The sequence below is a fragment of the Canis lupus genome, chromosome 29 (assembly GCF_011100685.1).
Source record: "Canis lupus familiaris isolate Mischka breed German Shepherd chromosome 29, alternate assembly UU_Cfam_GSD_1.0, whole genome shotgun sequence".
Classification (NCBI taxonomy): domain Eukaryota; kingdom Metazoa; phylum Chordata; class Mammalia; order Carnivora; family Canidae; genus Canis; species Canis lupus.
In genome coordinates, this window is record NC_049250.1 from 35918372 (window position 1) to 35990460 (window position 72089).

Consider the following 72089-nt stretch of genomic DNA (forward strand, 5'->3'; position numbering starts at 1 on the left):
AAAAAAATCCAGAACATTCCAGTTTGCGGCTAGATAGATGGAGGAGGACAGTGAGGGAGAAGAACTCTTGGACCTTTTGCCTAGCCTATCAGTCAGCTAATCAGAGTTTTAAAATATAGTACCACTTTTCCTTCTTTTGCCACCATTCTTTGTACATATGGCTCTATCAGGGCACCTCATAGAACAAGATGGCTGGGGACTGAGGCATGATATATCTACTCCTCAGTCCCTTGTCCAAATGCTATGAAATAGCACCAAAATCTCTAACTCCACCCACTAGTAATTTATACTCATTAGCAAATAACTTTCCCTGCATGGAATAATTCCAAAGGCTTCGGCTGCTGATCATCTTATTCTAAACGACCACAATAAATCCTAAATCCTATAGTCTTTCTAAAGGACTTCTGTTTCTTTAACCACTTAACTCAGATGATGCTGATGTGGAAAGATTGGAGTCAAATTTACATACTAATTGAATGTTTTCTGCCAAATTATGCTTTATATTTTCACTTTTAAGAATTTAGCAAAAATAGGCACCTTGTTGGCTCAGTTGGGTAAGCATCTGCCTTCGGCTCAGGTCATGATCCTGGGGTCCCAGGATCAACCCCTGCATCAGGCTCTGTGCTCAGTCAGGGAGTCTGCTTCTTCCTCTGGTCCTCTCCAACTCCCCTTCCCCTCCACCTTATGCTCTCTTTCTCTCTAATAAATAAAACCTTTAAAAAATAAATAACAAAGAGTAAAATAAATTTTTTTAGATTTATTTATTTATTCATGAGAGACAGAGAGAGACAGGCAGAAACATAGGCAGAGGGAGAAGCAAGATCCTCAAGGGGAGCCCAAGGTGGGACTCGATCCCAGGACCCCCAGGATCATGACCTGAGCCAAAGGCAGATGCTCAACAACTGAGCCACCCAGGTGCCCCTAAAATAAAATAAATCTTAACAATATGATTTGTTTCAAAGAGCAAATAAAACAATTTTCCCAGGATATAATCTAAAATGTAAAAAAAACCAAAAACATGCTAAAGCTTTAATGTCTAAGTGAAAAATATTTTCTATATACTAATTTTATAGTTAACTAATGAAGAGGGGTCTCTAGTAGTCAGCTCTAGATTCTGAACTTATTTTGTTCTGGTCCACATTTTTGTTGAATTGAAAACATAGAAGAGAATGAATGTAGCATCTACTGAGGGTATGCCTCATATTCACCATTTTATAAGCATTATCTTACTTCATATATATAAAATCTGTTGCAGAAATAATTTCACAAAGGGAGAGAATAAGCCTTAAAGAATTTAAACAGGCTGCCCAATGTTACACAGTTCATAAATAAAGAAGCAGAGAACTGAAGTCAGACATGTATAATCCCAAACATCACATTTCTGGAATAGCCAATACAGCAAAGTACACATTTAAGAGAATAATGGAAGGTTAGAGGAATGGACCTACAAAGAATACAGTAAAACTAAAAAAAAAAAAAAAAATATATATATATATATATATATATATATATATAGTAAAACTTAAGAATAAAGGAATAAAGTAAATAATTAAACATGAATCTACAAATGCAATATTACTATATACTTATTAGACAACTAAAATTTAAAAAAATAGTGAAAACACTGACTGCTGGTAAGGATTCGAAAAACTGGAATCCCTCCTCTCTCAGAATGTAAAATGGCACAGTTACGTAGAAAATAGTATGGCAGTTTCTTAAAAAAAAAACAAAAAAAAAACTCAGAAATAGGGGCAGTCAGGTGGCTCAGTGGGTTGAGTCCAACTCTTGATTTCAGCTCAGGTCATGATCTCAGGATCCTAGGATGGAACCCCACCTTGGGCTCAGCAGAGAGTCTGCTTGGGATTCTCTCTCTCCCCATCCTTCAACCCCTCCACACTGTGCTCTTTCTCTCTCTCTCTTTAAAATAAAAACAAAACAAAAAACCTCATATATAAAAATGTATGTCCACACAAAGACCTGTACATCATTATTGGTAGCAGCTTACTTTATAATAGCTAAAACCTGGAAACAACTAAAATGTTCCTCAACAGGTGAATGGTTAACTCTGGTTTACCAATACCACCGAATACTGTTAAGCAATTAAAAAAAAAAAAAATCAATTACTCATGATACAAGAAACAACTGGATGGATCTCAAGGGCATTATGGTGATTAACAAAGCCAATTCAAAATATCACATACATATCACTAACATGACATTTGCGAAATGACAAAATTACAGATATGGAAAGCAGATTAGTGGTTACCGGGCTTTGACAACAGAAGTGAGTGGAGCAGGGGGGCGGGGGGGGGGAGATCTTTGTGGTGATGAGATAATTCTGTATTTTGACAGAGGTGGTGGTAGACAAATCTAGGCATAGGATAAAATAATTTGGAGCAATATACACACATTGGATGAATGTTAAATTGCTAGTTTTGGTATTAATTATGTAAGATGTAACCACTGGGGGAAACCTGGTGAAGGATACTGGGGCCTCTCTGTATTATCTTTGCAAATCCATATGGATCTATTATTATTTATTATTAGTATCCAAATAAAAAAGTTTATAAAACTTGCACCTGGGGAATTTATTTTAGTTTCCTGGAGCTGACATACCATGAACTTGGTAGCTCAAACTATAGAAATGTACTTTCTCACATTTCTGGAGGCTAGAAGTCTGAAATCAAGACGTTAACAGAATTGGTTCTTTCTGGGGGCTGAGAGAGAATTTGTTGTATGACTCTCTTCTAGCCTCTGGGAGCCTTGGGCATTCCTTGGCTTGTAGATAGTTTTCTTCCCGCGTTGTCACAATATCTTCATTTTATGTATGCCTGTCTGTGTCACAATTTCCTTATAAGGATACTAGTCACTGGATTAGGCCCCATCCTAATTATCTCATCTTAATTTGAGGCAAAGACCTATTTCCAAATATGGTTAAATTGACAGGTAATGAGGTTTAAGACTCAACATCTTTTTAGGTATACCGCTGAGCCACCAGGGCTGCCCCTTTTTTCTAATTGAAGAAATATTAGAGATTTCAACCTACTACTTAATAAAATAGCACCTGTGGTATAAATAACCTTAATTCTCAGTAAATGGAAAAACAAACCTTACTGTGATTTTACAGAATTTTGAAATGATGAATTCAACATACAAAGGTGATAATTATTTTTTCACCTAATTTGTATAACTATTCCATTTTTTTCTCATTTAGTTGATATAATTCAGTATCAATATTCTTTAAGTTTTCTGTCTTTAGCTAATTAATTCTGAGAATTAAACAATACATATATGACTAAGAATACATTTTTTTAAGATTTTATTTATTTACTAATGAGAGACACAGAGAGAGAGGCAGAGACACAGGGAGAGGGAGAAGCAGGCTCCCTGTGGGGTGCCTGATGCGGGACTCGATCCTGGAACCCTGAGATCATGACCTAAGCTAAAGGCAGAGGCTCAACCACTGGCTCAGCCACCCAAGTGCCCCAGGAATACATTTTTTTACACTGTGTAATGGTGAACACTATCATGAAAGCTAAAGGTCTGAGGTTGGGATAAAAAAAAATGAATCAAAAAAAAAATGAATCAACTATTTAGAAGCTTTGCAATAAAAAGAACATTAGCATTTAAATGAGTTTAGAAGCACTGAACTCCAGTAATCAGCAGGCCAGCATTGTACCATCTATCTCAAAAGAAAATGAAAGCAACTGTGTGGACGAACAGCACTCTTACTGTCTGCAGGGAAAAAAAAAAAACAAAAAACTGGTACAACCTCAATGAAGAGCAATTTGACAATATAATATGACCAGATAAATGAGAATTACAAATGGGCATAACTCTTTGGTCCAGCAATTCAGCCTCTAGGAATTACATATGTAGATATATTTGTGCAAGTACAAATGACATATGTAATGATTATTTTTTGCAGCATTATTCGTAATAGAAAATATATGGAAATAATCTAAGTGTCCCCTAACAGGGGACAAATTATAGTATATACATCAGCCATTACAAAGAGAGGATGAGGAAACTTCTTATGCATTCACGTGGAAAGATACCCAAGAGACACTGCAACTGTAAAACAAGCAAGGTGAACAGGGTACAGTGTGAAACCAATTACATAAGATGAGAGACATAATACACATCCATATATGAATTTTATATTTAAACCTATTAACTTTTTATTGGGTATAACAAAATACAGAACAGTACATGTTAAGTGTAACCCCAAAGACTGTTCGTAAAGTGAACACACCCATGTTACTGGCACCTAGAATCTAGGTCCTAGACCAAGAAACAGAACATTACTATCACCCCAGAAGTCTCACCATGCTCCTTCCAGTCACTATCTTTCTCCCTACAAGAGAAGTCAGTATCCCGATTTATAAAAGCACAGTTTCATTTTTGCACTTAACAGACACAGACTCATACAATATACAAGTGTATATTCTTTTGTGTCTGATTTTTTTTCATTCGACGTTATATTTGCGTGATTCATCAATGTTGTTGTGCGTTGTCCAATCTCATTGCTGTTTAGTGTTCCATTGTTCAAATGTGCCACGATTTATTTGCCCAACTCTATAGTTTATGGGTACTTGGACAATTTCCAGTTTGAAGCTATTACAGATAGCACTGCTATGAACACCCGAACATTTGCAAAAACATATCCACATACTTAGAGGAGGAATTGATGTGTCATAGAATTTGCATAGCCACAATTTTTTAACAGAAGCTACTTTACAGTTTGCCAAATTACTTGTAACAACTGACACTCCCACCAGCAGCGTCTGAGTGTTTCCATTGGTGCAAATCCTCACTCACACTTGCTGTGTTCTTTTTAATTTTTAGTTAGTATTTGTGTAGTGGTATCATACTGTGGTTTTTACCTTGTAGTTCCCTGATAACTAACAGTATTGAGCACCTTAACTCCTTCATTTGCTATTTGCTATTTAGATACCCCCTTTTGTGAGGTGTCTAGGTCTTCAGCCCAGTTTTTCATGGGATTATCTGTTTTATCCTTTTTAATGTTGAACTGTGTGCATATATTACTTATTTTTAAGCAATGTAATTAAAATATAAATTTTGTAGATTTCTATGTGCGATGCTCCTGGAGCTCTTCACCTTCTTGGGGATTCATACTATACTACTATGATAGAAGTTCTGAAAACACTTGTCCTTTGCACCAACACCAGCCAGCCTGTCAAAATGTTGTTTCTGTTTCTGTATTTTATCTCTCATAGAAGTAATAATTGCTTTGCATTTAGATTTTTGTAAGTCCTCTCTCCAATTTTTATCACAGATTTCCTTAGGTCTATCAAACATCTATGAATATAATTTCCCAAAATTGCAAGAGTAGATCATCTATGAAATCTATCATTCTAACTGGAGTACTCTCTTGGAGTCGGCCATCTCCATGATCGAATAAAAAAATTAAAAAATTAAAAAATTAAAAAGGATGCTAATTCTGTGAAATGTTGGGGTTACCTTCACATTCTCCTGGTCCTGTTTTCTGGATCCTATGTCTTTCTCTTTCGTGATTTATGCCCATGTTTTCTTGGAGCACATCCTCCAGTAGCTTTCTTTCAAGAAAAAAAAAGTAGATAGAAGGAAAGAAAACATTTGCATCTTTCTATATGTGAAAACATTTTTTATTCTGCCCTTATACTTGATAGTTGGGCTGACTATAGAATTGTTTGGAAGTTACTGTCTTTTAGAATTTGAAGAAATTTCACTTCATTGAGTTTTAGCATAAAAGTGTTATTGTTGAGAAATCTAATCCCCATCGTTTTATCCTTGTTTTTTCCTCCTGAAAACTTGTAGAATCTTCTATGTATTCTCAGGGTTCTGACCTTTTTAATGATGTGCTTCCATATACGTCTTTTTACATCCACTGTGTGTATTGGGGGCCCTTTCAATAGGGAGACCCCTGTCCTTTGGTCCTGCCAAAACTTCTTGAATTATTGTTTCGATCGTTTCTTCGCTTCCTATTTTTTGTTCTTTTTTTGGAACTCTTAGTTTATTAAGTGACTGGAAAAATGAATGAATGAATGAATGAATGGGAAAAGTTTTCTGAGCACTTTTTGTAGCAAAAAATGTATTAAGCAATAAAGCACAGGGTATCATACTGTATCTTTAATACTAAATATTTTATTGTAAATGACCAAAATTTTAAGACAATGTCTCATTACAACTTCCTAGTATTGTAAAATGTAACATTGCTAGTCTCCTTTCAGGCAGCACAAAAGTACAGGAAACATTTGTTGTCTGCTGACAGAAATCCCCCATCGAAGGCAAGCATTCCTTATTGTTGGGGTCTTAGAATTCATTAAAATGCCCAGGATGCACTTAGTGTTATATCCAATATTTGCACTCACGCGCTACAAAATAATCATCCAAGTAGGAAAGTGTTTGTTCTATGTTAAAAAAAAAAAAAAAAAAAGGAAAGATGTTTGGTTGTTTTAGGGTGGACATTAAAAATGAGCTGCATTAAAAAAAAAAAAAAAAAAAGAGCTGCATTCTTCCCAGTTCTCCGGGACTGAGAAGGGAATTTTCGCAGGTCTTACCTGGAGCCAGAGGGACTGACTTCCCAAAGCCACTTTTTCCACCTCCATAGAGTTACGGACGAAAGAGAGAAGAAAAAGACAGAGAAAGATAGAAAAGTAGGTCCCTAGGAGAGGAGCACCCGAGCCGAGCCCGGCGCCCAGGTGCGGCGTCCAGGTGGGCAGGAGACCTGAGCCCCCGCCCCGCCCCCTCCCCGCCCCCGCCCCGCCCACTCCCCGCGCAGGCGCACAGGCGGCAGCCGCGCCCCGCCCCCCGCCCCCCGCCCCCCACGGCCCGGGGTCCCGCGCGCTCCGTCCCCGCGGGGAGGCCCCGTTGGCCCTTCGGCCCGCGAGCTGCGGGCTGCGGGCTGCGAGGAACCTTCGTCGGGCGGAGGCAGGACGGACCAGCGGCCCCCGCCCCGCCCCGCCCGCAGGTGTCGCCCCGAGCCGTGGGCGCCCCCCCCCCGTGACGCAGACGTCCCCCTCCCCCCCCTCCCCCCCGCCCGGGGCCCGCCGTGACGTCACGGGGGCAGCTCGGGGAGGGAGGGGCTCGCGGAGGGAGGGGCGCCGCCTCCACGCGCAGGCGCCGCAGAGGGGCCGGCGGCCCCGGGAAGAGGAGTCCGCTCGCGCTGCGGGACAGCGGCGGCGGCTGGCGTGCGCCGCGCGGGCATGGGCTGCCCGGGCACCTAGTGCCCCGCCGCGGGAAGGGCCCGGCCGCCCCGGCTCCGGCTCCGGCTCCGGCTCCGGCTGCCATCGGGCTCCCGCTCCCGCTCCGCCTCCCGTTCCCGTCCGGCTCTCGCTCCGCTCCAGCCCCGGCTCTCGCTCCAGCCCCCTCCCCAGCTCCCGCTCCGCCTCCCCAGCTCCCGCCCCGGCTCCCGCTCCAGCCCCGGCTCCAGCTCCGGCTCCCGCTCCAGCTCCAGCCCCCCTCTCCGGCTCCCACTCCAGCTCCCGCCTCCTCCCCCTTTCTCGCTCCCCTCCCCAGCTCCAGCTCCAGCTCCAGCTCCAGCTCCAGCTCCAGCTCCCGCTCCCATCCCCGGCTCCCGCTCCTATCCCCAGCTCCAGCCCCGGCTCCCGGCCCCAGCTCCCGCTGCAGCCTCCGGCTCCCGCTCCCATCCCCAGCTCCAGCCCCGGCTCCGGCCCCCGGCTCCCGCCCCCAGCTCCCGCTGCAGCCTCCGGCCCCAGCTCCCGGCCCCGGCCCCCCGCCCGAGCGCGGCGCCCCCGAGCCTCTCCGGAAGCCTCCGCCGCGGCGGGCACACCCGAGCGGCCGCGCCCGCGACCATGAGCCGGGAGGGCCCCCGCAGCGCCCTGCCCACCATCCCCTGCCGCAAGCTCGCCGACCTGCGCTACCTGAGCCGCGGCGCGTCGGGCACCGTGTCGTCCGCCCGCCACGCGGACTGGCGCGTGCAGGTGGCCGTGAAGCAGCTGCACATCCACAGCCCGCTGCGCGACAGGTAGGGCGCCCCGCGGAGCCCCGGGCGAGCCAGCTCTGCGGCCCCGCCGCCTCCAGGCAGCCCTCCGGGGCTCGGGCCTTGCGCGGGGGCGGGGGCGGGGGGGGGCACCGGCTTCCCTGGAGATGCTTGCGTCGCCTTCCTCTGCCCGCTCCGCTGCCCTCTGCGTCTCCTCCTCCTTCCCTCCCAGTCCTGGGCTCCCTCCCTCCAGACGCCAAAAGCCGGGGTGCTTCGGTGTGGGGCTGCGGTGGGCTTGGCTTGGTTTGTGGTTTATTACGTAGGGTCCTGAAAGTTTAGGTTCCACGCTCCACTCGCTTCAGTTCCTCTCTCACTCGGTCAGGGAGGCCTTGGTCCCCCCAGAGGTCGTGTGGGTATTAGTTTGCGAACAATACGCTGAATCGCGTTGTTCCAGGAGTTCTGAACGCCACTCGCATCCTGGAACAATTTCCGTGCACCGGCTAGGTTGTCAGGGAAAGCCAGCAGTTTCTGCTTCCAGAGAAGCATCTCAATCCTATACCATTGCCCTGTGATCCAACCTATTGGTCAGTGGGTCTAGGCATTAGTCTTGCGTGTTTTCCTTCCTAGAGTCATTGGTCTTGCATATTTTCCTTCCACTCCACCAGGCCCTGCATTCAGTCCTTAGTGAGTTAACATCCATGATTGCAACATCCTCCTCTCCCCCCCCCCCCCCCCCCCCCCCCGTACCTAATATCCCAATTCATCACGCCGGGTGTCTGATTGGTCAGGGGCCATTAGTATCCAATGGCAGATAAATTCCTCAGCTTCAGCCCTGTGAATTTATGGGGCTTTCATCAGCCTGTAGCTTTTCTTTGCTTTCTTGCTATCAGGCTGGGATGGGTGAGATCTCACAGTAAATTTGAGACACCTCTAGAAATTGTTCCCACTCTTTATATGATCACAATCCAGGTCTCGTGTTAGATAAGATGTGGTGTCTGTTTCGCCTGGGCCTTGAGTTCTGTGGGGCAAGTGCTGGGCAAAGGTGGGTACATGTACGTAGTCAAGTTTGAAGGGTGGTGATTGGTTAGAAAGGGTGATCGTATTTTAGAATCAGCTATGAAAATCTATGGGTAACTAACCCTGATGGACCCGTTACGTATTCTACAGCAAATTCATCTGGCCATCTTGGAAGCTGCTCCTCAAGAGTTCAGTGTATCCCAGTTGTGTGCTATTTGAAGATCAAAGGAATGAAGAGGGGGTTCCCTTTTCTATTCTTAGCAACAATTTTCATAACCTGAAACTCTTCAGTAAATTAGTAGGGAATTCTGTGGTCAAAGAGGCCGTAAGGACCAGTTAAATCCTTTGGCATTATTGCATCAGGTTCTTTCCCCTACCTGTTACCTAAGATCTTAGCATTCACAGTATTTATGCAATCTGAGCAGTGGACTGAGCTATGCAGTTGACTCACAGGGTGTCCATTTACTCACTTATAAAGTGGGAATAATAATTGTATGTACTTTGGCTCCGGTGTGGAAAATGTTTGCATTGTTCAGAAAGAGAGAGAAAGGAAGGAAAGAAAAGAAAAGAAAGGGAAAAGAAAAAAAGAAGGAAGGAAGGAAAAGAAAAACAAGTTTATGTGCAGTCATGTGTTCTTATTTTAGTGACTTCTGCCCAATGAGTGGGCCTTCCCCTACCATCTCCTGACTCTTTCTGTGTAGATGAGTCTGATCAGTTGTTCAAACACCCTGTGACTGAAATTTTGATTTGGGTAATTTTGGTGATATGCCTCTAAAAAGCTGTGTCTTACATTTTTTTTTTTTTTTTTTTTTAGAAATATAAAAACCTGTCTTAGACCTATTTATTTTTGGCTTTTTCTGTTTTGCCTCTCACTCAGTCTTCCCGAAATCTGACTTCAAGAACTTCCCTTGATCCTTTCCTTCCTCCCATCAAGCAGTGGAATGGAAAGAACACAGGCTTTGAGTCCCACAACTGCAATTCAAACCTGATTGCAACCCTGCCATTTAATGTTGGCCTTATAGAGAAGGCCTTTCTAACTAACGTATCTGAGCCTCAGTGCCCTCATTTCAAGGGGTGATAAGGTAACCAGCTTTAGAAGGTTGGTGTTTGGGTGCTAGTGCATATAAAGTGGCTGACGCATAATAGGATCACAATAGAAGGAAGAATGCCTGATACTCTTAATGTGAGAAAGAACAGGTATATAAGTATCACTGAGACTTCGCCAGCATGCTCTCTCTATAGTGTTTTTTTTTTTCCAGTATACCTAGAAATTTTCAAATCCGTTCTCTGTCTCCAGTATGCTGAACAGTAAGATGTAGCTCTTGTTGACTTCCATCTTTTGAGGCAATCACAGAACTCCTTAAATTTAGAGAAGATGAGTTTAATCAAGACAGGTCTCATAAACATATCACTGGTTGCCTCACAGTTGGGGTGTTAAGTGGCTGAAGAAAGGGAGAAGGAAAAAGCTTTTTACTTTAGGACCTCTTGTAACTCTTGAATTTTCAAACGTATAAATATATTATCTATTCAGAGCGTACCCGACTTAAGATTTTTCGCTTTATTTTGCTTTTCGTTTGCTTTTAAAGCAAGCCTCCTGGTCTGGTGTGGAGTGTCTGTTGTTTTCTTATTTCAACAGCCATTCATCCAGAGCTTGAGTGGTTTAAGCACCAACTAATCATCATCGCTTACCCAATAACCTTCTCCTGGAGATGTTTCTATTCTGTTACTGCTGCTACCAACACCTCCATCCATGGTAAAAACCAGTGACATTTCCAATTCCTTTGCTTTTTTTCATTTTTATTTTTATTTTTATTATTATTATGTCTACCTTAGTCACCACACCCTGGGCATTCTGTTGAGCTAGTGTTTTTCTTTCCATTTTCACTGAGACCTTTATAGTTTCAGACTCTCATTCCTTCACATCTCAATTAGTATTGTGACATCCTAACACCGAACTTGCACACTCTGCCCGCTTCTGCTGACCCTACGTCCTTCGGCGAAGCTAATCATCCTAAACGTTTGTCCTGCTCATGTCATTACCCTGCTCAAAAACCTGCAATCACAATTTGCTGACTATCAAATAAAGTGTAAACAGCCTCACCTGGCTTTAGGGCTCTGCGATGAGGCTCTAGCCTACTCTATTCATTTCCCTTCCTTTCATATGTTCTATGATGCATCCTGATTCATATCGAACAATTTACCATTGTTTACACAACCGTCACTGTAACTTCTTTGAATACATCTGGTACATAGTTATTGGATATCTGTGGGTGCCAGGCCCTGTTTCAGGTCCTGGAGACACATGAACAAAAAAGAAAGGCAGAGTCCTCCCTTCTTGGAGGCCACATCCATCTTGGCTGCCCTTTTACCAATGTTTGATATTCTAAAGACTGTCAACTCCCCTAGCCCAAGGTTTACGCTTTTTCTGAGTTCCCCATAGTTCTCTGTTTATTCATTTGCTTGCTTGCTTGCTTGCTTGTTTTTTTGTTTGTTTGTTTGTTTTTACTTTATTGCGGGATAATTGACAGATGTAATCATGTATGTTAGAAGTGGACAACATGATGATTTGATATACACTGTGGCATGATTACCAAGATCATGACAATTAACACATCCAAGGAAGACCTACAAATGGCCAGTAGGTATATATGAAAAGGTGTTCGGCATCACTAATTATCAGGGAAATGCAAATCAAAACCGCAATAGGTATTTTTCTTAAAAGGTTTCTTGGCAGCTTGAAGACACAGACTGTTTATATTCTCCATAATGTTGAGCATAGTTCTGTATTCATAATAAATGTTCAATATTTATTTGTTTTATGAATGAATGAGCAAATGAACCTGGGATCCAGAGTTACCCCAGGGATCTGTTATAAGCACTTACCGTTCTAAGTGTGCTTTTCCTGAGTTCCCCTGTATAATTTCTAAGCATTTTTGACCCTTATGCAACTATTATCATATAGTCATTTAAATCTACAACATTTAAATGTATTATTTAAATATTTTAGAAAAAATGTATGTGGTATGCAGCCATGAAATTCAATATAATACTCTAATCAAATACAATATTCTAGTACAACATAAGCTTTAATTCAAACAGCAACCATCCTAATATAGATAGACTTTATAGTTACTCAAATATTGTGTCTTTTCCCTTTCGTAGGAGAGTACAATAATGATAACCTGTGTATAGCACCTTTTTCTGTCTTTGGCTCAGAGAAGTTAGTATGGTCTCTAAACAGACCTGTGGAATGTATAGGACAAGAATCACCCCTACTTTAAATACAAAGAAACAAAGGGACAGAGAAGTTACATAATTTACAGGAGGTCAATTAGTAAGGAAAAAAATCTAGTCTTAATGTTATTGGTATGATTATTGTGTATTTTTCATTACTTTGGAATAATTATACATTTTCTTTCTTTAGTGAAAGAAATGATGTTTTAAGAGAAGCTGAAATTTTACACAAAGCTAGATTTAGTTACATTCTTCCAATTTTGGGAATTTGCAATGAGCCTGAATTTTTGGGAATAGTTACGGAATACATGCCAAATGGATCATTAAATGAACTCCTACACAGGGTAAGTATTGTGCATTTCCAGAAGCTATGATTCTATTTTTGTAGCTATCTAGTGTTTTGGTTTTACAGATGACCAAATTGTTTGGAGAGATATAGATGAGTCAAAATAAGAATAATGGAAAACAATGACAGTGGTAAAGTTACACAGTTTATGGCTTCTTTTGTGTTGTTAAAAATACCATAGAGTCAGGCCTCACATTCTGCAAGACTGAAGCTATTTTGCTTAAATAGCTTAAACTTCTTCCTAAAGTTTAAACTGAATTCCAGTAACCACATGTATAGTTACAGAGGTAGGAGAGGAAGAGAGAAAAGATAAACTCTGCACACGATATAATCATCTGTTAGTTAAGCCAGGTTTTATGTTAAAAATAATTTAGGATTCAAATTAAATGTTAATAATACCATCCCATAAAGTTCTGATCAGGCCAAGTAAATCTGACTCTGACTACCAAATACATCGGTACTCAATGGCATGAGCCATTTACCTTCTTGTCAAGGTACCAGTTACTCTGGCTTTGATTGCGAATCCCGTCAGTAAGCTAACTGGAGGGGTGGGGCCTCATTCTTACCAGTAAGAAAATTTGTAGATCCTTATTCTCAAACTATGTATTTGTTTGATCTTATTAATATTACCTGCAGCCTGCAGTTTAAGAAATCATTTTTTAAATTTACTTGGTCTATTTTGTGTGGGTTTAGATAAAACTTGGTATCATAATCCGTAAAATCCTATTAGTAGATGCTCCTAAATTCTGATACTTCACAATGTTCTGTAAGCAAACAAGGGAGAGTGGGCACCACTGTCAGCCACTCATGGAATGACTTCCTCTTTATTTCTGAGTACATCACTTCCTATTAATGACGAGACCATTTGAGACGAGCACTATTGTCCATGTATAAGATTTGTATAACTATCACAGCAACCAAGATACAAATATCACTTAGCACAATTTCCTTTTTTTAAAAAAATGAATATAAGCATAAATTCGCATATTTTCTTCCCATACCCCAATACCCATTAGATACTCTGATATCCAAAATTGGAGCCCACTAGAAACTATAGAGCCTGCTTCAGGGGACTACCAACTCCCAGAAGGAATCATAGCATATAGAGTGAGCGTTCTACTACTGTCTCTATGATCAAAAGCCTCCCTGTGATACTGTACTGCACAGAGGCTCGTTACTCCTTTGAACTACATAATTTTCAGAAGAAAATTACCTTTGTACAAACTAAAAGATTCAGTTACTCACTGCGATGGAGGTCTGTGTATAGCAGAGGAAGTAATGTATTACGTTTCTTTTGGTTTCCTGTGTTGTATTATTAAAGTGGGATGTATCTCGAAGTCCTCTCCCCAACCCTAAGAAGAGTGCTGGAAAAAAAAAAAAAAAAATCAAAATACAAATGTAAACACCAGGTTAATCAGTAAACCATAAGCTTACCCATTCACAGAAAAGATTCTCAAGAACAGATTCGAGCTTTCAGTAAAAGCATACTTTTTCATGTCATTTAGAATATAGCCAATAGCTTGGTGCCTAATAGTTTAATGTCACATCTCCTCAAATTATCTAATTTTTCTGAGTATGTTCATTCTTCTGGGAAGATACATAACTTTTATGTTCAGAAGTTCAGGTGAACATCACGTGTAAGTACCGGGAAATACAAATCATTATATTTTAAATATCTCTGTATTACATACACTTAGAAATAAAGGTAGTCTTTTGTCTCGTTCACAAAAGCAAAACTCCCGAAGGCTAAGTGTTCAAGCTAGGATACAAAAATTATATGATAAGAAGTAGGAGATATTCATGTTTAGTAAATATAATATGGTCATAATTTTAATTGATTTGATTTAATCATTGGACTGTTATAACTAAAGTATGATATCAATGGGAAAAGTAACACAAATTTTGCATTAATGGTTTGGTATATACTAGAAACAAACTTTGTGTATGTTTGTGTATGTACATATAGGTTACTTGATAAAAACCATAGAATGAGAGATAGGTGTGAGTATAGGTATATGTGGGGAAAAAAAATTGAAAACTGTGTTAAATAAAAAAAGAAGAGCCAATAGCATGTGATTATATAGCCAACACAAACTAAAAGGAAATATCAGTACTATAAAGTCATCATTATTTTTTCTAAAAGATAACATGGATGTTAAATAATGTCAAATTGATACCATGATACTATGTAATAAAAATAAACCTGTCTTGATCTCTGTTTATACTGTATTTCCACGTGGAATATTTGATTTTCTAAATTGAAATGTAATGAATATGGTCACTTATTTTTAGTTTTGTTTATTTTCATGTATATGAAGAAAACAGAATATCCTGATGTTGCTTGGCCACTGAGATTTCGTATCCTGCATGAAATTGCACTAGGGGTAAACTATCTGCACAATATGAATCCTCCTCTACTTCATCATGACTTGAAGACTCAAAATATCTTATTGGATAATGAATTCCATGTTAAGGTAATTACTTAAAAAAAAAAAAAAGTTTATCTGCATCCTTGAGATGAATAGTTTTAAAGACTTCTTAGAGTTTTTTTCTCTACCTAGCCAATTTAATCTCTCTCCCTTTTCCGTAGCCTGTAATTCTTTTTTTCGGTGTCCCTTCTTCCAGCTGCAGTGGTTTAGTTATTCCTAGACTCCAGAGGCACATAGAATCATGGTACAAATTACAAATTCATTTTGTCCTTCACTGAAATTATCAAGTGAACCTTTTTTTTTTTTTTAATTTTGCAATTACAGATTCACAGGAAGTTGCAGTGATAATACAGAGATCCAGTCAACCCTTCACTTAGTTTCTGCCAGTGGTTACATCACACCTAATTATAGTACCATTTCACGTCCAGAATTTTGACATTGGTACAATGCATGTATGTAGTTTCTGTGTTACTTAATCACGTGTGTGACCATCACAGCAATCAAAATACAGCACTATTCCATCACCACAAATATATCAGTCATGCTGCCCCTTTATGTTCACACTCATCTCCTCCCTTCCAATATCCCTAACCACTGACAAAACCACTAATCTGTTCTCCATCTCTATGATATTGTCATTTTGAAAATGCTGCATGAATGAAATCATACAGTATGTGATAGTTTGAGACCAGCTTTGTTTCTTAGCATAATATCTTTGAGATCCATCTAAATTGTTGGCTTATGTCAATAATGGGTTCTTTTTTATTGGTAGTATTCATGGTATGTGTATACCAAAGTTGTTTTAACTATTCGCCTACTGCAAGATATTTGTATTGTTTACAATCTTTGGAAGTTAAAACTATGAACAATCCTGTGCAACTTTTTGAGTGAACGTAAGTTTTCATTCCTCTAGATAAGTGTCCACGAACTGCAACTTGCTGGATAAGGGTTTGTTTAGTTTTTTAGAAAACTACTATTTTCTCTAGAATATTTATAGTTTAGTTTATTATTATAGTTTATTTTATTTATAGAATAATAGTTTATACATCCTACCAGCAGGGTATGATAGACCTAGGTTTTCCCATATCCTCACCAGCATTTGGTATTGTCACAGTTTTTTATTTTAGCACTGTAAATAGTAGATATATAGTGATAGCTTATCATAGTCTTAATTCCATTTTCCTTATGGCTAATGATGTTGAACATTTTCTCATTTGCTATCTATATATCCTTTTCAGTGAAATGTTTCTCCGTGTCTTAAGCCTGTTTTCTAGTTGGATCCTTTAGATTTTTACTATTGTGTTTAGAGAGTTCTTTAGATTTTTTTTAGATATGAACTCTTCATCAGATATGTAGTTCGCAAATATTTTCTCCCAGTTGGTAGTTTGTTCTTTTCATCCTTTTAAGAGGGTCTTTCACAAAGGGAAATTTTCATTTTGATGAAGTCTAATATATTCGGGTTTTTTTTCCTTTATGATACTTTTCTGCTGTCATATCTAAGTGTAGCCTTCATCAAGCCATAAATATTGAAGATTTTCTTCTATGTTATCTTCTAAAAGTTTAGAGTTTTATGTTTTACACTTAAATCTAGGATCTACTTTTTTTTTTTTTTTTTTTTTAAGGTTTTGTTTATTTACTCATGAGAGACACAGAGAGAGAAGCAGAGACATAGGCAGGGAGAGGAACAGGGTCCCTCCACAGAGTCTGATGCAGGACTCTGTGGAGGGACCCAGGACCCGGGGATCACGACCTGAGCCAAAGGCAGACAGTCAAACCACTGAGCCACCCAGGTGCCCCTAGGAACTACTTTGAATGAACTTTTGTATAAAGCATAAGATTTAGGTGCCTTAAAGGCACCAGATCCAATAGTGATTTCATAGTTTACCCTATATCTAACTGATGACAGCAAATAAAAAGTAGTTGCTAAGTAACTAATGCTAAATGTAACTCACTTTATTTTTATATTATTTTGGTATACTTCTTATAATAATATATATATTAACTGAAGATTACTGTAATATCAAAAGGCATTCAAAGAAAAAATCACAAGGAAGTTGGAACAATAGAAAAATTGGTACAAAAAATGTGAGAAAAGTTAAATAAAAAAAAAAGAAGCCTCTGCTAAAGGCACTTCCTCTTCCTAGAATAAAATGGGAGGGGAAAGGAAAAAAAGCAAACTGCCACCTCGGTATTACAAAAAAAAAGAAGAAGGAAGGAAGGAAAGAAAGAAAAGAAAGAAAGAAAGAAAAAAGAAAAGAAACTACTCTATTAATTACATCAGCAATAAAAACCACACAAATAGAAATGCCTTCATGGTCAGCAAGTCCCTGAATCCTCACTATAGTCCCTTGTCTCCCAAGGGAGTTATCCTATGACCGGGGAGTCTTAATATCCATACTTATATGATTGCAACATTTTCTTATATGATCAATCAAAACCTCTTCCCCTTGTTTCCATCCATGGGTCCTAGTTCTATTCTTTGTGATGAACTGAGTAAGTCCAATTCTACTTCCATATCACAGCCCTCTCAATGTTCAAAGACGGCTGTAATACCCCTGCCCCTCACATACGCTTGTGTTTTGCTCTTTTCTGAACATCCATAGTTCTTTGAACCAGTTTCCTTAATATGTGGATTTTAATTGCAGGTGCTATCCAGATCCTTCTGTGTTTAAATCTCCATTAAATTTTTATCCTCACAACAGAACAAAATCTCCTGATGTGACCCGATGAATGTAGAGTTAAATGGATGTGTCATTTCCCTGGTCCCTAAACACTTTGCTTAATACTTCATGATTCATTGGCTTTTTTTTTGGGGGGGGGGGGGCGGGTGGTTATCACAACATTTAAATTGGGCTCAGCATCAAGAAGCCCTGAGAAGCTCTTTTGTTCAGATAGTGTTGCTTAAGCCACATCTCCCAATCATGTACTTTGCCAGAATACTTTCTGGACATCATCTTGTTAGATATGAGTAATCACTTCAGCCTCTTAAGATCTTTTTCAGTATTATTTCTGTAGCCCAAGGGCTTCAACTTTGTCTTCCTGCTTTGTGTCCTCCTCAGATTTAATTAGCTGGTTTTTGTATCTTTAAGCCATGTTTAAATATTAACTAGTACAGAACTCAGATCAGAGCCACACAACATGGTGCTCAGAACCTCCCTCCAGGTCAATATCAATCCTTAACCAGCCCTTTTGGAGAATAATCATTAATTTTGTTTCAAATACTTCTAAGAGAGCTGTTAATAGAGCCCATATTTTTCCATTTTGTCCTTAAGAGAAGACCTTGCTTGACTACCTTCCCACATGTCCTCCTGGCTTCTCCCCCCACCTTCTTCAGAGTGACAACTCCCTGATGACCCAACCAATTCCACTGTGTCTTTGTACCTTGATTTATGTTTCTTCATATTATTTTTCACCATCTGTCATAATATTTTTATTAATGTGTTTATTGACCGTCTCCCCGAATTAGACTATAAACCCCATGAAGATTGAAATTTAGTCTATTAACCGCCACCTGCTCAGTACGTGCCATATTGAAGCATTAACTAAGTACCTGTTGAATAAACAAATGAATGAATTCCAGATCTTCTGTATATACCAGATAAGCCCGCTAACTTAATAGTCAAGCATGTTATATAAAATGACAAAGTGTTTTATAATATGCAAACCGTTTAAACATTTACTCTTTGACGGTGCTACTGCCGTCAAAACAGGAAATGAAATTGGTCATAATTTTATTCAGTAAATATTTATGGAGCAGCAGGTAGTGTGCAAGGCATTGTGCCAAGCACACGAGACCTTACGTTGATCACTGATCTGATGTGATTTGTTTTTCATGAATTCCTGCTGATACACCTTTTATTAAATTTTCTAAATTTTTAAAGCAGAGATTAAGAATAGTCTCTTATCAGTAAGTAGATTTGCAAAGCCAATATTATATTTTTCCTTTTTAAAAGTCAGAATAGCATTTACTTTTCTCATATTCTGTAGTACCTCCATTCTGTCTCACAAAGAGCGCTAATAGCACCGTAGAGGTACTTGCAAGTATTCTTGATAACCTGAAATATGTATAAAATAACCTGAGATTTGCACTTTTTAAAGCCTTTCAATGTCCTTGGACTTTACTTTCTTCATCTCAGTCTGGAAACTATATTTAATAGAGAAAACAAAAGCAAAGTAATAAATAGGGAATGATTCCTACTTTCTTCTTTTCACTGATCAGCAGGATGTCCTTGGTCTTTCTTTAATATGAATAGAATTTAGAATAGTTTGACTTTGTTTAGTTTTTATAATTTTTATTACTCTCAGTACGTACAGAACTGTGAACTTTGTAATACTATTCCTATAAATTAGCGGCATTCTTTTACATGCAATTTACGTGTCTCTACTTGTTACTTTATAAATGTCCCTTTAAAAGTCAAAGTTCATCACTGACTCATGGAAAAGTAGCAGTTACTTAATCTACCCATCTTCTTCTTTAAATGAATTGCAAAATATCTTTAAAAATATTAATGAAGTTATGGGCAGCCCAGGTGGCTCAGCGGTTTAGCGGCTGCCTTCAGCTCAGGACCTGATCCTGGAGACTCTGGATCTAGTCCCACGTCAGGCTCCCTGCATGGAGCCTGCTTCTCCCTCTGCCTGGGTCTCTGCCTCTCTCTCTTTCTGTCTCTCTCATGAAAAAATAAATAAAATCTTTAAAAAAATAAATAAATAAAAATACTTAATGAAATTAAATGGAAATTGACACCTTGCTATCATTTTCTGAAGTAAGTTTTCTCACTGGAATGTTGACCAGAAACGTTATCTGAAAGAAAAATATTTACTCCTGATTAAGGTCAACTGATACTTTTCTGCTTTAAAAAGAATACATTGTTTGATTATCTGCCAAGTGTCCATTAGTGTACCTTAGATACAAATGAACCAGTGATAGACTTCTTTGAAATGAAAATATTTATATATGCCATATTTGGTTTCTCTGCTCTTCTGTTGGTCCTAAGTGGAAACCAGAATACTTCAGAGTTATTCTTCATAACTTCTTACTGATAATAACTTTATAGTGTTGTAGATGTGGATAGTGTATGTAAATAAAAATAGCTATTCTAATAGGGTGCTAGGATTGTGGATGATTTTTATGAGTAGTGTGTTTTAATTTCCTCTAATCTTTAAAATCATCTTTTTATTTAAAAAGAAAGCCTTTAGCTTCAAAATGCATGTTAAGATCTTGTGTAGGTAGAATGGGTAAGTTCTTATTCTCTGTCGTCATGGCTGAAGGATAAATTTATCAAGACCTTAAGAAATCTTAGAACTCTTATTCCTTCCCTCACATTATTCATTTTTTTCCTTCTGTTTGAAGATCCAAATTTAATGAGTCATGCCTTTCATAATAATAATATTCATAATGATATTTGTAATAAAGGGGAAAAGTGGAGTTCTACATGAAAGCCAAACTAAATCAGCTCATAGAGAGAGAATTCTGATTAAGGTTTTTAGGTCAGGTTTGAAAACAAAGATGAAAATCTTGGGTGAAGGAGCACATAAGGAAGCAAGCTCAGGAATACAGTTTCCACAACGCTGTGTTCAAGCCGACATTTAGCCCAGGAATTTGCAAATTATGGTTCAGGTATAAGGTGAGACCACATCTCAGATTTTTTTTTTTAGCATTTTTTCACTTGCGGCATAAAAATAAACTCTACTTATCATAGTAATGCATATTATTCTAGCAACTGTAGTGCTGATTTTGATTTTAGAGGGTAGGTGGGAAGAACAGATTAAATTGAGTAAGAGCAACCTATATACAAAACATTAATAATGTTAACACATGAGGATCACTTATTATGTGATACTACTATTCTGAGTGCTTTGCTTAGAACAAGTTGTTTAATTTTCTCACTACAACCCTGCAGTGTAGATGGTGTTATCATCCCCAGTTTGCAGATGGATAACCTGAAGCACAGAAAAATTTAAAAACTTGCTCAAGTTGCGCACAGTTAATTAAGCGGTAGAATTGGAATATAAATGTAAATAATCTAGGTTCTAGAACTCATGTTCTTAGCCACATGGTATATTGCTTTTCAGAATCAATCCAGCTCTTCATGTATGTATTGGCACCGTGTTTTCTCTTGGTCTTTCCTATTTTTTTCCTTAGACTTCCCTTTTATTTTAATAATATATGAAAAAATTCATATAGTCTATCTCTTCTCTTTGGCGTGGGGCCATAATATTTTTTTATTATCAAAATCATCTAAACACTAAGCAAATTTTCTTCTACTAAAACTAGCAGAAAAATATAAGGGCCAAATAATTGAAACACAAACGGTATGCCGGATAGAGTTCATTTCCCTCTGTTTACCCTAACTTGTGCAACGTGAAGGTCTAAGTAATTTAAATTTAATGTTTTTAAGGATTTACTATACCCTTTTGTCTTTTAAACACTGTTTCTGTTCTCATATTCTGTCTTCGATTAAAAAAAAAAAAAAACAAGGAACCTATTTAAAAGGTTAGAGAGTTATAAGATGTTGTGTGACATCTGCACAAAATTTATAAGTGAAGCAAAACTATAGAGGATATATCAAAAGTATAAAATGTCACCAATAATTCCTTAAGCAATCCTTGCCATAGACATAAATATGCTTTATATGATTCTTTTAGGGGCAAACATAAATCATGTAATAATGACCTCTGCTATATTAGAATTTTACTTACCTCAGAATTTAAGGTTACTATTTTCAGGACATCGTAAATAAGAACATATAAACCTGAGTTGCAAACAATGCCCAGGGGCACTCATATTAGATACCAGTAGTTTAGCAGCTCTGTGAAGTGTAGCAGCATATGCCGCAAAACTACTTGTCTTAAAAAGTAGTATTTGGTATATATGCTCATTCAGAATTTAAGACAAAAAATATTGCTGTTTTTTTAAAACTCAGCCTCCATTTTAAAATTTGTGATATTATGCTGAACTTCAGGTCAGTATGTATTACTTCTAGAGTTACTTGGGCTCAGTACTCAAGAATTTAATTTATTAAGAAACTGATACAATATGTAGAAATAAAACATTAATATAGAACTTTTTCTCTGCTCTCATACCTGAATACAATGAATACAAACAGAGTCAGTTCTTGGTTTTTTTAAAGAAAAAAAAAAGGTTTAAATTCAATTATTTACTCTTTTCCCTTACAGATCGCAGATTTTGGTTTATCAAAATGGCGTACGATGTCCCTCTCACAATCACGAACTAGTAAATCTTCACCAGAAGGAGGGACAATTATCTATATGCCACCTGAGAACTATGAACCTGGACAAAAATCAAGGGCCAGTGTCAAGCATGATATATATAGGTATAATATATTACTTTGGCTTGTCTAAAAACAATATTAATCAGAATTTTGAAGCTGAATTTTAAAGTGTGATTTTTAGTCTATGTCTCATAAGTGTGATAAAAATAGAGGCCACAGTGGTTAATATTTTTCAAATTAAATTTTTTTCAGTGATGTAAAAGTAGCTGAAAGGAAGGCATCTTTAAAGTGTATCTTGTCCTGTCAATTTATAATATAGTACTAAAAGGTTTTTTTCTTATTTGACATGGAGGGAGGAGGGAGGGAAACTGTGGTTAACAGTTAACACTACCAAGGAGACAGTACTTAGACCAGAAAAAAAAAAGTCAATAGACTAGAGCTACATGAGGCCATCTTTTTTTTATTGCTTTTTATTTTGTGTGAATAATAGAATTGTGTAGAGGTCATTAAAGAATCATCCCATTATCCTTGTCTAGAACTTCAAATTTTTATTACAGTAATTTGCTAATTTTTCAAATTGGATTAATTCCCTTTTAAAACAAAACTGTATGTAAATATTCATCATCTTGGTTGTCTATGGTGATTCTTTATATAGCATTTCACTACCTTATCACTTGCAAAAATGATATCTCCACAGTCAACTTTTAAAATCAGTGCTGTTTTAGTTTATTATGCATCGTCAGTTTATAATGTCTTGTATGTAATATTTTTATCTTAAACAGCTATGCAGTGATCACATGGGAAGTCTTATCCAGAAAACAGCCTTTTGAAGGTAAGTGTACTTTCATATCCTCATTCTAGATGACTTCATGTTGGTAGGCCGCATCCAGTACTATATAAATAAAGCCTATCTTATTTCAAATTTGCCTACCATTCACTTTTTGGAAAACACGCTATGAAAACAATTTATCAATTCTGAATCCACTGTATATTGGAAAATTATACTGAATTAAGGGTCAGAAATACGTAGAGTCTAGTACTTGTTCTGACGGTACTTACCTCTGTGATCAAGCCACTAAATCTCTTGGGTCTTCATTGTTTTATTTGCAAAATGAAAATTTTGAACTTTTATTTTTAAGATTCATTCAGGCTCTAAAACTCTTAATTAGAAAATTTAGTTAGTGCTTCTTCCATAACAGCCAGCAAACATTGAAGAAGAATTTTTAAGTTTTCTGATAACATTGTCCATTTCTTTATTTTGAGGATTATATGGGTCAGCTTGCTGTGTAACAACCTTAGAATCTTAGTAGCTTACAAAATAAATATATATTTCTCATTCACAGTAGGTGTGAGTGGCCACTCTTGGCTATGCGAGGTTCCACTCATTTCTACTAAGGTCTTTTCTATTCATAGCCCATTGACCAAATCAGAAATATGACCAAGCTTAAAATTAATTAGGTGAGGTGAGGCTATAAATATATATATATATATATATAGAGAGAGAGAGAGAGAGAGAGATAACTCTCTCTTAAAATCTTAGGGGCAATGCATTACTCCTAAGATTTTAAGTTTCCCTCATTTTCATTTGGTTGACTTTATTTTTTTTTTATTTTTTATTTTTTTTGTTTTGTTTTTTTTTTTTGTTTTTTTTTTGTTTTTTTTTTTCATTTGGTTGACTTTAGAATATATTTAAGTAATATATTGAATCATAATATATTTCTAATGAATGAAATATATTTGTTTTGACAGAAGTCACCAATCCTTTGCAGATCATGTATAGTGTATCACAAGGACATCGACCAAACACTAATGAAGAAAGTTTGCCACTTGATATACCTCATCGAGCACTTATGATCTCTCTAATAGAAAGTGGATGGGCACAAAATCCAGATGAAAGACCATCTTTCTTAAGTGAGTATACAGTTTTATTCAGGACCTTTTGAATTAAAAAAAAATAGTGAATATACTATGAATAAGATATTTCTTGAAAAATTACACAAGTTAGATGGCAAGCTTAAAGTTCCTTTTTTTAAAAATTCAGTTGCTGTTTTTATTTTATGAGATGAGATTGGAGAGATAAGGAGAGCCAGGATAGCCATCATAAAAAGATTAGAAATTTATTCCAACTACAATGGATCATTGTTAAAGTGTGTTTTATATGGAAGTGACATGACCTAATTTAAGTTTTGGAGAGATCACTCTTGTTGGTATGTGGAAAATTGACTTAAGGGCAGGAGTGGAAGCAGAGACCAGGTAAGAGACTTTCACAATTTACTAACTAAGGTGGTAATCCTAGATAGAAAAATTAGATAGAATTAAGATTTATTTCAGAGGTAAAACGGATCATCATCTAAATGTAAACCTAGGTGAAAGTTTTTATGACCTTATGTTAAGCAAAGAGCTCTTATGTATGACATCAGAAATAAGATCCATGAAAAAAATAGAATTGGGCATTAAAAAAAAACTGAAAATTTTTGTACTTCAAAAGATGATATTAAGAAAAAGTGAAAAGATGAGACGCCTGGGTGGCTCAGGGTGTGATTCCGGGGTCCTGGGATCGAGTCCCACATCAGGATCCACGCAGAGAGCCTCCTTTTCCCTCTGCCTATGTCTCTGCCTCTCTCTGCGTCTCTCGTGAATAAACAAATAAAATCTTTAAAAAAGAAAAAAGTGAAAAGATAAGCCACAGACTGGGAATCCTCTTTCTAACTGAAAAAGCAGTGAAATATATTTTTCATTCAAAATCTGTGTCCAGCGCACATCAGTACTATGTTTAAAAACTGAAAAGTTGCTTGTAAATGGATTCAAGTTTTATTTATTTCCCAGAGCTACGTGGGAGGGTTTATATCTCCTTTGCCCCAGTGCCACTTCCAGATACTCCTTTTCTTTTCCATTCTCTAAAAATCCTAGCTCCTTTGCAAAACCATACCGTTAGGCAGGACCTCTCTACAGACTTCCTGGTTTTTCCCTGTTGTCCTTTAAAGACTTTTGGCTGCCTGATTCACCCTGCATTGATCAGCACTGCTGAATACTTACAGGAGCCTTCTGCACGTGGCAGAGCTCTCTCTCTGTTCCTCTCCTCTCTCTCTGTCTGCTTTGGTCTACCCAGACTCTCAGCCCCATCTCTTTAATCAAGTTTCCACTCAAGTGAGAAGTGAAGCCTCGCCTCACTTCCCTCTTAAGCTGCAGCTAGAAACTCTCTCAGCACAGAAAGCTTGTGAAATCATAAGGCTCACCTGATTTGTGTCCTGTCTCTCAGTGATCGCTGTCCTTTGTTGCCTGGTATCTAGGATCTTGAAACCCATTGTGTCATGTTGTTTTGGTTTTTTTCTAGCTTTTTTAATTGTTTTAGGCAGAGTGGCAGATAAAACCCTGTTGCTCCATCTTGGCCAGAAGTGGGAGTTATTTATTGGTTTTCTCTTTAAAGTAATGGTCAGGGCAGTGGCTCAGTGGGTTAAGTGTTATAAGCATCTGCCTTCGGCTCAGGTCACGATCCTGGGGTCCTGGAATCAGGTCATGATCCCCGGGTCCTGGGATCAAGCCCAGCATGTCGGGCTCCCTGCTCAGTGAGGAGTCTGCTTCTCCTCCTTCCCCTCCTCTTCCTCATGCATGTTCTCTTTCTCTCAAATAAACTCTTTAAAATCTACTGATTGCCAAAACTGAACACTAAACACTACTTAAAAATTCTGTAATGCTTGGGCAGCCCCGGTGACTCAGCGGTTTAGCGCTGCCTTCAGCCCAGGGCGTGATCCTGGAGACCCGGGATCGGGTCCCACGTCGGGTTCCCAGCATGGAGCCTGCTTCTCCCTCTGCCTGTGTCTCTGCCCCTCTCTCTCTCTCTGTGCCTCTCATGAATACATAAATAAAATCTTAAAAAAAAAATTCTGTAATGCTTCTCAAACACATCTACTACTCCATTCTCACAGATCAGCTGTTCTAAAGGTGTGGTACAAGGACCCCTGGGGTTGTTGGTTTCTGAGACTTTGAGAAGAAGTCACAAAATCAGAACTGTTTTCAAAATAATAAATATTGGGACGCCTGGGTGGCTAGCGGTTGAGCGTCTGCCTTCGGCTCAGGGTGTGATCCTGGGGTCCTGGGATCGAGTTCTGTCCCCATTGGGCTCCCCTCGAGGAGCCTGCTTCTCCCTCTGTCTGTGCCTCTTCTCTCTCTCTCTGCATCTCTCATGAATAAAGAAATAAAATCTTTAAAAATAATAATAATAAATACCAAGATTATGTTTTTAAATTCTCTCTCATGAGTACATAGTGGATTTTTCCAGAGGCTAGAGGTATGATGGTTTTATTGCTCCAACAAATAATAGAATGTGTTCTCATATACTCTGATGTTTTAAATTTTTCTCAGTTTTAATTTGTAACATAGTAAATATCAATAGATATGACCCACATATACCAAAGCTATTTGGGCTAGTCAATAATTTTGAAGACTCCCAAGACCTAAAAGTTTGAGAATTGCTTCCTTCTATCTGTTGATCATCTTGTACTATTGTAGGAGACACGTAAGGCCTATTCTTTATGTTCCCAAAGTGACGGTGAAATTCTATTTCAGTCCCCAAGAAGGAAAGTATAGGAAGAACATTTCCAGCTTCTACATGCCCCTCAGCACCCTTCCACAGAATTACTTCATTTATTAATTTTGGAAAAAAACTGAGCATGCTTATCTGGTCCCTTCTCAGTTTTTTTCCTTCTTTTAGAAGTCAGCCTGTCTAAAGGATGCCTGCATTTACTGCTCCCCCATGTGGAAGTAGATGAGGCTTGTGGCTGAGTAAAGCTGTGAACTCTTTCCAAGCCCATTGGCTTACAGATCTAAAGGTAAATCCTCCCAATTATCTTTCCCAGTAATAAAGATTGATACTTTGATCATCATCATTATTCTAGGTCTTTTCTCGATGGATTCTGAGCTTAGGAGGAAAAGACAGGGGTAATATCTTAGCCTCCCTCCTTAAACCTCCTGCACCCCATCCCATGCTCCATCTTTGAGCTGATCACCTCTTCTCACACGACATTGAAAAATTAAAAACCATGAGAGAGTACCACTACCTCATAGTTCCACTACCGCATCTACCATCTTAGTTGTGCTTGTATCCATCTTTCCTGCCTTCTCTCTTTTACAGGGAAGCGAGATCTCTTTCACTTTTTATGGGAAAGAAGTGTCCATATACTTACATAAATGTAAATGTATCACTTGTGCTCTGGGTACCATCCCCAAACCGTCTCCAGCTTCTGTTCCTTTATATTCTTGCTCTACTCCCTGCAGTGCCCATCCCAGCCTGTCTGCTGGATCATTCAGCTGTCATACATATTCCTTTACTATCTCCTATCTTTACAGGAAAAAAAAATCTCGACTCCATCATATGTCAGGTAACCACCTCATTTTTGGGCTCCCATTCAAATCTAAACACCTTGTAGGAATTGTCCACCATTGTTGTCTCTGCTTCTTTCCCTCTCATTCAGTTTTTAACAAACTTAACATCAGTCTTCTGTTTGCGTATCTCACTAAAGCTACATTGTTGGCATTACCAAAGATGGCAATGTTAGAAAATTCTGCTCATCTTTCTTGGCTTCTCAGAAGATTAGACATGACTGTTCCCTCCGTGAAACTGAGCCCTTTACTATCTACGTACTACCTATACTCACGACCTAGGTAATCCACTCCAGACTATGGCTTTATATACCATCCATATGTTAGCGATCCTCAGTTTTATATCTGGAGCCATGGTCTCTGCTTTCAGCAATAATTTTATATATTATTATAGTAGTCGTAATTATGCTTTTTTCTACTTGTTGGCTATTATGAATAATGCTACTATGGCTATGGCTGTTTATATGCAAGTCTTTGTGTGAACATACACTTTCATTTCTCTTAGATTGCTACCTATGAGTTGAAGTGCTGGGTTGTGTGGCAAATTTATCTTTGATTTTTAAGAACTCTCAGATATTTTCCAAAATGGCTCATCATATCTTACATTCCCATTTTCAAATGGGTTGTCCTATTATTGTTATATATTCTACGTAGAAGTCCTTTAGCAGATACGTGATATGTAAAAAATGTTATCCCAGTCTGGGGCTTATCTTCATTTTTCTTAACAGCTTTTTGAAATGCAAAGGTTTTCAATTTTTTTGAAGTACATTTATCAAAATTCTTTTTGGATCCTGTTCTTAGTATCATATCTAAAAATTATTTGCCTAACCCAAGGTCATGAAGAATTTCTCCTATGTTTACATTTAAGCACATGATCCATTTCAAGTTAATTCTATGTACGGTGTGAGGTAAGAGTCTAAATTTGTCTTTTTTTTCATGTGGATATCCAGCTGTCCTAGCACCATTTGTTGAAAAGATGATCCCGTTCCTATTGAATTGCCTCAGCAACTTTGTCAAAAAGCAATTGACCATAACTATAAGGGTTTATTTTTAGATTCTCAAGTGTATTTCAGGATATGTATTTCTATCTATATGCATATAATAAAGGCTCTTAAGAGGGTTGAATATCATCATTTTGGGGAAAAATTGACGTAGAGCCTTATCAGTGAAATATTAGCATTTACATTTTTGCAATTTAATGATTAGAGCAATCTGAACGCATATAATTTTTTTTTCCTTATTTAGAATGTTTAATACAACTTGAACCAGTTCTCAGGACATTTGAAGAGATAACTTTTCTTGAAGCTGTTATTCAACTAAAGAAAACAAAGGTAAATTACTAAATAAAATAGTGGAAATTGAACTTAAAACAATTCTATATTATTCATGGAGATTTTCAGCTTGTTTAATTTAGTTTTCTTCTATATGCTTTTCACAAATATCAGCTCTACAGTATTAGGGTGATAGAGCTTAACAGAGACTATGAATACTGTTTTCTCTCACCAAAAAGCTTTTCCATGTCTTTGAAATGGCCACTTCCTGATTTCAAAGGCATTTCCAGAACTCCCATATATCAAATGTAAGTTTAAAATGTGTAATGAATGCCAGTTATGTATAGTGAATGCCCTAAATCACTAAGGCTTTTTAACCTATAGCTCTTTTTTTTTTTTTAACCTATACTTCTTAAGCTAAAGTTTCAGTATATATGGAGTAATAGAAGTCTGGGTTCTTACACTTCTTTTTAACCAAAGTTTTTGGGTTTTTAAAGATTTATTGCCAAGTTAAGCTATAGAGTTGTATTAATAATTGAGGCCAAATGTGTATTCTTTTAATGCTTTATTTTATTTTGTTCAGTTTTCCCATTCAGACACTCCATGTTACAGAAATCAAAGACAGTTGATACGAATTACTTAGAACAATTGTCTTATTTACTTCATTCTGGCTTTTGTAGATCATAACAATTGAAGGGACCTATTACTGCACAATTTTCTTAATACTGTCAAAATTTGTTTAAAAAGCAACTACGGCCCTTTAGGGACAAAGTAAGCATAGTTGAGCACTTGCTGAGTGTCATTAAATTGCATCTGAGATATAATAAAAATAATCAATTATTAACCAAAGTCTTGAGTTGTGAATTAAGCATAGTCTATAATTTATGTATTATTAAATGACATTGATTGCCTCTCGTGGTTTGCTGAACCTTTTGCCAAAACCGTTAGTTTGAAAGGGAAATATATGAAGAAAACAACTACCTTTAGCAAAACTAAAAATTGATGATGGTAGTATTAGTGCCTGTTTTCTGAGAAACTAAAGAAGAACTGTGTTTTAATTATTTTGATAACTTTTAACTGGACCTCCCTGCTTCTGAGTAGGTACAGTCTTTTCTAGAACATTGCAGCCTCTCTACTTCTTAGTAGCTACAAACTTCTGTAATTTTTTTTTTTTTGCTTTATCTGTTCAGTTCTCTTTTCTCTCCTTACAACTGTCTCTTCTTCTGCCAAGCAAATGTGAATAGAAGAATTTGTTCATAAAATGGAAGAGAACTATTCCAGTTTTTTTTTTTTGTTGTTCCCCAAACAACTGAACAACTGAAACATTAGGATCTATATTTAACAACTGAAACATTAGGATCTATATTTAACAACTGATAATTTTTAGAAGAAATTTAGGCTTTTTAAATAAAATCAAGTTTCTGAAAACCAGGATGCCTGTTGGCTCATTCAGGTAAATGTCTTCCTTGGGCCCAGGTTGTGATCCCTAAATTGTGGGATTGAGTGTTGTGGGATTGAGTGGGGCTCTCTGCTCAGCGGGAGCCTGCTTCTCTTTTCCTTCTGTTTTTACCCACCCCCCCACTTGTGCTCTCGCGCGCTCTCTCTCTCTCTCTCTCTCTCTCTCTAATAAATAAAGTCTTAGAAAGAGAGGGAGCGGCAGTGAGGGAGGGAAGGGGAGAGGGAGGGAGAAATTTCTGAAAATGACCACCACCAGTTACAGTGATATGGTTTTTTTTTTTTTTTTTTTGAGGTTCCTACATTCTTTTCAATTCTTTGAACCATGTCCCATAATTCGTGTTTTTACAGACAGCATTTCCTACATCTTAAGTAGTAAAAACTGAACCAAAAGAAGTTTTTCCTTAATATTCTATTTCATTTCTTTCTTGGGGTTGACTTACTCGTTCATAAATAATTTGAATTATAACATCAGTTATGAAAAATGATGTTGCTAACTCAAGGATATTGCATTATCAGAAAATGTTTCAATAAATATAAAAGCACAGAAAAACCTTCTATAACAGAGTTATATCCAAAGAATAATTCAATAGGTTCATGTAAAAATATATTTAACAGGGATGCCTGGGTGGCTCAGTGGTTGAGCATCCGCCTTGGGCCCAGGGTGTGACCCCGGGGTCCTGGCATCGAGTCCTGCATCGGGCTCCCTGCATGGAGCCTGCTTCTCCCTCTGCCTGTGTCTCTGCCTCTCTCTGTGTATCTCATGAATAAATAAATAAAATCTTTTTAAAAGAATGTATTTAATAAATCTTCATTGGACTGCTTCGTACAAAGTACTATGCTGGGTAGATTATATATACAGATGAATAGTATTTTTTTCCTCCTAAAATACCTTACTCATGTAATGAAGCAAACAGTCATAAGTATGAATAATGGAGGCCTGAATGTAGCGCCCACCAATTTCTAAAGTTCTAAAGTTACGTTGACATTATGTTGGTTTAGAGAAGAAAAGCACACTGACAGGTTTGTTTTTTAAATCACTCACTAGTGATGGCAGCTAATCCAACTGGCGTATAGAGACAGGGTAAATCACTAAATGATTTTAATACAAAAGTGTAGCATATAAATAAATCATCTGCCTAATAGCTAGCATTTACTGAATGATTGCTAAGTAATCTTAGGAACTTTTTTGTTTATAATTCTCCCTGAAGTAATCCTGCAAAATAGGTATTCTTATTTCTAGTTTGCAAATGAGTAAACTGAGAGTAAGTCTCATGCCTAAAATCCAACAGTTAGGTATCCTGGGATTCTAAACCAACCTGATTGGCTACATGGTCCCCATAGTTCCATTAGGATACCCTGTATCCTTTACTTACTCCATCCCTCAGTTTCTTATCTATTCCATTAGGATACCCTGTATCCTTTATTTACTCCATCCCTCAGTTTCTTATCTATACTGTGCTATAACTTACCAGCACAGTACCTAAAATAGAGTAAATGCTTCATAATTTTGATAGACACATATACTTACACAAATGATATTTATTAAGTACTTAGCTTGTATCAGATACTATATATTCATTATCTCACCTAATCTCTAAAACAGTCCAGCATGTTTAAAGATAAATTTGCTCAAAGTAACCAACTAATGAGAAATGGGATTCAAAGTCTGTTTCTCAAAAGTTACTACTCCTATACTGTTTCTACCTTTACGTTTTATATTATAGCCTCAAATGATTTAACTTTACTTTCCACTGATTTTTTTATAAGCATATAAAGTATGTTAAGTAGATTGTACTTTACTCATATAATTTCCTAATCCCTTCCAACTAAAGAACTTGTATGCATTCATTCCAGTTACAGAGTGCTTTGAGCACTCTTCACTTATGTGACAAGAAGGAAATGGAGTCTTCTCTGAACATACCTGTTACTCATGGACCACAGGAGGTAAAAAAAAAAAAAAAAAAAGTTGATAAACTCAAAATGTGAGAAGAATACGAAAACTCATTTAGTCTTAATTCCTTCTTCCTGTATATGTGGGAAGCTAAAGCCAGGAAGAGATTTTAGGATTCATTAGGTAGCCCATGGTAATCTCCATTCCAAAATCCAGCACTCCTATTTCTCACGCCACTGTTGATCTCATTGAGTCATACATAGTCCTTGCTTCTTTGTTTGCCATTGTCATTATTTCATATAACGAATGGTGTTCCAGTGTGGTCCACAGGCAAATCATTGATTACATTTTTACCATTATGTTTATGCCGCCTTACATAGATGTAAACTAGCTATAATACAGCTTTGTCCTTACCTCTTACAATGATTAATGAAGGGAAAAATGCCATTTGCATGGCTAGCTACAAGGAGAGATTTCTTTAGTAGCACTCATTCGTATTTCAAATTAATAATTTCTCCCAAGAATATATAAGACTTGTTATTTTACATGTATGTTTCTTTAATTTTGTAAGGTGTAAGTTGTGACCGTTTTTTATTCTTTTTTTATAATAAACCAAAAGCAAGAACTATTTAGAAACTCTGTAACTTTGAAAATGATTTTCTATTCACCTGAATCATTTATCTTCTATTTACTTTAGGAATCGTGTGGATCCTCTCAGCCCCATGAAAATAGTGTTTCTACTGGAGCCTCGGAATCCCTGTCAGCTCCTCAAGATAATAATTTTTTATCTAGTACGTAAATTTTTCAATCAGTATTACTTGCAAGTTTTCTTTTTCTTTTTTTTTTCCATATTAAGCAGTTATGTTTGCATGGAACATGTCTTTGATCTGTAGTCATAACTCATTTTTTAGAAGTGTCAGAATCTAAAGATGAGAAAATAATAGTGGGATGTTCTAAAAATACATTAAAATATTGAAGACATTGTCTTAGGCTCTGTGAAAAGATATATAAAAATATACCTTTTAAGATAAGAGAAATGTTTCTAAGTAACCATGGTATGAGATAGACAGTGACGATAGAGACTATAAGAGCTATGGATGTAGAGCTGTGGTAATACACTGGAAAAGTGATATTTTTTACAAAGTATTTCACAACAACTTTGTGAGGGAGATATTCCTCATTTTACAGATTTTTAAGATCAAGACTTCCTGGATCACATAGTTAGTAGCTGGCAAATCCAAGACTTGAAGCCAGGTCTTTTGATAAATATTTTCATGTCACTCCACCATGTTGTCATCCTGAAGAAATTGTTTCTGACAGAAGGTTGGACCTATAGTTATAAAGATGGGCATTCCAGGCAAAAGGAACAACATAGAGCCACAGATGCAAGTGAGTAGTTGGATTTAGCTGGTAAAGAGGATGAATGAAAGGAGGTAAAAGATCAATAGGTGGAGTCCTATCATCCTAAGTTCTAACACTAGGCTGAGCTATTTGGGCTTTTTCATGTGGGTAGGGAGCAACTATTGCAAATATTTGAGCAAGGGTGTGACATGATAAATGTTGTTTTGCTTTATAGAAAGATTCATCCTAGCTGGAATATGTAGACTATTTTGGAAGGAAAAAGAGAATGGAGGTGGGGAAGCCAATTAGTAGACTGTTGGTCTGTTACTGTAGTACACAGGAGAGATTCTGAGCCCTGATTCAGAGTACAAGAAGGGAGAAAGGATGAAAGAGATGTTATAGAGGACACACTGAAGGACTTCATAGCCTTCTACTTGTAGGAAGGAAGAGAAAAAAAAAAAAAGCTGAACAAGTTGTCAAGCCTGGCGACTGGGAGAATATTGGTGCTGTTAACAAAAATAGGTGATGAAAGAGGTTTTAGAGTTAAATAATCAAGTTTTTAATTTTTTTTGCCAAATCTGAGGTTCTTAGCGCATATAAGGTTGATGTCCAGTGGACTTTTGAAAACGTCAGGCTAAGGCTCAATGAAGATAGAGCATTTAATTACGTAGATTTGGGAAGAAAGCTGGTATCTGGGGCCCTGAGGTTGAATAGGATTATACCAAATGAGTATAGGAAGGCACACATCATAAATAGATTTAGAGGACACATTTAAAGTACAGAAGGAGGAAGAAGACACAGAAAACATTAGGGATCATGTGAAGAAGTAAAATCCAATGATTTATGATTCACATACAACAAACATAGACATGAGGTAAAAACATTGATTATAAACCCTCTTTTGCTCTAAGATGTATTTGCCTTTAGAACTAGATTTATGAACCAGCTTTAATAACTGAAAATTTAAAGACAATACTATTTTCCGTATGACCAGGATGTTGATATTTTAGCTAATAGGAATAGCTAAGGACTCTTCTACCCCTAATGAAGATGTTGTGTTTTGTAGGAAAAACTCAAGACTTTTCTCCGGTGTGTCACTATCCAGTAAATCACAGTTGCAATAGTAACATCTCTGCAGCTCAGAAGTGGACGTTTTGTGATCACAAGACCACCCCATGCGCGTTAACAGTAATAAATCCATTCTCAGCTGAGGGAAACACAGGTAAATATTTAACACTTGTAAATGATGCTCTTTACCTTACAACTGTACGCTCAGATTTCCCACACAGTTAGTTTTATTCATCTTTATTTCTTCAACACAATAAACACATACCTTCTTAAATAGGAAAGCACTTGCAATCCTAGAAGATATGAGTGCTGACATGTGATAATAGGCCCACATGGTATTCCATGAACATCTATCTAGGGAGGGAGGTGTGACTTAGTATGTTACTAAAAGTAAAGTTTTTTGTTTTTGTTTTTAATAATAAATTTATTTTTTATTGGTGCTCAATTTGCCAACATACAGAATAACACCCAGTGCTCATCTCTATGTATAATATAGATTGGGTTTTTACCCCCATGGATTTATAAACATATAAAAGGACTTTTTCTGGGAAGGGAACTGAAGGGAAAAGAAGAGATAACCCAAATATCTGAGTGTTTCCCAAAAATTAACAGCATCCCCCAATTCCTGTATTCCCTATTAGCATAATCACAGAAAGTTAGGTTTTACTCCTCATTATTTCTTTTTTATCCAGTTTTACTCATAGCCATAGAGCTGTCCTCAACTGCTTTGTTATCCTTTGCTCTTCTGCAGAGCGATTACAGCCTGGCATAGCCCAGCAGTGGATCCAGAGTAAAAGGGAAGACATTGTGAGCCAGATGACAGAAGCCTGCCTTAACCAGTCGCTAGATGCTCTCCTGTCCAGGGACTTGATCATGAAGGAGGACTATGAACTCGTTAGTACTAAACCTACAAGGACCTCAAAAGTCAGACAGTTACTGGACACCAGTGACATCCAAGGAGAAGAATTTGCCAGAATTATAGTACAAAAGTTGAAAGATAACAAGCAAATGGGTCTTCAGCCTTACCCGGAAATACTTGTGGTTTCTCGATCACAACCTTTAAATTCATTTCAAAATAAAAACTTATAAGTGACTCTTTTTCAAGAAGAAAAGTCTTTCTATAAGAGGTTATTTTATATTTCTGTTGCCTTTATCATGTCGTTTTTATAAAATCCACATGAATATTAGAAGTTTTAATTGAAGTTTCTTCTTCAGGTAAATATTAGTCTTCTTCCATAACATTATAGTATGTTTTTAAATTAATATATTGGAAAGTTTGTGTTTTGCTACATGGTTCCATTGTTTTGTCTCCTTGGTTAATTGAAATTATTTTTTAAATGTAATAGTTCTCATATATCACAATGCCTTGAGGTGTCATGCATTGCTCATGGAAGCCATTTTCATATTCACTTTCCTTGTGGATGATTTATTACTTGTCAAAGATACAGTTTGGCTTTTGGAACTTTAACCTTTATACTCAAATTAGAGTTAGCGCACCATTTCTAACATAGAGTGCCAGGTTCAAATCCTCTCCAAAAGGTTATGCATTAAACTGTGTTATCCAGATTACATTTTTTAAATCTTCTTCATTGAATTCTTAAAAAAAAAAAAAAAGTTTCAAAGGTCAAATGATACAAAGGAGATGAAGAAAAAAATCTTTCAACATATGTTTCTGCTCTCACTTCTAACCTCAGCTAGCAACCAAGGTGACTAAAACTAACAGCACAATATTTATCCTTCTATACCCTTCTTCCTACTGACATGTATATGCTCATTTGGGAAAGGGTTTTTCGTTAATATTATTACAGTACATCATACTACAACCTAATTTTTGCACTTAATAGTACATCATGCACAGCCTTCCAGGTCATGTATAAATCTAACTCATTCTTTTTAACTGCTGCATAGTATCAAGGCTGCTTTTTTATTTTTTTAACTTGTTCAAGTTTAGCCAAAACAATAATGATACAATGTGAAGTGGGGTTTTTTTTGTTTGTTTTGTTTTGGTTTGTTTTGGTTTATGTCACTAAATGAAAACTTACAAGGCATAATTGCTCTTCTGAAAATGTTTATTAGTAATGTCATCAAAAACTGTGATGCAGGATAAATTTGAAAGTACAGACTTTCAAGAAGGACCAGACCCACCGTATGAAAAAAGAAGAAGAAGAGTAAAAATGACCAGAAAGCATGGGGGCAATTATATATTTTATTAAAATATTTAGTATTTTAATCTCCATTTGGAGCTTGACATTAACCCGTGGTGCCTCATTACTATGTCTCTGAGAAATATGGAAATTAGTAGGGAAAAATAGAAACCAATTAAGTATACGAGTTATCATATCTCTTATTTTTAAAGTGTTAGGATAAAGATTTAATTTGGGAAATAAGTTGAGAAGATGGGATCGTTTTAGGTAGTACATAGACACAGCACCAAATAACATTTAAGTCAAACAGTAAGGAAATTCTTTTCAGTTCTTCTTTGAGCCTTTTTAAATAAGTAAAGGAGAATGTCACAATTGTGCGGTGTTCTTTTAATCCCCCTTGTTAAGAAAAACAGACTTCAGGCTCAGAACTTAAGAAACCGTATTTAGCCAGAATTTTATAGTTTTTTTTAATTGCATTTTATTTGAAAATGACCTCCATATGACAAGCGGTACTAGTTTTGTATCTATAATATATAAAGTTTCATTTCATAATATTCAAACAGAAAGATAGTGAGAAATACTAAATTGTACTACGATATGGGAGTATGACAGCAATCAGAAGTAGTAGGATGACATTAAGATTCAGTCACTCAAGGAGGGGACTTAATCTATAATTATCTATTTTAACAAGCTGGTACTAAATAATCTGAAAGTGGCGTTCTTTGCAGTATATTTTAAAAGAATATTACCCACAAGTGTACTCCACAGAGCAGCTGCATTAGCATCGCCCGTAGCTTGTGAGAAATGTAAATTTGTGGCCCCTACCTCAAACCCGGATCAATCTCGGATAATAAGGATCAGAAATCTGTTTTAACAAACCATCCAGGCCATTATCTGTGCTAAAGCTCACGACTCTGTTTGAAGAAATGCAGGAGAATTACACATAAAATAATTTCCCTTTAGGTTCACAGATCTGTGTTCCTTATGTCTGTTCAGGATATACAGTCTCCGAACTGAGGTTTGATTAGGAAATTTGAATTTTTTTTTTTCGCATTCACTTGAATCCCCAAAACAGTTTTAGCCACGTTTTGCATTTTAGAAAGATCACTTAAATATGATAATCAGATTAGTAGATTGAATCTACCACTCAGCTTTTTAAAGTACTTTAAAAGGGGGCAAACACTCAAATTATGACAGCATAAGACAGAGCTGATGTGGGAATGAGACAAGAAGCAAGACTTGATTTGCTGGAAGTTAGGCTAACGAAGTTGGCATCACTATGAAGGACTGGATGTGGTGGTGGCAGTAGCCAGCAGCGAGAGCTGGTTTCATCAGGTCTGTAATTCTCTGCTCACCCTCCCCACCCCAGTCAAATACTTAATTTCCTAATATATGAGGAAAACTTACAGCCAATTGGGAGAACAGGAGAATCGATCATCTTTGATGTTACCAATCCTCACAAACATCTCACTGTTCTCTACAGTCTCAACTCCCATCTCTGAAAGCCCAGTCCCCAATCTCCTGCTTTTTCTCCCCTTTTCCCCTGGATCTTTTTTTTTTTTTTTTTTTTTCAATTTCAAAGACCCAGATTTATTTTTAAAAATGAAATTCCTTTGCTTGGCTTGTCCCTTCTCATCCTTTTCCTGGAAAATTATGCTGTCTTTACTCTTGTTATCAATTTCATTCTTAATCTTTTAAAAATTTTAAAGGGGCGCCTGGGTGGCTCAGTTGGTTAAGCATCGGACTCTTGATTTTGGCTCAGGTCATGATCTCAGGATCCAGGATCGAGCCCCGCATAAGTCTGTGCCCTTGGTTATTCTCTCCCTCTCCCTCTCCTCTTCCCTCTTTTCCCTCTTCCCTCTCCCTCTCTCCCAGAGAGAGAATGAGAGGGAGTGTGCACACTTGCTCAGGAGGAGGATCAGAGGGAGAGAGCTCAAGCATGCTCCCTGCTGAGCACGATGCCCTTCCTGGGACTTGATCCCATGACCCTGAGGTCATGACCTGAGCCGAAATCAATATTTGGAGCCTGAGTCACCCAGGCATCCTTTATCTTTTAGAATTTGATGTCATACAATTCATGAATCTCTAGATTGAAAAGAATGATTATGCCTGGTTATGCTTCAAATTCCCCAAATAAAGACATTAAATAGACACATATCTCACAATCAAAAATTGTCTACTGATGATGAGGGAACCTAATCCCTACCCAGCAATGTTCTTCATCTCTAGACAGTGCTGTCCATTCTCTAGATTGATTTAAAAATCTATTTCCCTATCCGAGGATACCAGCATGGAGAATAATTATGACATAGAGCCAATGTATAAACCTGTACTATTTCTTCTTGCTAATAATTTTAGGATCATTTAGGACAAACTAATATTTTGATAATCTATGATAGAAGCTCTGTCCTATCTTTTCTACCTCGATATCAGTAACCTGTGAGAGGTCCTGCAGTTGAATGCAGTTGAATGACTTCAGTATCCTTCCACTTTTTGATTTGACCCTAGGTTTTAAGTGTTGTCTGGGTGTTTAAGAAGCCTGAAGTCATCAAGATAAAACCTAACCTCAAAAATTGGAAGCCAAGTAACCTGCGGAGAAGGAATACACAGAAAATTTTGATTGATTTGGTTAGGGCATAATTAGGGCATGGTGCATAGGCTAGATTTTTCTGGTTTTCAAAAATTGAATTTTGTGTGTGTGTGCTATTTCAATTTTCATCAGCACTCCTGGTTCTAAACACTGAGATAGAGTCCATCTATTCCCTCCCCCACATGACAGCTCTTTTATATATTTCCAGGGAACTCTTCTGTCCCTGATGACTTTTTTGTTTTTATACCTTAATCCCTTCTTCCTTCAATGGCTATTTAAGAGGTATGGTCTGTATTTTAAAGTATGGTACCCATAACTGCATGTGATACTTCTAATCCATTTAGGTCTTATTAGCACAGTTGGGATATCTCCTCCCTTGTAATTAATATGTTAAGAGCTATTTTTAGTAGTCACATGACATTGCTGAGTTGATATTTAACTAAAATGAGCTAAAAATCCTGTCTTTTCTAACTATGCTGTTTTGCCTTATCTCTCCTTTTTCACAAAGTTGAGTTGGGTTTTTGGCTCATATATGACACTATGCCTTAATCCCTCTTAATTTTTCTAAATTCATTCCTAGTTCCAGCCACTCAGGATAGTTTTGATTCCTAAATCTGGAGTCTCTCAGCTCCTCATCCACAAATTTACGAAGTTGCCTTTTGTAATTTCATCCAAGTTACTAATTAAAATGTCGAATGGTACTGGGCCAAGGAAAAGTATGCAAAAAGCCACAGGCCTCCTCCCTTCAACTTGACAAAGATTAACTAATTGTCACTATTTAGGTACAACCATGCACCTACTCACTAATGAATATAACTGAAATATTTTTAAAGTGTTAACAGATTATCATAAAAGACTATATAATCTACAAATTTAACCAAAATATCTCTATTTCCAGGTCAGTTTTTAAAGCATTGGTTTATTATTTCATCTAAAATGTGTGTTTCAACGTAAGCACAGTTTTGTTGGGGGCTTGGGTTACGGTACATTAAAATATTAGAAAGAGGGATGCCTGGGTGACTCAGTGGTTGAGCATCTGCCTTTGGCTCAGGGCGTGGTCCCAGAGTTCTGGGATTGAGTTCCACATCGGGCTCCCTGTGAGGAGCCTGCTTCTCCCTCTGCCTGGGTCTCAGCCTATCTCTGAGTCTTTCATGAATAAATAAAGTCTTAAAATATATATATACATTGATATATATATATTTAATACATATATATTAAAAAGGAACCTTACATAGAAACCGTATGGTATTGCTCAGGCTTTGCTTATGAACTCTAGATGCAAGGCACTGTGACCACCAAAATCTCATGATTTAAGGATATCAGCTATATAAAGAATACCCAAATTCAACATTTAAAGGAAAAAAAAGAACTAAGAAAATTAAAGACTAAACAGAAGACAACCTTAAAATAGGTATAAATAATACCCTTAGAGAGATTTGAGTGGGTATATCTTTAAAACTAGAAGTTGCCATGAAATGGAAACAAACAAAAAAAAAATGTAGAAAAAGTTCAAACTATCATCCTCAAAATAGCTACCCAGAAACTGTTTACTCTAAAAAAAAAAAAAAAAAAAAAAAAAAGATTTTTATTTATTTGAGGGAGAGAGAAAAGACTCCTCCCCGAGCAGGGAGCCCGATGCAGGGCTGAATCCCAGGACTCTGGGATCAGGACCTGAGCCAAAGGCAGACATTTAACCCTCTGAGCCACCCAAGCGCCTCCAGAAACTTTGTTCTCAAAAACTGTCCCACCTCTTGTTCAACTACTGACCTAGAGATTTTTTTTTTATAGTAGCTAATGCATCCAAAGCTCCGGATTCCTTCATGACAGTATTTTGGGACACTGAGCAAATGGGGAAGTGCCCACAAAAGAGCTGCAAGTACTCTTCAACTTCAGTTTGAAGGCTCTTCCCCTCATCAAGAATACAAAAAGAAAAAAAATAATTGGTTCTATATTGATTTATGTGGTTAAGTGAGAGTACAGCTTAAATGACCAGATACTCTACTTTGTTTAGAAAGAACATAAAATGATTGGATGGAATATGGATTTGCTTTCTGGCATTTCACCAATTAGAATTAAGTTTCATCCTGTGGATCTTATAGTCTGATAGGATTTATTAAGATAAAATCATGCTCTGGATTTTTGTCATACCACAGGAGGAAACTGTACTTTGCATTGCCTGTCAAACCTTATTTTTCTCTTTATTTTTTCACCTTTTCTGGGGGGTGGGGGGCGGGGGGGTGAGAAAGCATAAGCTCTAGTCTCATAGCATATTTCAATTAAACAATGTAGTTATGTCAGCTATAATCATCATGTTTAACACTAGATCCTCAGAGCTTACTGATAGTTGAAAGTTTGTACCCTCTTACCAATCTTTTTCTATTTCTCCTGCTCCCCAGCCCCTAGCAACCACTTTTCTAGTCTGTTTCTGTGAGTGAGCATAAGTCTTTTTTTTTTCTTTTTTAGCTTCCACACATAAGTAATCTCATGCAATATTTCTCTTTCTCTTTCTGGCTTATTTCACCTGGCATGATGCCCTCAAAGTCCATCCATATTGTCGCAAATAGCAGCATTTCCTTCTTTCTCATGGCTGAGTGATGTCCCATTCTCTGTGTGTGTGTCTCAGCATCTTTTTTATCCATTCATCCACTGAGGAACATTTAAATCTTTTCTATATCTTGACTATTGTAACTAAAATTTTTCTCTCAAAAGAACAAGAATGATTCCTTTTTCTTTACTATTTCTTTACTGTTTCTATACCTTTTTACTGCTGTGAGTTGCTTCCCATTAATGTGAAGTTTAAGGAGTTTTCAGGGATTCATATGGCATGTCTGGTCTGTACAAAAGCATTTTAGAGGCTACTAAATACTGTTTTCAGAGACTCAGAGAAACACCTGTGCTTGTTTCCTTCTAGGCAAACTTAGATTTTGGAATAGTGGTTCTTCAATTTGGTGACAAGTACTCAAAAATGTTCCCTTAAATATTCTTCAAACTTTAGAAATAATAGTGTGTTAGGATGGAAGAAATGCAATACATATGGATGAATTGTAGTGAACAAAGTATTTCTTAGGGGAAAGTTTCCTCTCAGTAGGCATAAAAAGCCCTACGATCTCTACCAAAAGCCCCAACCTACCTTTAAGATTATAAAAGTTTTTCACCGAAAACATTGCAGAAAATTCCTAGTAGGCTAGCAGAGGGAGAAAGGGTTTAAAAGTAGTAGCTAGGCTGACACCCTGGACACATTTTGTTAAGAAACACACACACACACCTCAGACAGCAACATCCACAGTGTTAGATTTCTTAACTTCTTGCTGATGAAACCTCTCCCTGACAAGGAGTGTAACAGGGAAATTTACTCTCCATCCATTCTAGAAATCACTAGTGAATATTGACCCACGTGTCAGGTAGTAGTGATGCCATGAAAGAGGTAAATAGCCTCCTCAACAGAGTTATATTCTAGTGGGAGAGGAAGACAATACACAAACAAGAATTGCACAAATTTATTTAAGTGACTAGGATCCCATCAACTAACCATTCGTGTTGTGAAAAAGAACAAAGAATAGTGGGTTTCAGAGGGATTAGAAGAGAAGGATCTACCTTAGATTAAAAAATGATTAGGATCCTTTTTTAAAAAGCAAAGTCTGAGAGAGAGATTTCCCCCAGTGAAGAGGAAGAGCCTGCCAGGTGAAGAAGAGGAGGATGAGGGAGGCCAATGTTTCTGGAGGTAATGACTGAGGACAAGGGAGCTGTGAGCTGAAGCCACAGCAGTAGGAAGAGGCCTGAATCATGTAAGACTTCAGGGAAGAGTTTGAATGTCATGATATGTGTAATGGAAGCTATTGGATAAATTCGAGCAGAGAACTGATATGGTGTCCTTAGTTTACATGTTTGAAAGTCACTAAAAATGACTGGAGGGAGCTAGCGCAGCAAGCGCCACTTAAGAGATGGTTCCATAGATGATGTCTGGGCTGCAGTGGGTAGAAAGGACCAGATCTCAAAATTAAATTGATGGGATTTAATGCATGTTTTAAACTACTGTAAGGAAATGCCCAGTCATTCAATGCCAGACGTCTTTCATCTTTCTAAAACAGAATGTATCATGCCACATCTGTTTAATCTTCAAAGGTCCTCAAATATCCACGGGATAGAGACTAATCTCCTTATGGAGAAAAAAAAAAAAAAACAAAAAACCTGTAAGTCAGCAGCTACGTAGCTTTTCAGGCTCTGCCACTAGCATCACCCTGTCCATGCCCTGAACTTCAGCTACACCAAACTACTCCATTTTTCTTTTGTCATTGCCTTTCACATGCTGTGAACACACCCTGGAATGCCACTTACTCCTCCTCTTATGCGCCTCAAGAACTCTGAGTCATCATCCCCAACACTCTCATAATCTGAGACGAGTTAGTTGCTGCTTCCCCATGAGCTCATTGCAGCCCAAGTCATTTTTTAATTGTGTTCTAACTTTTTGCAACAGACTGAGATCCCTGAGGGCAAGGACTATGCTTTGTTATTTGTATTCCTAGAACCTACATCTCCTGAATTCTTTAACTGCTTCTGGAAATGAATACATAAATGGGTGGATCATGCCGAAAACTGAGTCATACAGTGTATTCACTCAGGGACAGCATTTCAGGAACATTCTTCACATTATTGTTGTTGGTTTGAGAGTTGTCAGAAGTTTCCTGTACCATCTCATGAACAGCAACTTTCTTTCTTCTCATCAACGTACAGGTATGCTTTCAGTACAAAACAGGGGGTCATTGTTCTGTACGGTGTGGTGAGCATGTCACACTCGGTAATGGAGAACCAGCAGAAGACAAGCAAGATAAGGACCAAGAAGAAAAAGTCCAAATGAAGCAGAACATCACTGTACTACGTAGCATCTGTCTCACAGTGGGGCATATGAGCTCAGGCACACTTGTATCGCCCAAGAAGGTTCTTAGAATAATGCCACCTCTCAGCTTTTCCTGACTGGTTGGGCTATTACCAGACTTTTTCCCACTGCTTGGGACTTTATGTTAATGAAGAGCTAGGAACCTCCGTCCAGAAGCCAAGGACAAGCTGTGCATATGTCTCAGGAAGCATTTCCTAGATTTACTGTCTTCATCTGATTTTAGTCATCTTTACTCATTGAGCCAACAGGACAGGCCATAAAGGCAATCACGTTTATGAAATTTGCTCTCACACCTGTTTGGACAAACTGTGATACCCCGTATGAGGCAGGGAAATGGACCATGACTTCCTGCATATGTGAGTATAGTACTTTGCCCTTCAGGCTCTTAGAATCTTAACCTAATCAATGAGACTTCATAGGCTATTTTTAAAGGCCTGTCAACCTAATTCAAATTTAGCCGAGGGCCAGTGTATTTGTGGAAAATGGTCATTTGTATTTCTGATAATACTAAATGTTTAAACGTAGAACCTTCATGTCCCTGAAAATTATATTCCTTTATTTCAAGTTGATTTTACTTACAAATTTTATGAAAAATAACTGGTAACTTCAGGTTCATTACCCACTAATAGTTTATGGAGCTGGACTAAGAATCTAACTCCTAAGTTTAATTCTGTTCCATCTTATTCAGTTATGAATCTTCTATACGTTACAAACTGTGGGGACGTTGAAATAAGGTCTACCACAATTAGCATATATTCTATTGAGAGTATATTCTATGTGAATGTCTTCCCTGAAATAGTGTGCAGTAGGTGCACTTGACTTTACCCACATGAGGGGAAGAGAAGCCTGGTAAGATGCAATAAGGCACTGGGACCAAATCCTACTTTAAGGATCATTTTCCAAATTCATCAGACCACTTTATTTTTTTGTATTTTTTTTTTAACTAGACTCCACATCCAACATGGAGCCCAACGTGGGGCTTGAACTCACAACCCTGAGATCAAGACCTGCGCTGATATCAAGAGTTAGATACGTAACCAGCTGAGCCATCCAGGGAACCCAAGCCACTTTAGTCATGGGTTGTAGAAGGGTAGGAAAAATAAAAGTAGATAAAGTCTTAAAACTACTATGTAAAACTGTTTCTTTATCAAGTGGAAAATGTAGGATTTTTTAAACAATGGACTTTTGTTCTATGGAGAGTCCTTCCAGACGCTGATTCTTGTGAGGAGCTGTGCCTGGGATGAAAGCAGCATAATGCCGTGTTTCACTTACTAGGTTCCTTCATTCTATAGGAACCATAATATTTATTCACCATGAATGTGAACTAGGAAAGCAGTGTTCAGGATATCTTCATGTATGCAAAGATCTTAATGCTCATCTTAATTTTATCTATTTTGTGGGGTTGGGTTTTTTTTTTAATTTTATGTATTTACTTAGAGACAGACAGAGAGAGAGAGAGAGAGCACTGAACATGAAGAGGGGCAGAGGCAGAGGGAGAAGCAGACCCCCTGCTGAGCCCAGAGCCCGACCTGGGGCTTCATCCCAGGACCGTGGGATCATGACCTGAGCTGAAAGCAGGCACTTAACCGACTGAGCCACCCAGGTGCCCCTGGCTACTTTGGGGTTTTTTTTATTATTTTTTTATTATTTTTTTAAGAATTTATTTATTTATTATTTATTTATTTATTTATTCATTTATTTATTTATTCATTTATTCATTTATTCATGAGAGACACAGAGAGAGAAGTAGAGAGACCCAGGCAGAGGGAGAAGAAGGCTCCATGCAGGGAGCCTGATGTGGGACTCGATCCCGGGTCTCCAGGATCAGCTGCTGGGCCAAAGGCAGGTGCTAAACCGATGAGCCACCCAGGGATCCCCTACTATGTTTTTAAAGGTAAGACCAAAACCTAGGCATATGTAAGTAAATACACAAACTAACAAACAATATGCCCATGAAATAGTTAAGCAAATACGAGCCACTCTATAACATGAATATCAACCTTAGTTCTCAGAGACTAAGCTAGACTATTTAGTAAGTTCCAAGTTGTGTCACTGAGTTTTGAATGTAGCCACTATTAAATGTTCTGATCATAAAAAATAATCTGTTTTCAATAGCTTTTCAGCATAAATATCTCATTTCATCATCCAAACCAACCTATGTAACCTAATGGCCATTTTAGGAAATCCAAATATTGTTTATTCATAAAAGACATCTCAATAGGAATTTTTTTTTTATTTTGACTATAGGGTCTGAATTTGGGATCGACAAAATCAAGAATATTTTTAAGAAGACAAACTATAAGTCAGAAATATTTAAAGATAAATATTTACAGGCAACATTTTCAAAATACACAGCAATAAACAACAATGGTTATTAGAAACAATTGTTTTTAAGAAACGATTTTCTCTCAAATAAATAAAAATCTTTAAAAAACATTATTGCCTTTAAGGAGATAATATTAGAGATGAAAGGAGCAAACCTTTACAACCAAAACAACTATCCAAAATGTACATGTCTACTAAAAACAGTCAGGCCTTAGGAGCTGGAAAATCTTTGCCAAACATAATGTGGAAATTAGAAAGAAACAGACACAAGTTGAAGTAACAGGATAGTCAGGAAAAGGCCAATTGGCTCTTTCCGAAGATACCCGGCAGGTGTTCTGACATTCTCTTATGAAACTTCAGGATCTGCCTTTAGTTTTATAAAGTTAGACATGAGTCTTGGCATCAAGTATGGATCCAACCATCAGAGTGGCACACACAGATTCTAAGACTGATCAATAAAATCAGAACGCAGTGCCATTTTATTCACTAAGGACGGGAGATAGAACTGTTGTTGGGCCTTCATGACTTTGTGAAAAACGTTTTCCACTAGTTCAAACAGTGCCAGACACATAAATTGTAAACAAAAAGAACACAGAAAACAGGGTGTCTGGTTATTTTCCCAACAGAGATACCATAATCAAGGCTCTAGACTTGGGTTCTCTTCCACCCAAGGAACACCTCAGTGGACATGACAAGGACCACTTCTCTTTCTGCTACCTCTGCCAAGTGGTCATTCTTTAAATATGTTAGTTCCTTCCAGACAATTTACTCCTTTTCAAATTATGAAATATCTCAAACGCACAGAATATAATCAGGATTCTGGGCATCTGAGTGGCTCAGTCGGTTAAGTGTCTGCCTTTGGCTCAGGTCATGATCCCAGGGTCCTGGGATCCAGCCCCACATTGGGCTCCCTGCTCAGTGGGGAGCCTGCTTCTCCCTCTGCTGGAGCTCTCTCTCTCTCTCTCTCTCTCTCTCTCTCTCTCGTGCACTCTCTCAAATTAATAAATAAAATCTTTAAGAAAATAAAACAAGGATTCCATATACCACACATTCTAGGTGCTATCTGTATCAGACTTCTTTTTAAAGAAATAAAACAATATAAATAGAACTAAAGCTCCATTCCTCTATCTTCCTCTCATCACCACCACCTTTTTCTTCCCAGAATAAAGAACTATCCTGATGTAAACATGAATCACCCCATGCATTTATGACTATATCCACAGTAGTGTCATTTCATAAATAGCACTACATTATACATATCTATTTGTAGGTTCTGGTTATCTCTCAACATACTTTTTTAAGATATGACCACGTTGATATATGTAGCACTGCATTTGGTACAGCACGCTATAGCAGAGAGTAGATTTTTATCATTTTATGTATGTATGTATTTTATTATTTGTTTGTGTGTAAGACAAACACCTTTATTATTTGTTTCTGTGTAAGACACAGAGCTCACAGGGCCAAAATCTAAGGGTAGGCAGGGCTGTGTTCCTTTTTGGAGACTCTAGAAGCAAATCTGTTTCCTTGCTCATATGGGTTATTGTCAGGATTCTTCTGTTCCTTGCAGTTGTAGGTCTGACATCCCCATTTCACTGCTTTCCTCTAAGAGTTGTTCCCAGCTTCTTTTTTTAAAAAGATTTTATTTATGTATATGAGAGAGAGAGAGAGAGCATGCAGGGGGTGGGGGCAGGAGTAGAGAGTGACAAGCAGACTCCACTCTGAGCATGGAGCTAACACGGGGCTTGACCCCAGGACCCTGAGATCATGACCTGAGCTGAAATCAAGAGTCGGACGCCTAACCAACTGAGCCACCCCGGCGCCCCGAGTTGTTCCCAGCTTCTAAGGTCCAGCTATACTTCTTGTCTCATGGTCCACTTCTTCCATATTCAAAGCCAGCAAGGATGAGGAGAAGCCCTCTGAAAATTTCAATCTCTCCTGCCTCTCCTCCAAATGATACAAAGCAATCTCTTGATCTTCAGGTCATCAGATTGCACCTTTAATTCCATCTGTAATCTCAATTTCCTTTAACCATCTATGCATTATATTCACAGGCATGATATTGGGTTTAGACTGAGGGAGGCAAAATCTGCCTGCCACACTGCTAATGCCTCAGAATTTCTTGTTTTGTCACCCAGCAAGCATAAGGGAAGGTACTTTCTCTGATGGGAAGCTTCGTGACCCTTATATAGTTATAAGTAGGTCATGACCCTTCTATAGCTATAAGTAGGTTTGTACGAAAGTGAATATAATTGACTTTTCCAAAACAAAGGCCATACCAGTTTGTTTATCTCAGGGTGACAGTTTCATAATGGATTAGAGAGAAAAGATGTCCTGGAGAAACTGCTCTAAACTCTGAGGAGGGTCATCACCTTTGCCTGTAAGTATATCTTCCATTTGGATGAAAATGCTTGTATTCTTGGGGTTCTTTTTCAAATATTCAAACACTAAAATGTCCTTTACATTTTCTCCTGAGGAATCGACCAGTGTACAGTTCTGTACCCATGCCCGTTATGACCGTCTTTGATTTGTTGACCAATGTGGCTTACGTCATCCACTTATGCTGTCTCTCCTGAGTGGTGATGCTGTGGCTGTGGTAAGTTTAAAATGATCCACTGCCCTTTGCCTCTATTGAGAAGTTTTTCAGAAGTGGAAATATGAGCAATTTGCACCTCTCGGTACCAGATTCATTATTGAAAAAAAAAAAAAAAAAGGAAAATAATAACATGGGGACATTGTGAGAATTAAATGAGCTAATACGTTTCTTACCACAAAGCTTGGCACAGTAATTGGGGTTCACTCTTCACTGTTCTTCTTGCTGCACTAACTTCAGATCAAGAAGAAACACTCATTACTGTCACAGCTACCAACTAAGGACCACATTATACATACCAGGCAGCACGAGGAGGGGGGCTTCTGTTTCTCCATGGCGACTTAGTGTGAACCCACAAAAACAAGCATAGGATTTCCCCACCAAATTTGCCTGTAGCCAAGGTAGTTACCAGAAATGACACCAGAATTTTCCAGCCACGTTTATGTCACTGTATTGGTGACCTGAACGGTTTCCAATCCTGAGTTACCAGGATTACCCAAATCCCTGTCCAAAGAGCAAAGACTGCATCTGTAACAAATTCATATGAGGAGGTTGGCTGATAAGACTTGCGTGAGGAACTGATTGTGTCCACAATATCCTAACATACAGTCTTATTTCATTATTTTTCTTTTTTAATCTTTTATATCCACCTTTGGGAAAACTATCTAGATTAGATACCTCTAGATCTGATCCCCGAATTGCTGCATTCTTATAGATATTCTAATTTCCTATAAAATCATGAAAAAAAGAAAGAAGAAAATTATGGGGCCTTACGTGAGAGTCCAGTTTGGTATGCCGTTATAAATTCAGCATCAGACAATTGAGAGGAACTGAACCTAGATACATAGTTTGCCAACATGTATCATGTAGATACTATTTTTCTTTAGGTTTTAATTGGCTAATTTACAGTTCATTGATCCTTCTCTACATGAACCATAGAGATCTTCAGTTAATTAACATTGAGTCCATTTCATTCCAAATCTCTGTATCCTGAGATTAGTGCTAAAAATAAACTAGATTCCCAATAATAAGTTCTCTTTTTATTAATAACTTTCTTTTCTTATTCCCTCCCTGCCCCCAGACACTTGGTAACAAGATCCTAAGCCATGTTCGGAGACTCATTCCTACTACAGTGGCCGTGGCTTGTGCCAGCGAACTGAACTCCTCAACCATTATAACATCCAGGTAAGAAAATCACATGTGCTGTGGGTGGTTTATGTTTTCAAAGCTCAGCTAAGGGAAATCAATACCAACTTATGTTTAATGAACAACAGCCAAGCCTTCTGATTATCTCTTGGTCTTGTTTTTACCATGAGCCTATTGCAGGGATTTCAAATGCTAAAACAGAGATTTTGTTTGGTCACGTGGGTCTTTCACTGGTTAATGCATAATTGGAGCCCATTTTAAATGAACTCTAAAAAAGAGTCCATCCTTTCCAGGATGTGGGAAAGCAGAGTTTGCATTTGTTTAGTAACATCACATACTACAAATAGTTGTCAGTCAGGATAATTGCAAAACAAAGTAAAATGTGGAAAAGTGCTGAGTGAATGAATCCACAGGGAGAAGAGCCAACTGGTGAACGCAGCAAAACAAGCTGTAAAAAAAAAAAAAAATCAATGCCAATACACACCGGCTCACCCAGTGTACTTAAAATCAGATTGGCCACCTGAGCTGCCCTACAGCTGGCTAGAGCAATGGTGGGCCATCGGAAAGCTGCTCAGCAAAGTAATTGCAAAGAGAGAAGAAGAGATGAGGGTGTAGGTGTGTTGGAAGGAGATTTGGGGAAAGTGTTTCTAATTTGGGATGGTGAGTAGGAAGGCTGGAGCAGTTCCCACCATCATTGGAGTCTCGCCTATTTTTACTGAAATGATACTAACAAATTAGTTATGCTAATTTTATCTCATTTGCTATAAGAAACCTGTGAAATTGTTGCCCATGATGGTATCATCATCCTTCTCTTCCAGTTGAATAAACCAGCTCATTCAAAGTGACCTAACAGATTCATCCAAGGTCATATCAGTGAACAGTAGAGCTCAGGACTCACAACTCCTGACTCCAGTCCTAATGGCTTTCCCATCTGCTTGCCTCCTCTTCCTACTAATGACTGAGACCTGCTTCTGTCCGGTGAGAGATAGGATTTGGCTCCCATTTTTTTTTTTTTTTTTTGGCTCCCATTTTTTCATTTTCTCTTGATTGTCTTTTAACAGTTGCACTAAATCTCAGTGGGCAGCACTTGGTCCTATCTGCTCTTTTCCCATCCTTTTTCTTACTTCTAATAAGCAACTAAAAAAAAAGAAAAATAGCAAGTACAAGGGGATTTCCAGTTCTTTTATCTGGTTCCTATTTGGTCTTTGATTTTTCAGAAAAAAAAAAAAAAAACCTCTTATGTGTACCATCTCTTTTGCTTGTCCTCCACAGTTACATTAGAAATATCAGGGATCCCTGGGTGGCGCAGAGGTTTAGCGCCTGCCTTTGGCCCAGGGCACGATCCTGGAGACCCGGAATCGAATCCCACGTCAGGCTCCCGGTGCATGGAGCCTGCTTCTCCCTCTGCCTATGTCTCTGCCTCTCTCTCTCTCTCTCTCTCTCTCTCTGTGTGTGTGTGACTATCATAAATAAATAAAAATCAAAAAAATAAAATAAAATAGAAATATCAATTGCTGTGTTTGCAGAGCATCTAACTGGTAACTGCTGATGCCTCTCATTCTTCACACCCATTTCTCAGGCTTTTATACATGATCCCAACAGAAGGCAGCTTCCCTGCAGTTCAAGCATGATCTATGTGGAATGATCCATACGGGTCCCTGCTCTTCTCTTCAAAGTACATAATCTGATGTACATCTAATAGAAACTGTTATTGTCAAGAATTCCCACTTGTCCCACTTATTTTCTGTATTCGTTCACTTGAGAATATTGAAATCTCCACCCAGTTTTAAAATAAGGGATGTAGGGATCCCTGGGTGGCGCAGCGGTTTGGCGCCTGCCTTTGGCCCAGGGCGCGATCCTGGAGACCCGGGATCGAGTCCCACGTCGGGCTCCCGGTGCATGGAGCCTGCTTCTCCCTCGGCCTGTGTCTCTGCCTCTCTCTCTCTCTCTCTGTGACTATCATAAATAAATAAAAATTGAAAAAAAATATTTAAAAAAAAATAAAATAAAATAAGGGATGTAGGGGCCTATGGCTTGCTGAGTCCCAAGGGAGAACAGTATCTTAAAGCTTCCTGCTCTGTGAGGCACCTAATACCCTGGGCCAGAGACTGAGCAGAGATAAACAGGATGCAGAGTCTGAAGGTAGGAAGGCTCCCAGAAACAGTAAGTAATGCTTTAGCTGAGTTGTCACAAATTGGAAATGTCCCTGTGGTCAGGGAAACAGGAAACAAGGGATAGTCAAAAAAGTGAGATTATATGGGAGGAGATACTGAACGTAAAATGGATAATTTGTACTTAGTTGTTCCACGTTTACTATGTGCTACGTGCTAGATGTCATCACGAGATGGGGTATAGAGATTGAGGCAAGACTTTCGGCAGCCAGATGGTCTTTTAAAATAATGAAGCACGTCATTTCATTTTCCTATTTAATAACCTCCAGAGGCAGGTTCTCCTTGTAAACAAAGATTTTTACTTTGTTTAAAATCTAAATTTAGTAAAATTTAGATTTACTAAATCTAAATTTAAAATCTAAATCTAAATTTTAAAATCTAAATTTTCAGTAAAATCTAAATTTTAAAATCTAAATTTAGTAAAATTTAGATTTTACTAAATTCCTTGGTATGACCCACAATGCCCAATATGATCAGCCTTGAGAATTTCTACAAGTTCATCTCCTGCTACATCCACCATATTCCAGTCCCTCTGGCTTTTTTCCTGTCTGTTTTACAGGGCAACTCTTTTTGTTTCTACAGGGCATTTGCATTTATTGTTTCCTCACCTGCTTATCCCTCTACTTTCAGATCTGACCTCAAAGGCTTTGAGAAGTCTTTCGTTAACACCCTAAGATAGAAGCTATCTTTCCCCAACCCACTACCCGAGATTATCTCTGTCCCATCTCCCTATTTTACGTAGAATCCCATAGTATGGACTAAACCTATGGCTATTTGCTTTGTATTATCTCCTTTCTCCAACAATACTATAAGCTCTGTGCAAGTAGAAATCTTGTCTGTCTCTTAGACACTACTCTATCCTCAGCATCTAAAAGACATAGCAATCATCTGTTGAAGAAATGAATGAGTCACTGTCATGAGGGTAAGTAAGCTGACCATGATCAGGAGAAGTGAGATTATTTTAAAGAGTTTTCCTGGGTAGAATTTTCCAGAGCAGAAAACTTAAAGGCTGGGGGCAACTGGATGGTTAAGTCTGTTAAGCATCCGACTCTTGCTTTTGGCTCAGGGCATGATCTCATAATTGTGAGATTAAGCCCTACGTGGGGTCTGAACTGGGTATGGAGCCTGCTTAAGATTCTTTTTCTTCCTCTCCTTCCGCCCCACCCTACTGTTTCCTTCTAAAAAAAAAAGAAAGAAAGAAGAAAAGAAAGAAAGAAAGAAAGAAAGAAAGAAAGAAAGAAAGAAAGAAAGAAAGAAAGAAAGAAAGAAAGAAAACTTAAATTCTGAGTTGATAAGACATAAATTATAATCCATGAGGAACTACCTTTTAAAAGGCTCTTAGGAAAGGATCTTGATATAGCAAGCATGACTATATTCATTGTGAATATATTCATTGTGAAATCCTGGAAATATACACCAATGAATTCAAATTTTATCTCTATAACTCTATACATTCTTTGTGTTGGTAGGGCATGGTAGCTATGATGTATCTTCTGGTAGAAGACATCTTTCAACTCATCATCATTCCTTTAACTACTGACTCTATGTCAGGCTTTCAATTATAGGATTAATGTAGGTAAAGAAAACACAGCCTTGAAAGACCAAGGCCAATCAGAATGAGTAAAATATGTACTATCTAGAAATGCCTTACTAAATTACAGGAGGATTTTTAAACTAGTATATGTTAATGTATTATTTACATGATTTCTTGTTAATCTTTTTAAATAAAATAACCTATGAAAATCAGGGACAACTTTTGAAGAAAACCATTCTTTTTTTTTTTTTTTTCTTTATTTTTTAAGTAGACTCCAGACTACTCAATGTGGGCTTGAACACATGACCCTGAGATCAAGAACTGCAGCTCTACCAACTGAGCCATGCAAGTGCCCCTTGGGGGGAAAAAAATCATTCTTTACTTAACACCTATATATCTAGGAATTTATTCTAAGGATAAAATTCAATAGAAATGAAAATATACATGTGATAATGTCTTTATATGCCTTTATTTGCAAGAGCAAAAACAATCGAGGGAAAATATCCATCAACCTAGTGGAGAATTATATGGATAACAAAAATTATGTCAATATAAAGCCGAGAAATATTTATATGATATTATAAATATTTAAATGAAAATAGCATAATACAAGATAGCATTAGTAGTATGATATGCTTGGTCAAACACAGACTTTGGAATATGACATCCATATTCATATATCCAAATCACAGCTACTTATGAACCGTATGACCTTGGGTATGTCCATTAACCTTACTAAGCTTCTGTTTTGTCATTTATAAACTAGAAATACCAACAGCATCAATTCTATGTCATAGGAGCAATTTTTTGTTAACTGAAATTCATTGATAAAAATTTTATTGAAATCGCCTCACTAAAAATATTCGTGTGAAAGTCATTGACTCTCAAAAATTGTTACCTTCTTTGCAACACACATTTTAGATTTAACTTTCATATCTCATCATGGGAATAATTCACAGAACCTCCCGCTGTGTTACAAAGTGCTTTGCAAGGCTAACCACAATCTAGCTGGTGAGTAATGTGTAAAAATTAAGAGCTAAGACTAAGCAATCAGAAATAAAGTACTAATCACTTAGCAAAGTTATGTCTTTCATTTGTTTTCTTGAATTGAATTCTTTTTTTTTTTTTTAAGCTTTTATTTATTTACTCATTAGAGACACAGAGAAAAAGGCAGAGATATAGGCAGAGGAAGAAGCAGGCTCCATGCAGGGAACCTGATGCGGAAGGAACTCCATCCCAGGGCCCTAGGGTTACGCCCTGAGCCGAAGGCAGAAGCTCAACCTCTGAGCCACCCAGGCATCTTTAATTTTTTTTTTTTAATTTACTTATGATAGTCACACAGAGAGAGAGAGAGAGAGAGAGGCAGAGACACAGGCAGAGGGAGAAGCAGGCTCCATGCACCGGGAGCCCGACATGGGATTTGATCCCAGGTCTCCAGGATCGCGCCCTGGGCCAAAGGCAGGCGCCAAACCGCTGCGCCACCCAGGGATCCCTAGGCGTCTTTATGTATCATCATAAACCACTTTTTCCTCAGAACAGAAGTAATGAAATTTCATTCAGGGACGCATAAGAGGTGTTGAACTATTAGAGGGCCTGGGTGGCACTGTAGGTTCAGCATCCAATTCGGTTTCAGCTCAGGTCTTCATCGCAGGGTTGTGAAATCAGGCACTGTGTGGCGCTCCAAGCCCAGCATGGAATCTGCTTAAAAGTCTCTCTCCCTCTACCCTTCCCCGCACACACGGTCTCTCCCTCTCTCAAAAAAATCAATCAATCAATCAGTCAATCAATAATTATTTTAAAAAGTGAGATGTTGAACTATTAATTGAGATGAGAGAAGGAAATAATAATCCGAAGAGGAAAAGAAAGCAAAAAGAATGAAAGAACTTTGGTAAAAAGGACAGATCCAATTGGTTGGTGAAATGGAGCCATAAATATGGGTATAATTTTCACAGATGGCTGTGATTCCAGATGATGGGATAGGATATCTATGAGCAGCATTTACTTTTCCTCAGTAGTTTCATTTCAATTCAGCAATTCGAAAACTCAAAAAAGCTGAGATAATATGGTGCACTGTTTCTGGTTCATGAATTTGTACTGAAGACTGTGATACAAATTGTATTTCCCAAGCTTACTCTACTGCCCCCTCACTTCAGTGATACAGGCTGTGATGATATCACATTTGGCTACAGAAACTAGTTCGCTGATTGATTCCTGCAACATTGGCAGCACTCAATGAATATTATAAATACCAAGAGTCATTTTTTTTTTTTTTTATGATAGGCACACAGTGAGAGAGAGAGTCAGAGACACAGGCAGAGGGAGAAGCAGGCTCCATGCACCAGGAGCCCGACGTGGAACTCGATCCCAGGTCTCCAGGATCGCGCCCTGGGCCAAAGACAGGCGCTAAACCACTGCGCCACCCAGGGATCCCCTCAAGAGTCATTTTTATCTCCTCTTTTGAAAGTGTATTGGGAGACTTGTGCTCTTTTACCTAAAGACGTCTTTGTTTATAATTAGTGTTACCAGTGTGAAATATTGCAGTAATACAACCCAAAGTATTTTGATCCAGAAAATTGGGGTTGGTAGTTAATATGTTTCTTAAATGTAAGGCACAGATAACAGATAAAATAATTTTAGTTTTCCATCCTCTCGATGCTTCCCATGACCAAATGAAGGTTGGGCTAGCGATTTCAGTATTGGGGGGTTACCATAGACAGTTAAGAGTCATGTATTCCTGTGACTCAAATTTCTTGGGTTTAGGGTCATCTTAAATGTCACAAAAATGCTGAATTTGTCACTATGTTAGCAAAACTAAATCTATAATTCTTGACCCACTGTTTTTATTTCCAAGATGAGATGCAGCAATGAAGTGGAGTAGAATAGGGAAGAAAATATGGCCGCAGCTGTAGGCACTCAACACTGGGAAAATAGAGCTGGTGAAATAAAGAGCAAGTGTTAGAATAGGCCAACTGGTAGTTTCTATATTTAAATACTCATTTATTTTTGTTTCCTTTTATCTGTAGCTAAGACTCTTCTTTCCTGTAGGTTACTGCTTGTGTACCCTCTTCCTGGTGATACTCCCTCCCTAGGTGATAAAATCAACTCCTTAATTGGAATTGGAGTTTATCTTGAATCCCTGCATATTTCTTAAGAGTATATTTATCAGTAAAAAGCAACCTTCAAATTTACAAAGGCTTGGGTAAGAAATGCAAACTGAGCTTTCTTTCCATTGCATTCTGTGACTGCAATGGCAACTATGCAAATGGAATAAAAGCTTGTATGTGTAAAATGCTAGGACTTCCCTCTTTCACTTCCCTCCAAAATACACATACACGTACACATCTGAAAGCATTTTAGCAACGTCTAGCAGAAATTAGGCACTTAACAAATGTTATTTTCCTTTTCCTTTGTATAGAACTGTGTTTATCGCCAAACATCGCCTTTGGGAATAATAGCTAAATCAAAAAGCAGGGAGATAACTCAGCTGTTAGAAATGTGAGCTTTGGTATCAGACCTGGTTTTGAATTCTAACTTCACCATTTAACAATTCTCTGTCCTTAGTAAAATTACTCCTACTCTGATTCTCAGTTTCCCCATACACAAAGTAAGGACAATACCACTAGGCCATAGGATGTTTGTTAAAAGTAATGAGCTATTGCATGCAAAGCACTTAATATTGTCCCTAGCACATAGTATGTACTCAATTATAAAAACAAACCATTTTAAATTTAAAAAATAAGCATTAGACACATAGAAAACAAATCACAATGACCCATTAGCATGGCCACCATAAAAAAAAATTTTTAAAGAAAATAGCAAGTACTGGCAAAGACGTAGTACCTAGTAGGGAGGGTCCTCAAACTATGAAATGGTAGAATTGCAATCCTACTTCTAGGTGTATATCTAAAAGAACTTAAAGCAGGATCCCAAAATGATATTTATGCACACATGTTCATTGCAGCATTATTCACAATAGCCAAGAGGTGGAAGGAGCCAAATACCCATTGACAGATGAATAGAAAAATAAAACATAGTAAATATATGCCATGGAATATTATTCAGCCTTGAGAAAGAAGAAAATTCTATCACATCCTGCAACACAGATGAACCTTGAGGATGTTATGCAAAGTGCAATAAGCTGGTCACAAAAGAACTGATACTGTGTGACCCCACACATATGAGATGTCTAGAGTAGTCAAAATCATGAAAACAGAAAGTAGTAGGGTAGTTGCCAGGGACTGGGGTGGGAAAGTGAAATGGGGAGTTGCTCATTGGACAGAGGGCTTCAGCTTTGCAAGATAAAACTTCTAGAGATCTGTTACACAACAACGTGAATATAGTAAAGGTACTGTACACTTGAAAATGCTTAAGAAGGTAAATTTTACATCATGTATTTTTTTTTACAGTTAAATTTTTTAAAAATAGGTCTATACAATCAAACAAACAAAAAGAGTATGTCTCCAAGGGTGTGCTCTCCAGTGCTTCTCCAATACCAGAATAGAGAATGGGAAGGAGGAAGGAGAAACCTGGGTGAAGAAAACCAAGGATGACCTTCTGTGCTATAAATATGTTTATGGGGTCCCGTTAGGTGAGATGGAGAGGACAGTCCCTTGGACATACAAAAGGGTGATCAGAAGCTGCCTTCTACCCTCCACTTTGGGGACACTCAAAAGAAGACACCAGAAATAACCCATCGTGAGTAAGCAAGTGTCTGTCAATGTACAACTGCTTTGCCTCAGAACTGGGTATGAGAAGTATTGTGAGGAGGGAAGGGAGCAAGCATTGCAGAGAAAGTCAGGATGATGAGTTTGAATCCCCTTTCCATGCTACTTGCTCATCCTCCCAGGGAATGGCTTTATTCATCAGTTAAAAACACTTTTCTAACAGAAGCATTGTGAGAGTTAACCCAAGATATTGTGCCTGAAGCATTCTTTTTATCCATGAAACAGAATATACGTTTTAGTTGTGATTTTTACAGGTAAGCAAACTCTGGTTAACAACCAGGATGGAGGCAAACAGTAAATAATTTCAACGTGCCTATTCACTGGGCCAATCGTCTATTATTTTGATATCTACTATCAGTCTTGTTGACAGGTGTCAGTATTGATTCAGTAGGGAAGTGGGGGCTACTTCTTTTACTCAAAGTGAAAATGTAACAACTTGCTCCCATGCATTATAAGTTCTTATTACAACAAGGATGCATACCTATATGGAGGATACACACTAATGATCTTAGGAAGTTTATTAGCAGAAAATTAAAGTAGTTTTACAATCAGGAAGTAAACAAGTGAACGGAAGTCCAGCTCCCACTAAAGTATTACTTATTTCGTGGCTCTCACTTTCATCTCACGGAGTCAGGTATTTTTTGCCAATGTTTCCTGAATATAAACAATAATAACATTGTCCCACTGGTTTCCACTTCACTGATCTCTTCTTGATTTATATCACCTGTGAACCTTTCCACTTAGGTGTTTCTTTGAACTTGCCCTCAACACATCCTGTTTCTGCGTAGACAATAGGAAGAGAAAAACTTGCATGTATATATGAGCAGAAAGGGAAAGATGAAGAAATAGAAAGGCTAATGAGGAAAACTAGAGATTTCTGTGACAGTCCCCAGTGCATTTAAAAAAAAAAAAAAACATGCTGAACAATCTTCATGAATCATCCAACCTGAGTGTTAGCTGTTATACAGCAAATTCTTTAAGATGAGGAACTTGAACATTTAAACAGAAATAAATGGCACATGCTTTGTCACACTTCCTTACTTCTCTAAGTAAACCGAGAGTACATGATGGAGATGGGTCTTCGATTAGGTTTCACATCCGTGGCATTCTGGTTTAGAGAAATGAGCACTAGAGTTGGAGTCTGAACTCAAGGCCTATCTTTGTCCAGTGATGTGACTATGGCACTTAACCTTAATTCACAGGCTTTACTTACTCTTCAAAGTTGCCTAAAATTTCTACCAGTACAGTTTAGGAAATACCGCATCATACAAAAATCCATAAACCCAGGGGCACCTGGGTGGCTCAGGTCATGATCCCAGAGCCCTGAGGTCCAGCCCACATCAGGCTCCCTGCTCAAAGGCGGGGAAGCCTGCTTCACCCTCTCTCTGCCCCTCCCTGCTTCTGTCTCTCTCAAATAAATAAATATTTTAAATCTTAAAAAAAAAGAAAAAGAATCATGAGTCCAAACGCATCCTCTAGAAAGAAAAAAAAAAAATGCCCCCTTTGGGATCTCATATGAAGACATCAGTTTGGGTTGTCTTAGTGTACTGGGAAGACACAGAAAGCTCCACTTGGGAGGTGCGGAAACAAAGAGCAGATCCAGTTGATTGAGGCTGAGAGCGAGGAGAAATAGAAATGGTTATCGTGTGTCCTTCCACTTGCCTTGTTCACTCAAGGCCCCAGGTGGCTGAGAACTGAAAGTGATGTGGTCTGAGAGAGGTTGTTAAACGATGGCAAAACAGGTGCCCAAAAGTGTCGCCCGGAAGCTAGGAGGGAGAGACTTACCTGAGACCTGTGGAGGATATTCAGGAGTGAGGATGCCAGCTGAGATTGCGTCCAAAAAAGAGAAGGTTAAAAATGGAAACGTGCAAAACATAATAAAACTTGTATTTTTATTCAAGTGATACACGTACATTGTGGAAAAGTTCAGAGGTGTAGATGATCACAAAATAAGCTCACAAAAAAAAAAAAAAATAAGCTCGCTACCAATGAAGCACAGAAAGAGGTACTTGTTGACCTTTTGCTGCGTATCATTCCAGGCTTTTCATGTATAATCCACGCATAAACATATACCTTGTAAAAATAGGTTTATTCAAAAGTGTCACTAAATTTTAAGTTTAAAAAAAAAAGATTAGTTTACTAGAGGTTGGATTATATTGATAGAGGTTTGTTTTCACAGTGTGCAACCATGGCCTTTCAGCTTGGGAGCTTCTGAATCACTCAGATGTGTACCTTCGCAGTCGCAAAAAGTATCAGGTTCTACTCTCTGTGGGTTGCGTGTGCTAGACAAGTCTTAAGTTGTGATTCTTAAAATCAAGGTTATCTAATTTTTTGTAAGTCATGGTGAAAGGGTCATGAAGTCAGGATGGCTGTTTCTCTCATTTCCATTTAAAATCTATTATTTTCATGTCGGCAGGACCATTATTATCAAGCAAAACTATATTTAAAACGAAATTTTATTTATTTATTTATATTTTTTTAAATTTTTTTTTAATTTATGATAGTCACACAGAGAGAGAGAGAGAGGCAGAGACACAGGCAGAGGGAGAAGCAGGCTCCATGCACCGGGAGCCCGATGTGGGATTCAATCCCGGGCCTCCAGGATCGCGCCCTGGGCCAAAGGCAGGCGCTAAACCGCTTCACCACCCAGGAATCCCTATTTATATTTTTTAATAATAAATTTATTTTTTATTGGTGTTCAATTTGCCAACATACAGAATAACACCCAGTGCTCATCCCGTCAAGTGCCCCCGTCAGTGCCCGTCACCCAGTCACCCCTATCCCCCGCCCTTCTCCCCTTCCACCAGGAAATTTTAAATTACATAGGTGTAGATGTTCATATGCACATATGTATGTGATGTATTTAATCCTGGTTAAAGATAAAAGTTTATATGTATTTAATCCTGGTGGAGATGAAGCTTTAAAATTCTGGGTGTTTTTTATTATTATTGAGGTACAGTTGACATACAACATTATATTAGTTTCATGTGTACAACATAATGATTCAAAATTTGTATGCAATGCAATAATTACAATATTTCTAATCTCCCCTGTCAGCATATAAAGGCATACAACATGCAATCCAATATTATTGACTACAGTCATCATGATGTATATTCCATCCCCATGATTTCTTTATTTTATGACTGGAAGTTTGTATCTCTTGACCCATCATACTGTTTTATTCATCACATTAACTAGCTATAAAGCACAAACTTTTATCTATACCAGGCAAAGAATTGCAGGATTTATATGCAGAGAACCTATAAAGTTATAGAGTTTGGAAGTAGTGTTTCATTAGGAAGAACTCACAAGTGTCTTGTAAAGCTAATATAATTAGAAGGATGCATAAATGTTCTTGAAAAAAATGGACTCCGTGTCTTGGCACAAATGTCTTCTCTATGAGCCCTAACCCATGCTCTTTCACCAGACCTCCTCTCTTTGCCAAATTCATAATCTCCTTAATCCTCTTCCCTACTGTTTTTCCACAGCATTTATCACTTTAGAGCATACAGCATAATTTACTTACTTCTGTTTACTGTCTTCCTCTTCTCATTGCAAGAGTAAGCTACAGGAAAGCAAGGGTCGTTTCCATTTTGCTCATTGATGTGTCTCCACTACCTAGGACACCATGTGGCCCATAATAAATATTCAAAAATATTTGCTGAATGAATAGAAGTGGGAAGGGAAAGGACTCATTACCAGGGAGAGATACAGGTTTTGTTAGACCTGATGCTTCTAAAATTTGGGAAGGCTGTCTTTAAGAAAAAAAATGTTAATATCCTACTTCTGCAAATTTCACAAAACACATGTTATGACTATGTGAACACTCTTGTAGCCTGTGCCAGCGTATGTGAATGGCCTCGGAAGTTATGTTTCACTAGTTCTAAGATAATGAAACCAGAGTTTTGAGGATTACCAATTTTATGTTTTAGATATTGACAGATTTAGGTTCAGATTTAGATATTTTTATCAAGGGACAGTAACAATACTGCTCTGTGAAAGAAACAAGTTACAAATGGGATGTATACTATGGTACCATTTGGTACAAAATGAATGGAGGATTTCCCATTTGAAGGTCTATATTTTCTAAGTGAATATGGATTGCTTTCATCATGAGAAAAAAAGTTGTAATGTATAATTATAAAAACTGACCTAATCACAATGAGAAGGATGTGTTATAATTTTTTTTAAGTGTTGATGTAAGGTTCTCCAAATTATTTATGGCATGTTCCCTCTTCCTGATGAAAAATAACATACTTTTTTACAGAACTGGTCATAGCTACCACTACTGCCTACGCAACCCCGCCCCACATCCACACACATCTCTATTCCCATCTCCCAGCCCCCTACACACTCTAAAAAGTTGACCACACAAGCTAAGTGGCCCATAGAAGGTAAATAATACAATTCACTTCAAATGAAATTTAAAACAAGTTCATCTATATATATACAGATAGTAGATCTGACGCCTTTATGTCAATAACATGGACATACAGACTTGGCAGGGAGGTGATGGTCTACTCTTTGCACATATCCAGGCAGCTCTTAGCATTTCCAATTAGATTTCCCACTTTAATTTACAAATGGTTATTTTTATTCTGAATTACATCCACTAAATTAATATAGCAAAAATGTTTTTAAATACGATTAGAAATAGGCTTACTTGGACTTTAAATGGACCAGTTAAAGCACCAGAGTATTTCTGCCATTTTATTTTGCTAAGAAACCACGTTTATGTTCAAATGGTAGAGGGACTAAGTATCTCAGCACAATTTTAACCTACCAGGCTTTCGGTTGCTTTTCTTTTCTTTCCAATTCCAACTTTTATTTTGATTAGCCTAAAAGTAAAATGTTTCTCACATGGCAAAAATACCATTCTGAGTTAAATAAGCTACATAAAAAAAATATATCATTTTGGAGGTGGCAAGCTTTTGCCTTTTCACGAGTTTTAATGCATGAAAGTCAGTAGAACCAGCAGTGGAGAGTGAGAAGGATTAGAAAGCCAAGAGGAAAATCAAGAGAGCATGAATTACAAAGAGAGGAAGGAGGGGCTGTAGAAAAGGAGCCAGGGAAAAATGGTGCTTACTGCACGTTCCCAGAGCTTTCCTCTGTGCTGGGAAATAGCCAGTTCTTCCCTGGCTGCTAGCTTCCTCCTTCCTTTCAAAGAATTGTTTTGAGAAGGGCAAGGAAATTGAGGTACAATAGCACACATGAGAGAGCTTTGCAATCTGTGAAACACTGTGTATCTAATTAGGTGAAAAGTCTGCTGGTCTAGATGATTCAGACATGTCTTTTCATGGAAAAGAGTCATTACAACACAGGTCAGAAGTGGCAGATGGGATCCACTTCCGTGGCAGGGGAGCTGTCGTAGATATTTCACCAGCAAGTTCTTCAGAAGTCAATATTCATGCTGCCTGTGTTTCATCACCAATGATTCACTCCCCATTCTCTCACCTTTAGTTTCTCCCTCAACCTCAGTGCCCCCGAGCTACTAACCTTGTGCATGGAGTCCTTTCAAACATTCAGACTTTAAAAGGACAGGTACACAAAACAGTAGCCGAGGTATGAAGTCAAAAGCAAATTTAGAGTTGTGGTTGGACCTCTGTGAATAATGTCAAGAATGCTAGAGCTTTAAATGAGGTTAGACTTGAGAAGAGGGGGAAAAAATTAAAGGTCAGAGATGATAAAGAGAAAAGGGCTTCCTTATCCTTAATGATGGTGACGTCATGTTTCACAGGTTAAAAAAAAAAAAAAGTAGAACACATAACTTCCATCTGACTGTCTTCTTTCCTATCGAAAAAAAAAGGATATTCAATGAGAAGTTCCAAACGTGTGAAAAGATAAACCAAACACATTTAACAGGGAACTGAAGAGCATCTGATAGGTGAGGAATGATAAGACCATATAGCTATTTTCAATGTTCAAGTAAAATTCTTTCCAAAGCACTAAAATGAGTTGTCAGTGTTAGCAAAGGACTGCTCAGTGCTCTCTGAAAAATTGCAAAGAATGGTCAAGATGCAAGAGGACTAGATATAGATATGCCCTAATTTAAGAACAGAGAAAAAAAAAAATCTCTCTTCTTAGACACCACATGAAGGGCCAGGTTGCTGTGATTCCCTGTAGAACTAACCATTGGTTACCATAGAGGGGGGTTGGTGGCTTCCTCCCAAAGCTGACTGACTAAATACATGCATTTATCTCTCTTTCCAAATCCCAAAGAAATGTCAGAAGAGTAACATTAAAACTAATCAAAGTAAGTTTTAGAAAATTCAGAAGGAGGTTACTGATAGTCAACCAGAGCAGTGAGAAATTTCTGGAATATATAGATGCTGAAATGAAGCAGAGCTACTAACCCATAAATCCAGACCATAAAAGAGAACTTTAAAAATACAAGTTTTCCCTTAAAGGTCTAAATGTGAGACCTGAAACCATAAAAATCCTAGAAGATAGCACAGGCAGTAATTTCTCTGGCATTGACCATAGCAATATTTTTCTAGGTATATCTCCTGTGGCAAGGGAAATAAAAGCAAAAATAAATTATTGGGCTACATCAAGATAAAAGACTTCTGCACAGCAAAGGAACAATGAACAAAACTAAAAGACAACCTAATGAATGAGTGAAGATATTTACAAATGACATCTGATAAAGGGTTTGTATCAAAACCTGTAAAAAGCTCAACACCCAAATAGATATACAATTCAACACCCAAAAGCCAAATAATCCAATTAAAAAATGGGCAGAAGACAGGAACAGACATTTCTCGAAAGAGACATACAGATGGCCAACAGACACATGAAAAGATGCGCAACGTCAATGAGCAACAGGAAAATGCCAATCAAAACTACAACAGATATCGCCTCACACCTGTCGGAATGGCTAAAATCAAAAACCCAAGAATCAACAAGTGTTGGTGAGGATGTGGAGAAAAAGGAACCCTCAGGTGGGAATGCAAATTGGTGTAGCCACCGTGGAAAATGGTATGGAGGTTCCTCAGAAAGTTAGAAACAGAACTACCCTATGATCCAGTAATCATACTACTACGTATTAACCCAAAAAATACAAAAACTAATTCAAAGGGATGCATGCACCCCTATGTTTATAGCAGCATTATTTACAATAGCCAAGTTATGGAAGCAGCCCAAGGGTCCATCAATCGATGAAAGGATAAAGAAGTGATATATATATGCAATGGAACACTATTTAGCAATAAAAAAGGGTGAAATCTTGCCATTTGCAACAATATGGATTAAGCTAGAGCATATTGCTAAGCAAACTAAGAAAGTCAAAGACAAGTGCAATATGATTTCACTCGTATGTGGAATTTTTAAAAATATTTTATTTATTTATTCATGAGAGACACAGAGAGACATAGAGAGAGAGGCAGAGACATAGGCAGAGGGAGAAGCAGGCTCCATGCAGGGAGCATGACGTGGGACCTGATCCCGGGACTCCAGAATCACGCCCTGGGCGGAAGGCAGTCACTTAACCACTGAGCCACCCAGGGATCCCCTCGTATGTGGAATTTAATAAACAAAACAAATGAGCAAAGGGGACAAAAGGAAGAGAGACAAACCAAGAAACAGACTCTTAACTCTAGAGAACAAACTGATGGTCACCAGAAGGGAGAGGGGTGGGGGATGAGAGAAACAGGTGATGGGCTTTGAAGAGTACACCTATGAGGAGCCCTGAGTACTCTATAGAATTGTCGAATCACTGTTTTGTATACCTGAAACTAATATAACACTATATATCAACTATACTGGAATTAAAATTAAAATCTTAATAAAAAAATAAATAAAAGTTTTCCCAGCAGAATTCTGCAAAAGCCTTATAACAAAAATAAACAAGAAGCTAGCTGAAAGAAGTGCGCCCTGGGCTTGGGGGAGCTAACTAGAAAAGGCCCAGCTGGTCCTTGTGACACCTAATGCAGACTCTGATACATGCCCCGGGCTGTATATAGAATTTCATGTGAAATTCTCACAGAATGAACATCAAGTCCAAAGAATTAGGACCTTGTCATAGGCAAAGGAGAGCTGTATATCCTCTTTTTTTTTTTTTTTAAGATTTATTTTTTATTTGAGAGAGAGAGAGGTGGGGGAAGATCGGAGGGAAAGAAAATCTCAAGCAATCTCCTCACTGAGTGCAGAGTTGGACACGGGGCCCAGTCCTATGACCTGAGCTCATGACCTGAGCCAATAACTTTTTTTTTTTTTTTTTTTTTTTTTATTTATGATAGTCACAGAGAGAGAGAGAGGCAGAGACACAGGCAAAGGGAGAAGCAGGCTCCATGCACTGGGAGCCCGACGTGGGATTTGATCCCGGGTCTCCAGGATCGCGCCCTGGGCCAAAGGCAGGCGCCAAACCGCTGCGCCACCCAGGGATCCCCTGAGCCAATAACTTAACAGAGTGAGCCACCCAGGCACCCCGAGCTGCACATCCTTAAAACAGACCACACTCACATCTTAAAGGAAAGCCCACAACCACTGAAGTCAGAGCTGATTTACTCTAAACTTGAGTTTCCAGCCAGGCTGTAAACAAGAATTCTGACTCTCTCCAGCCACCCATAATGTTCAAATCGAGATCTCACTTACCAATATGGCCAAACAACCAGGCTTATCAAACCACCAAGAATATCAAACAGCCAAGAAAGATGAAAATTAAAGCACTGAACCCAACAATTGGAAATAACCCCCAGGAAAACACAATATAGGACACAGAATAAAATGCTAAAATAAACATGTTTGATATCTTCTGGGATTCTAGAGAGTTCTGAATCTATTAAAAGAGAAAGAGAGAGAGAGAGAGAGAGAGAGCTACTAAACACTTAGGAAGATGTTTAAGATTATCCAAGTATTAAAAATAAGAAAATGAGGAGAAAAGGGGAAGCAGCGATCACCCCAAGTCAGCATGAACTCAAGAAGCACAAGTTGTCTCAATTGCTTCATTTCCTTCAGCAAGGAGGTCATCAGACTGGTAGACCGGGGAATGCCAGTGGCATGGTGAGTCTGTCTGGAATCTAGCAGGACATTTCATTGTTTCATGACACAATGCCCTGAAAACAAAACAAATCATCCTGCCAGTGATTGACAATTCGATAAGCTAATAGAAGTTTGTGTCACCTATTTTAAAATTCCCAGTTTATTTGTATTTCCCTCCAGATTGTAAAACAGCTTAAGAAACCATTTTTCTGGGGATCCCTGGGTGGCTCAGCAGTTTAGCGCCTGCCTTTGGCCCAGGGCGCGATCCTGGAGATCTGGGATCGAGTCCCACGTCGGGCTCCTGGCATGGAGCCTGCTTCTCCCTCCTCCTGTGTCTCTGCCTCTCTCTCTCTCTCTCTCTCTCTCTCTCTCTCTGTATATCATAAATAAATAAATAAATCTTTTAAAAAATTTAAAAAAAAACATTCTTCTTTATCGCATTCGGCCTCTCCCTGTTGTCGAAGGGATATTTATTTAGTGAATAACAGATTCTCAATAAATATTTATTGAATGATTATTAAAATTTAATATTCACTCTCACAAGGCCTCTGTTTCAAAGTATGTGTGAGATGAAAGGGAAATGGCTAGCTTCTCCGTTCATCCGGAAACAGTGTGGGGCTTTTCGCTGATTTGCTGACTTACTGTCGTCAACGTTGGGGCATGGCTGACGATAGAACCATAAATAAAAGGCTACAGTAATGGACAAATAGGAACAGAGGGTTGTGGTAGCTTGTGTTTTGCAAAAATGGCCACAACAAGAGGAGATAGGGCTGAAAATTCCAAGCTTTTAATAATGGCTTGATATTTCTGGTGACCAACCCCCCTTCGGGAGTCCACCCAGAACAGAAAGATGCTTTCCATGTTCTTTTTTTTTTTTTTTTTTCCATGTTCTAATCACTTAGGAATTTACAGGATTTCAGAAACCTTATCAGGAACAGGGTGAAAGACAACTATGAAAATAAGAGATGCTGGAGTGTTGTTATCACTGAAGGAATTACAAGAGTTTTAGGAGCTCTCTGCCAGGAACTGGGGGCAGAGACATATATATATATTTTTCTCTTATCCCACATGGTCTTCCAGTACCCTTTTCGGATCTTTGACCCACAGAACCTGTGGGCATAACAAAGCAGTTTTCTGTACCACTAAGTACACTGTGGGCTGGTTTGTTACGCAGCCATCAGTAACTGAAAAGATAAGAAAACGGATGGGCGCGTTGTGATCGATTTACTCGATGGGCCACTCTGCTGCCACAGCCGGAGGCTTTCCCATTGAAACACAAGTGGAATGTACGTCGCTATTCATTTATTCACTCAAGAAACATTTTTGAGCTTTCTGTGTCCTGAGGACTGTTCTGAGCATACAACACTAGACAAAACAAAGTCTCTACTCAAAGTCCTCGGCTTAGCCCGTGTATTTGGGGGTCCCCATTGTTCAGTTCTTAATTCTCCTGGTTTTAACCTCTGATCATGTCCAGAATTCTTTTTTTAAAAAAGATTTTATCTATTTATTCATGAGAGATGCCAAGAGAGAGGCAGAGACATAGGCAGAGGGAGGAGCAGCTTCCCTGTGGGGAGCTGGATGCGGAACTCAATCCCAGAACCCTGGGATCACGACCTAAGCCGAAGGCAGATGCTCAACCACTGAGCCACCCAGGGGCCCCAATGTCCAGAATTCTATCTTCAGCCCTGATCTCTATCTTGAGCTCCAGATTTATATACTTGAATCCTTAACTGCTCTCTTCAACTGGATATCCCACAGGCCCCCTGAAGTGCTAATACCTACACATCTAGTCTGGAGCCGACAACCTAGAAGTCAACAAAGATTTCTCTCTCACTCCTCAACCTCCCACCACTGGACAGCTTTTGCCTCTTCAGCCAAGAGAGGCCATTGAGCTCATCTCCTGTCATCTCAATCCATCCCTTGTTTCCATCTCACCTCCGCTGCCTGGTTCCTGTCATCATCATTGCTTCCTTGGCTTCCTTGATCTTCCTGGCATCATATTACCTCAAATTTGCATGATACAATGGTGTTGTGTTCTTTCATAATATACAAATATGACTATATTGCCACCTTGTTGAAACTCCTTCACTTATTCTCTTCAGAAAAAGGCCCCAGATGTCTTTATCTTTGCCATATTAATGGTGGGAAGTCACAAAACGACATGCATAGTATGATCCCACTTATATATTTACACACATGAACCCACATGTTCATATACATACAGGAAGATACTGAATGTTCGATAAAATGTCAATTGTTGTAATCTCAGAGTAGAGTACAGGTGATTTTTACCTTTTTCCTCCTACTTTTATGTATTGTCAGAGTACATATAATATCAGAATTTTTTCAAGAAATAAACACATTTCACCTTTACAGAGACTCTTCATTATCTGGCCTTGGCTTATTCAGCTTTCTCATTTCTCTTCTTTCTTCTCCTCGTCCTTACCTGAGCGCCTGCTTCATCCTTTGCTGGTTACTTCCATTCACTCAGCAAACTATGCTCTTTCGAGGATTCACACATCCGGCTTCTTCTGCCCAAAAGGCACTTTCTTCACTTTTTCTTTGCCTGTCTGATCTCTACTCGTTTACCAGGTTCAGGTTAGGTATTGACTCTTCTGGGAGGCTTTTCCTCACCAATCCCGTCTCCGAGCTCCCGTGTTGACTTCTACTAACACTTATCACACCGCCTCATAACTATCTTTGGCTCCCATCTTTGTGGTGACTCCAACCCCAGGGACCCCCAGATCCCATGCGAGGCTGACACACTGAAATTATTCCATACAATTGCTTCCCAAGGAAACCCATGAAGCACTGTTTGGAGATCTGTTTTGGTTATTTTACTCCCCGGGCTCAAATTTCCAGTTTTGTCACTTGCTGCCGAGGATGTCTAGACAAGCTATTTTAACCTTTTTGTACTTTAGCTGCCATATATATAAGGTCAAAATAATACTAACCATATCATTGGGTTTTTTTGAAGATTAATGTCAAGTATAAACAAGTTTCATATAGAGTAGGCATTTAATAAATGGTTATTGGGCAGCCTGGGTGGCCCAGCGGTTTAGCGCTGCCTTCAGCCCAGGGCGTGATCCTGGAGACTGGGGATCGAGTCCCGTGTCAGGCTCCCTGCATGGAGTCTGCTTCTCCCTCTGCCTCTCTCTCTCTCTCACTCTCTCTCTCTCTCTCATGAATAAATAAAATCTTTAAAAAAATAAAAATGAATGGTTATTATTATTATTACTATTATTATTATTATTTGCTGACCCTTGTTGACCTATAATCTCTGTGAGAGCAAGACTGTGTCCTTTGTAACTGTATCCCCAGAATCTTGGATATAATAGGTGCTTAATGGCCCAACAAATAGCTATATGAGCTCATATATTCTTGAATGTTCTGAAGAATTATTTTCCCTTTATTCAATGATTACTTCATGATTATTTTCTCCCTGGAACCACTCCAGGCCTGCAGTAACGAAAAACCCTCATCTCTTTCCAGGAGGTTTCCCAATACCCAGTTGACCACACCTGGTTTTGAGGGTGGATGGCTGATTTCTCTTCTTTGGAGTAGCCTTTGCTCCCACCCACTCGCATGCGTATCACATTGTCGTCCTGAATCTCTCTTCTTTCCTATGTCTTTCCTCCTCTTCCCACACTCCACACCTTTGGTGAGAGGTGTTGAATAAGAGCAAAGAGGGACACCAAGGAAGGTGCGGAGACATCCACTCCAGCCCTGGGTCTCTGGAATGAGACCTGCCTCAGACAGTTCAAAGGGATTAGTGATTCACAGAAAAAAGTCCCAATGAAAGAATTCCATTCAGTGGCTCGCTAGGACCTTCAGAAAGGAGTTAAACACAGTTCTCCACGTCTCATTCCTGGTCCCTTGAAGCCCATTTGAAAAACAGTTTTTTGTTTAGAAAAAAATAATCATAATTTTTGTGAAGTTGTAGGAAGGATGAAATGAGATGACCAATGTGGGAGGGCTTTTGGAAAGCTAAAATATATACGTTATCATGTTAGGTTTTGAGGCCACGTGATCCTGTTTGTGTATTCGAGTAATCCAGTTGGCCATTTTCACCGCTCTTAATTTTCAGTGCCAAATTTTCCTAAATTAAACATAAGAGAACCTGAACATTAGTTCCTTCATGTCACATTCTTAGAAGTATCAGGGCCTATTAATTCTGGCAAAATCAGAGACTTGGGAAATATTTTGACAGTAGCCAGGCAACCTCTGGTGCACGGTGAGCCTGGTGTCCTTTCCCACAACAGGAGTAACCAGGAGAGTGAGAGAGCTGGAATCTTCCCATTCTCCTTTCAGGGCCAAGCCTTTGAGTGTGATCTGCTTACGATGCCCCAGGATCACCCAAGTGCCTTACCAGTGC

General features: G+C 38.3%; 1 protein-coding gene and 1 long non-coding RNA gene across 3 annotated transcripts; both read left to right on the top strand.

Annotated features, from left to right (window-relative positions):
- Nucleotides 1-7763: 7763 nt before the first annotated feature.
- On the top strand, nt 7764-36865 carry RIPK2 (receptor interacting serine/threonine kinase 2). Of its 2 annotated transcripts, XM_038579703.1 has the most exons (12): nt 7853-7990; nt 10599-10715; nt 12387-12540; nt 14861-15016; nt 22148-22305; nt 22986-23035; nt 23953-24114; nt 28828-28913; nt 32166-32255; nt 32900-32993; nt 34610-34765; nt 35363-36865. In XM_038579703.1, the coding sequence occupies exons 2-12, from the start codon at nt 10672-10674 to the stop codon at nt 35698-35700; spliced, it is 1488 nt and encodes a 495-aa protein (XP_038435631.1). In that variant the 5' UTR covers nt 7853-7990; nt 10599-10671; the 3' UTR covers nt 35701-36865. The 2 variants fall into 2 exon arrangements, with proteins under 2 accessions (XP_038435630.1, XP_038435631.1); XM_038579702.1 differs by lacking the exon at nt 10599-10715 and having other exon boundaries at nt 7764-7990.
- Nucleotides 36866-46090: 9225 nt separating this feature from the next.
- Nucleotides 46091-51598, top strand: LOC111093094. The gene is made up of 5 exons (XR_005381209.1): nt 46091-46133; nt 48861-48944; nt 49041-49160; nt 50239-50342; nt 51122-51598. It is a non-coding gene; the product is annotated as an uncharacterized LOC111093094 (long non-coding RNA).
- Nucleotides 51599-72089: the final 20491 nt, after the last annotated feature.

What these genes read in the sequence shown, in the direction of transcription:
- RIPK2 (XM_038579702.1), top strand. Translation starts at nt 7,818, where the DNA reads ATGAGCCGGGAGGGCCCCCGCAGCGCCCTGCCCACCATCCCCTGCCGC. An exon ending in TAAATGAACTCCTACACAGG is followed by an intron (nt 12,541 to 14,860) that starts GTAAGTATTGTG and finishes ATGTATATGAAG; the next exon opens with AAAACAGAATATCCTGATGT. An exon ending in TTCAACTAAAGAAAACAAAG is followed by an intron (nt 28,914 to 32,165) that starts GTAAATTACTAA and finishes CATTCATTCCAG; the next exon opens with TTACAGAGTGCTTTGAGCAC.